General features: G+C 41.5%; 1 protein-coding gene across 1 annotated transcript; it reads left to right on the top strand.

Moving 5' to 3' along the window:
- The first annotated feature begins 14,399 nt into the window (after positions 1–14,399).
- LOC142760724 (alpha-1,4-N-acetylglucosaminyltransferase-like) lies at positions 14,400–53,836 on the top strand. The gene is made up of 2 exons (XM_075863916.1): positions 14,400–14,978; positions 53,159–53,836. The coding sequence occupies exons 1-2, from the start codon at positions 14,409–14,411 to the stop codon at positions 53,744–53,746; spliced, it is 1,158 nt and encodes a 385-aa protein (XP_075720031.1). The 5' UTR covers positions 14,400–14,408; the 3' UTR covers positions 53,747–53,836.
- Positions 53,837–72,089: the final 18,253 nt, after the last annotated feature.

The following is a 72,089-nucleotide window of genomic DNA, read 5'->3' as shown; positions in this document are numbered from 1 at the left end:
CGCAGCCGTAATCCGCAACCCGGATTAGGTGCGGCATTGATGCGGACAGTTGCGGAGGAATTCCGCCATGTGTGGTCATGCCCTAACACAGATGGAAAAAATATCAGATGAACTATCATACAGAATGATAACATTAAAATGTCTGGAAAATGACTGGATCTTTAAATTAAAAAGCCTAATGCCAAACTGACTTAATGAACAAATCCATGTAAACCGCATAATTCGCTTCTACGACCTGTATTAACAGTTCACTAACATCCCTATGAATATCCCCTAGAAGTCTCAAATCGCATCTTCTACCTTTTAACTACCCTCCATACAGGGGCGAATTGGGAACTTAAAGAGGCCCTGGAATTTTTTTTCAAAGTGGCCCCATGTTGTGGGTGGGTCCAAATTGACAGCAGGCGGGGCTAACCCCAGTTCTCGTGATCAATGGTGGGACCCCCATCGATCAGAAAATTATCAACTATGCTGTTGATAGGCGATTATTATTGAGGGAAAACACATTTTTATTTTTTAATCAAGCAACTTTTTATTTGAACGCAAAAGTTTTTAAATTTTTCCACAATACATGTACATACAGGTACAAAAAGTACGAGCAATACAAAGAAAATACATAACATATGTCCCCGCCAGAACCACCCCTCCCATCCCTTCCACCCCAACCTGGTATACCTGGTATAACTGGGAATGGGTCCACCCCAATCCCTAGAAATGCTATTTCATCAAATATTAGACAGCACCCAGCAGTCATGTCATTAATGTCATCCATCAGCATTGTTATAAACCATATCATATTAATATATCTGCTTTATACCACTATACTTCTAAACAATATTCCTAGATACACCCCTATCTCTTATCAACTCCACGGAAGCTAGATCTGAGCCGTCCAACCAGAGAGCCCACATCTCTTCGTATTTTTTTAAGGCTCCCCTTTTCAAATAGATAGGTTTTTCCATGGATATGAGCCAATTCACTTTGGCAACAAACTCTACCTGTGTAAGAGGGAGCTAATGCAACCATCTCTGAGCAATCAACTTCCTTGCCACATATAACAGGCGAGCTATAGCAGTTTTAAATGACTCAGAACCCATTAGGTCATCCACATAACCCAACACACACGTATGGCGTCATTGTAAGATTAGCAGAATACACCCCATTAATTATACTCACTACCTCCCACCAGAAGGTTTCCAGATGTGGACACGACCACATCATGTGTATGAGATCGGTATTTTGAATTTTGCATCTATTGCATATGGGATTATCCCTCAATCCAATGTCAAATAAAAACTGAGGTGTTTTATATACCCAGTGTAGAAGGTACAGGTGCGACAATCTATGTGCCCCACTCAGAGATAATCTAGGGGTGTATGCCACTATCTCCTGCCACTGCCCATCCTCTATATGACCAAAATCTCTTTTCCACTTTTCTTTAACACCTAGAGGACATTTAGAATGTTCTCTATCTATCAGATAATTAATTATACATCATCAAGATAAGTCCCTTAGATTTCACCGTGTCTCCAATAAAAGTGACAATTGGATTTGTAGTGTATGTGAGGGTAGTTCCTATAGTGGCTTCTTTATCTAATGCATGTCTCATCTGTAAGTATTCAAAAAAGGAGTCATTAGACAGAGCAAAGTGAGATTGTAAATCAGAGAACAGTTTCAGAACCCCCTCCTTATATAGCTGTGCCAACCACCAGATACCCTTGTATTTCCATCTCCCAAAACCTTCCAGGCTCGCAACCTCTGGTAAACAAGGGTTTTTCCAAAGTGGAGTGATCTGTGTATGTCCTTGAATTCCCAGAAGGTCTTTCACCTTCCACCATACTCTATGTATTTGGTATAATGTGGGCAATCTCTTAGTATGTGTCTTAAAATTACCGACCTCTAGAGCTGCAAATAGCCTGTCACACTTCATGTTATGTCATAATATGCCTTGCACAGAGTCAGGTTCTTCCAGCCCCATCCCCTAAGGTACTGTAACTATGCCGATAGATAATAGAGCCACGGATTAGGGGCTACCAGACCACCTTCTGTCTTACTTCTCTGTAAGGTGTCTAGTTTTATACGTACATGTCCCTTCCACCATATAAGATCTCGAAACATCCGATTAACCGTCAGGAAAAAGCGTTGGGGTACCCAAACTGGTGAATTGTGTAGAAAGTATAACAGCTGAGGCATCCACACCATCTTAATGAGATCGTGCGGCCTATTAATGATAGAGGTAACCTACACCTGGCCACCAATTTATGTCTAAGTTTAGTTATCAGGGGATCTAAAGTTATGGTTTCAAAATCTGTCAACACTGATCCCCAGATATTTAATAACCGTAGCACACTGCAGTGGGATATGTTCCCTATCTAAGTCTACCAGGGGTTCATCTATTGGGAGCAAGTCAGATTTTGTCCAATTAATGGTTAACCCAGAATAGGATCATAATGTCTGATGACACTTATTACGTTTTCCAGAGTCTGACCCGTGTCGCCCAAGAAGAGGAGCATGTCGTCAGCATACAGGGCTATTCTTTCCTCTATCCTACCAATACAAAAGCCCACAATCCCCGGATGCTGTCGGATATTGGCCACTAATGGCTCTATGGCAATCGCAAATAGCAACGGGGAGTACCCCTATCCAGCTCAAACAGTTCAATCAAAGCACCATTCACCCGTACTCATTCTACAGTAGCCTTATATAAGAGACGAACAGTGGCTATGAATCTTTCCCCAAACCACATTCGTTCTAAGACCTTCCATAGAAAATCCCATTCTATACTGTCAAAGGCCTCGGCCGTGTCTAGGGAACACACAGCACATTTCCCTGGATTATCCACTGGAATCTGCAGGTTTAAATACAAAAGCCTAAGGTTAATGGCCGTAGACTTCGCGGGCATGAAGCCAGTCTGATCCGGATGTATCAGACTAGTAATGACCTTAGAAATACGCACGGCCAAGGCCTTTGCAATAATTTTAACATCAACTGGTAACAGGGAAATTGGTCTGTACGAATCTAGCATAAGTGGATCTTTTCCAGGCTTCAACAGTATGACTATTATAGCTTCTTGCATAGTATCGGGCAGGACTCCTGATATCAGAGAATCTCAAAACACCTTCAATAGTTCTGGGAGCAATATATCCCCAAATTGTTTATACAGTTTCACCGGCAGTACATCCAACCCCGGCGCCTTGTTATTGGCCAAAGAGTCAGCAGCAGTTTGTAAGTCCTCCAGAGTCAGAGAGGGTTTCTAAAAAATCCCTATCCTCATCCGACAGTACATTTAGACACGTGCCAGAAAGAAATTGCTGAATCTGTTCAGTCATTTCAGTAAGGCCCCATGCACACGACAGCAAAAAACCTCAGTTTTTGCGGACCGCAATTGCGGTCCGCAAAAACGCAGCCATTCACTTTCATTGAACACTGACACCTTTCCGTAGCACTACGGAAGGGTGTCAGTGCCGTGGAAATGTTCCGGGAATTATGGAACATGTCCGTTCTTTCGCATTTTGCGGGCCGTGCTCCCATACTTTGTATGGGAGCACGGCCCGAAAATGCGGCTGTCAGTCAGCGGCCGGCCGTGCCCGCAATCGCGGGCCGCGATTGCGGGCACGGTCGTGTGCATGGGGCCTAAGTCTATATTTATACAAATTATTATAGTATAGGTGGAACACCTCAAGTATCTGTGATATTTCGGACACCAGAGTGCCCTGAGAGGTAAATATAGATGCCACATACGAAGACCTTCCTGTGATTTGACAATATTAGCTAGCATATGGCCAGCCCTATCCCCTTCCTCAAAATGAAACTGTCTAGAGAAGTATCTTTTATTCTCTGTCTCTGCTAAAAGATGTGACTGCAGGGTCTCCCAAGCTTCCCCCCATTGTGTTTCTGTCCCTTCACTCGGGCATTGAATAAATGCCATTTCAGTTTCATCCACCCTGCGTCTCACAGCTACTGGGGGTAGCCTTCTAGTTTTTATTTTCCCCAGACTAATAAGTTTGATAAGGATCCCACGAACTGAAGCCTTCATGGCATCCCATACCATATTGCAAGACGTGGTACTTTTATTAAAATGAAAATACTCCGTAATATGGTTAATGATATCCTCAGCATTCAATTGGAGCCAAAATGCATTTACTTTTCATATTTGTGTTCCCTGTCTAGCTGAACTCGAGAAATCCGCTCTCATAAGGAAAGGCGAATGGTCCGACAATGTTCTAGTAGTCAAATATTCTATAGAGCGAATTCTACACAAAAAGATGTCATTAATGAACATATAATCAATTCTAGACATGGAGCTAAATGCAGCATAATGGCAGGAAAATGCACTAGTCTGTGGCTGTTTAGTACGCCAGATATCTATTAATGAGGATTCACTTATCATATGCCCAAACCACGTTAGTTCATCTCTCATCAAACTAACATCCGTATGCAATTTGTCCCAACAGTCATTCTTCAAGTTGTTAAAATCCCCCATCAGAATCATCGGAATTCCCGTGAACTTACTAGTAAAGGCCAGCACTTTATTGATAACCACCCTGGAATATGGAGGAGGCACATACACCGCAGCTAGAACACACTCAACACCATAAATACTACAATGTATTCAAATATATCTGCCTTCTTCATCTATGTCATCTTCCATACAGCTAAAAGGAATCATTTTATGTTTAACCCCTTGAGTACCCAGCTCATTTTGGCCTTGAGGACCAGACCCGTTTTTTCAAATCTGACATGTATCACTTTATGTGGTAATAACTCCGGAATGCTTTTACCTATCCAATTGATTCTGAGATTGTTTTCTCGTGACATATTGTATTTTAGTTTAGTGCAAAAATTTGGTCGATAAATTCATTACTTATTTGTGAAAAACACCAACATTTAGCGAAAATATGAAGAAATTATGATTTTTCCAATTTTAAATGTATCTGCTTGTAAAACAGATGGTAAAACCACACAAAATAGTTACCAATTAACATCTCCCATATGTCTACTTTATGTTTGCATCGTTTTTTGAACATCCTTTTATTTTTCTATGACCTCACAAGGCTTAGAACTTTAGCAGCAATTTCTCATATTTTTAAGAAAATTTCAAAAAGCGATTTTTTTCAGGGACGAGTTCAGTTCTGAAGTGGTTTTGAGTGCCCTATATATTAGAAACCCCCATAAAACACCCCATTTTGAAAACTGTACCCCTCAAAGTATCCAAAACAGCATTCAGAAAGTGTTTCAACCCTTTAGGCGTTTTACAGGAATTGAAGGAAAGTAGAGCTGAAATTTTCAAATTTCATTTTTTTTTTACAAAATTCATATGTAATACATTTTCTTCTGTACCACAGAAGGTTTTACCTGAGAAATGCAACTCAATATTTATTGCCCAGATTCTGCAGTTTTTAGAAATAGCGCTAATGGACTGAAACACAGGCCTCAGAAGCAAAGGAGCACCTCTTGGATTTTGGAGCCTCCTTTTTTCAGAATATATTTTAGGCACCATGTCAGGTTTGAAGAGGTCTTGTGGTGCCAAAACAGTGGAAACCCCCAAAAGTGACCCCCATTTTTTAAACTACACCCCTCAGGGAATTTATCTAGGGGTATAGTTAGCATTTTGACCCCACAGGTATTTTGCTATATTTTCTGGAGTTAGTCTGTGAAAATGAAAATCTACTTTTTTTCTGGAAAAACGTAAAAATTTCTAATTTTTGCAAGAAATAAAGGAGACAAAGCACCCCAACATTTGTAAAGCAATTTCTCGCGATTACGGAAATACCCCATATGTGGTAATAAACTGCTGTTTGGACCCACAGCAGGGCTCAGAAGGGAAGGACCCCCATTTGGATTTTGGAGCTCTGATTTTACTGGAATGGTTTTCAGTGCCGTGTCACGTTTGCAACGCCCTGGAGGGACCTAAACAGTGGAATCCCCCCAAAAGTGACCCCATTTTGGAAACTATACCCCTCAAGGAATTTTTCTAGTGGTATAGTTAGCATTTTGACCCCACAGGTTTTTTGCTGAATTTATTGGAATTAGTCTGTGAAGATGAAAAGAGCCTTTTTTTTGGAAAAAACACAGAATTTTCTAATTTTTATAAGGAATAAAGGAGAAAAAGCACCTCAACATTTGTAAAGCAATTTCTCCTGATTACGGAAATACCCCATTATGTGGTAATAAACTGCTGTTTGGACCCATGGCAGGGCTCAGAAGGGACGGAGCACCATTTGGATTTTGCAGCTCAGATTTTGCTGAATTGGTTTCTGGGGGCCATGTCGCATTTGCAGAGTCCCTGAAGTACCAGTACAGTAGAAATTCCCCAGATGTGATCCCAATTTGGAGACTATACCCCTGAAAGAAGTAAATTAGAGGTGTAGTGAGCATTTTGAGCCCTCAGGTGTTTTATAGATTTTATTATGACTAAATGTCTCTCAGGGAAAAGTAAGTGGTTAGGTACAACCAGCACATGTGTACAAAGTACCCCCAAAATATCTAATCAAAGGATAGCAGGACTCTACCATATCAGATAAAGAAATTGAGAACCAAGAGTCACAGGGCTACACATATTGTAGAAAATAAATTTTATTAGAGATAAATATATAAACATATAACATACGTAATAAAACAAAGCGAGGTTTCTAAAAAGAAGAAAGTTATATATGGACCACTCCAGATTTTATTAGAATTGGTCCGTGAAAATGAAAACATTTTTTTTTTCCAATAACCTGTAGCTTTAGCTCAGAATTTTTCATTTTCACAAGGAATACAGGAGAAAAGACACCCCAAAATGTGTTACACAATTTCTCCTGATTACGGAAATACCCCATATGTGGTTGTAAACGGCTATTTGGACATACGGCAAGAGTCTAAACTGAAAAAGTGCAATTTCGTTTTTGGAGTGGAGATTTTACAAAATTTGTTTTTGACGCCATGTTGCATTGCGCTGAGGTACCAGTACAGTGAAAACTCCCTAGAAGTGACCCCATTTAGGAAACTACACCCCTCAAGGAATTCATCTAGAAGTGTAGTGACCATTTTGACCCCCAAAGGTTTTGCAGAAATTAGTGCACAGTGGATGTTGCAGATTGAAAATTGACATTTTCCACATATATGCTATTTCAGTGCCCAATGCTTTGGGCCCAGCTTGTACCACTGGAGACATACGCCCCATAAATTGTTAAGCGGTTCTCCAGAGTACGGTAATACCCCATATGTGGTCATAAACCGCTGTTTGGGCACACTGCCAGGCCCAGAAGGAGCGCCATTTGGCTTTTGGAGCGCAGATTTTGCTTGGTAGTAGATTTGTTTTGTGTTTTACTGGTGTTTCAGTTTATAATGTGGGGGCATATGTAATCTGTGCGGAGTACATCAGGGTATATGTAAGTTGGGCAGAGTACATCAGGATATATGTAATATGTGAGGAGTACATCAGGGTATATGTAAGCTGTGCGGAGTACATCAGGGTATATGTAAGATGCGCGGAGTACATCAGGGTATATGTAAGCTGTGCAGAGTACATCAGGGTATATGTAAGCTGGGCAGAGTACATCAGGGCATATGTAAGCTGGGCGGAGTACATCAGGGTATATGTAAGCTGGGCGAAGTACATCAGGGTATATGTAAGCTGGGCGGAGTTCATCAGGGTATATGTAAGCTGGGCGGAGTGTATCAGGGTATATGTAAACTGTGCGGAGTACATCAAGGTATATGTAAGCTGGGCGGAGTACATCAGGGTATATGTAAGCTGGGCGGAGTGCAACAGGTCATAATAGGATGATGTAATAATGGGGAGAATGAATAATAAAATTAATTATCCCTGGATAGTGACGTACCCTTTGAACCAATCCTTCATGCACAGGCCGGATTATTGGGTGCAGGAGTCGCACTTCTAAAGGGTGTCTGTGGTGTTGTACAAAATATCCGCACTCCAGTATTGCCTAATCTTTGACTTCTTCACTAGCCCCATATGTAGCACAGACCCCAAAACGTCATCGTTTTCGCTGGATTTACAGAGTCTACCAATGGGGGCTGCAAATGATGACGTGGGGTTTTAGGTGAAGAACTGCTGCACACATAAATTAGTCTGGGCCGTCGTTTTGCATTATTGCGTTCCAAGAGTCAGAACTTTTTATTTTTCCGTTGACGAGCTATGTGAGTGCTTGATTTTCATGGGACGAGCTGTCGTTTTTATTAGTATCATTTTGGGGTACATGCGATAATTTGATAAGTTTTTATTCCATTTTTTTGTGAGGTGAGGAGACCAAATACCAGAAATTCTTTCACTATTTTTTTTATAATTTTTTACCGGCGTTCTCTGTGCAGTATAAACAACATGTTTACTTTATTCTGCGGTTTGATACGATTATGGCAATACCAAATTTATATCGTTTTTATATGTTTTACTACTTTTACAAAAAAAAAAACACTTTTTTCTAAATAAAATGTTTTAGTGTCACCATGTCCTGAGAGCCATAACTTTTTTATTTTTTTGTCGACGGAGCTTTGTGAGGGCTTGTTTTTTGCGTGACACACTGTAGTTTTTATTGGTACCATGTTTGGCTACGCGCGACTTTTTGATCACTTTTTATTCAATTTTTTTGGAAACAACGTGACCAAAAAAGGAAATTCTGCCATTGTTTTTTATGGTATTTTTTTTACGGTGTTCACCGTGCGGGATAAATAATATGATATTTTTTTAGGTCACGCCGATACGAACGCGGCGATACCTATTATGTCTAGTTTTTGACTTTTTTTTTCATTTTTTTTCTAATTATAAAGAGCTTGGTCAGGGAAACAAGGCGATTATTGTTTTTATTACGTAAAACTTGTATTTATTTATTTATCTAAAACTTTTTTTTTACTTTTTTTTACTTTTTATTTTACACATACTAGGGGACTGGAAGATCTGATCTTCTGATCCCCTGCACAATACACTGCACTACTTCTGTATGTACTGATGTAGTGCAGTGTATTGTAACTGTCACTTTACAACTGACAGTTGAGCCTATTACGTCCTGCCTTGGGCAGGATCTAATAGGCTCCCGTACCTGGCAACCAGGAAGCCGTTGCTAGGCTTCCTGGTTGCCATTGCAACCATCAGAACCCCGTGATTTTTCGCGGGGGGGGGGCAATGGGGTGCAGAGGGAGCCCCCTCCCTCTGTATCAATCACTTAAATGCCGCTGTCGCTATTGACAGCGGCATTTAAGGGGTTAAACTACAGCGATCGGAGAGGACAGTGATCGCTGTAGTTGCAGTGGGATGTCGGCTGTATATTACAGCCGACATCCGATGAAGATGGAGCGAGCACAGCTCCTGTGCCCGCTTCATCCTCAGGGCGTTACTATACGCCCATTTTCGGGAAGGGCTTAATAAAAATATATATATTTTTTTTTACACCGCTTTCTCTGATCTCCTCACGTATCTCACAGAAGTGAGGAGATCAGCGAAAGTGACAGGAGCTTTCTCCTGCAGACGACGTCACAGACGGCTGTGATTGGTCAGTCTTCAGAGACTGACCAATCACAGCAATCGCCGGCATTGGGGACTGCTAATTGGTCCCCAGGCCGGTAGCAGAGACGGTTAGCTGTCAATGACAGCTGCCGCCGCTGTTCTGTCACTATGTGATTTCACATAGTGACAGTTTATTCCTGCGCCGTAATAGTACGTCGAAGGTACGCTGGCATAAGCGGCCAGCGACGCACTATTACGGCGAAGGTACGCAAGGGGTTAAGAATGCAGACCCCTCGGGAGGACCCAGTGTGAGTGGTATGATAGGTATGTCAGATCCACGCTCTTTTTACCACTTGTGCCGTATCTTTGGTTAGATGCGTTTCCTGAAAACTAGCAATAGATGGTTTTTGGGTCTTAACATATTCAAAAATGTCCCTTCTCTTAACCGGATCACCCATACCCCTTATATTCCAATCATTATTTGATCAGCCATTAGCAATATAGGAAACAGAACGAAAAAAATGCATATAGCTATACGTCCCACCCTTCCATCTACCTCCCGATAGGAAAGATATATAAGCTAGATATGCGATCATAGAAAATGTACATAAACCCATCCCAGGTGTTACTAGCCTTCCCTTCCCCTCCCCCACAAACAGTATCAGCAATACCATTGAAAAAAAACATATACAATAATATGAAACCACCCGAGCAAGAACATCAGGCGAGAGCACAATCTACCTATTTATTATATTCATTATGTCTACACTGTTCCATGCTTTAGTAGTCCTTACCATTGGGATCTTTCCTGCAAATGAGAGGCGCAATCTAACTGTGCCCCATCTAGCAGCATTGTTCTGCAGCGGCTTCTGTGACTGTGAAATATATGGGAGGAAAATCAGTCATAATCGATTTGATCAGATTTTTTCAGTTTTTTGGTAGGCGGGATGAAAAAAAACACATACACGGTGATTTTTTACTTTTAATTGTTTTCTGCATATCACTTAATTGATATTGACTACTTCCACAAGGGACTTGAAGAGGCCATCGTTAGATCGCAATGTATTGTGCCTGTCAGTGTAAACCTATTTGAGCTCTCAGACCAGAGCGCCATAAAAATGAAGTGCTGTAGCCTAAGGCCCCTTAACCCTTTAGTGACCAACCTGTTTTGGCCTTAGAGGTGTCCCTCCAATGTTACCCTCTCGCCCGATCTGACATTGGGCATGGAGAGCCGTAACTGCACTCTGGGCAGTGCAGTTACCGAGGCAAACGTACGACGCCATGTGAGTATTGTGCACAGGTTCTAATAATTAAAAAAGCACCCATGCACTTTACTCACTGGGCGTCGTATGGTGGCCTCGGTAACTGCACTGCCCAGCATGCAGTTACAGCTCTCCACGACAAATGTCAGATAGGGCAGGAGGATAACTTTGGAGGTTTTTTCATCACTGTATTCAAAGAGCCATAACTTTTATATATTTCCGTCAACATAGCTGTACGAGAGCTTGTTTTTTGCAGGACGAGTTGTATTTTTTAATGGAGCTATTTTGACTTGCATATAGTTTATTGATTAACTTTTATTAACTTTTCGGATGGGGAATAGAAAATAAAAACCAGCATTTCCACAATTATGTTTTGCATTTTATATCTACACCGTTTACTGTACGGTGCAAATAACATGTTACCTTTATTCTATGGTTCTATACGATTACGGCGATAGCAAAAATTTATAGGTTTTTTTTCATGTTCTACTACTTTTGCACTTTTAACCGCTTAATGACCAGCCTATTTTAGACCTTAAAGCCATTTTTTACGTTTTTCCATCGTCTCATTCAAAGAGCTATAACTTTTTTATTTTTGCGTTGACATAGCTGTGTAAGGTCTTGTTTTTTGCGGGACAAGTTGTAATTTTTAATAGCACCATTTTGGGGTGCATAAAATTTATTGGTTAACTTTTATTAACTTTTTTTTGGGGGGGAATAGAAAAAAAACTGAGATTTCGCCTCACGTGTGGTATAATTAACACAATAACTTTATTCAGCGGGTTGTTGCGATTGCAACTATACCAAATTTGTATAGTTTTTGTATGTTTTACTACTTTTACACAATGAAAACACTTTTTTTTCAAAATTATTTGTTTTTGTGTCTCCATATTTGAAGAGCCGTAACGTTTTTATTTTTTCGCTGATGCAATTGTAGGAGGGCTTTTTTTTTTGCAGGACGACTTGTCGTTTTTATCGGTACCATTTTGGAGTAGATGCGACTTTTTGACAACTTTTTATCACATTTTTCTAAGGCTAGATTCAAAGAAAACAGCAATTTTTGCAAATTATGTAATACATTTATAGTTGGGGTCGTTACGGACGCGGCGATACCAAATATATGTAACTTTTTTACTTTATTTTGTTTGTTAATAATAAAGCAGTTGGTAATGGGGAAAAGTGGGCTTTTCATTTTTTTTTTCACTTTTTTTTTTTCACTTTTTTTTTTAAAACTTTTTTACTAGTCCCGCTAGGGGACTTCACTATGCGATCCTCCGATTGCATTTATAATACACTGCAATACTTCTGTATTGCAGTGTATTATGCCTGTCCGTGTAAAACGGACATTCATCTGCTAGGTCATGCCTGCAGCATGATCTAGCAGGCATTCGCTACAGGCAGACCTGAGGGCCTTTATTAGGCCCCCGGCTGCCATCAGAGACACAGACATTCGCCGATTTTATCGCCGGGTGTCAGTGGGATGAGAAGGGATCCCCCTCCCTCTCTCCAAAACCACTCAGATGTGGTTCTCGCTATTGAGCAACACATCTGAGGGGTTAAACGGGTGAGATCGATACTAATATCGATCTCACACGTTCAAGCAGGATTGCATCGGAATAAAGCCCGCTAGTGACCGACGTAAAAACACTATGGGCGGTCACAAACGGGTTAATAGAAAATAGTTTGTTTTTGCATCGTTGTGTTGAAAGAGCCATAACTTTTTAATTTTTCTGTCGATGTAACAATATGCACGCTTGATATTTGCGGTATGGCATGTAGTTTTGATTAGTATAATTTTGGGGTAAATGGGACTTAATTAACTTTTATCACATTTTATGTGAAAGGGGGGGTGAAAAAAAAAAGCTATTTTAACAAGTACAGGATACGTGGGGTCCGACCCTTGAGACCCCCAGCGAACCGAAATTTCCCCTAAAGTGCTCGATGAGAATGCAGTGCTTGTGCGCATGAACGGCATGCGCTCCATTCATTTCTATAGAGCTGCCGGAGACAGCGGTCTGAGAAGTCGCATAGAAATGAATGGAGCGCTGCTCCATTCTCATCGAGCACTTCAGGGGAGTTGGAGACAAGTACTGAATGTGACGGCAGCACTAGTTCCGCACAGAATGTCCTGACACTGGCCTGGCCATGGCCTCCCGCTGCACATAATTCTCTGACCCGGGCCAGTAGCCGGGTGGCCAAGGAGAAAACATGTACTTAAATAAATGCAACCGCAGAGGGGGAGGGATGGGCGGCCAGGCAGCAAACTATGTATTATAAACGACCGGCCCACCGGAAATCTTCCCGTAAATTACAATGGCCAATCCACAACTGCCTCGATCAAACACTTTTGTTCTTCAGACTCTCAGTAGCACACATTTTTATCCTCATAATTTTTTTTTACATTTTTACATATTCTTCTTATATATATGCCATATATATATTTTGCACTCACATCTATTATACTTTGAAAAAGTACACATTGATTAAAAAAAGATAATATTCTGCTGATTGTTTTTTATGTCTATGCACAGATTTTATACGTATATTTGTCATTTATCTATGCTATTTCTATTATGTACTTGTAACATCCAGAAGTCAACCTACTTAGTACAATAACAACTTTGTATGTTTTGCCCCCACATACACATTACTATTTTCCTGGTTTTATATGCAAAACACATTATGCCCTTTGCACCTTTGAACCCATGCTATTTTAGTACCGGGTCACTCTCCACTTCTTAAACAGCTCCATTTTTAAAACCTGTATTTGTATGGACCTAAGGAAGAAATTGTAGATTTGTAAACGCATTGTCCTGAAATAAAGATATTGTTTGTATAGACCGCTTGGCTTCTTTTTTATCACTGACGGCAGCAATATATTAGAAGCGATCATTTTCTCTACATCCCTCTACATTGAACCATCGTTTCCACCGGAAGATCGGCAGATAAGCAGCAGCCAACCTACGCTATCATCAGATTTGTGTCTGTACATGCACAACTCACAAACGTGAGTTTAAGTTATACACACTATCTTTCTATACACTTGTCCACCAGATTTCACCCTATTGGCACGCCTTGTGGTCCCTTGTTTTTATTATATTTCTAGAATTTTGTGTTCCATATTTCTAGATGTACAGTATGTGTATGTGCACACGGTAGCAGGCTTTTACGGCTGAAATGACAGACTGTTTTCAGGAGAAAACAGCTGCCTCCTTTCAGCCGTAATTGCTCCTCCTCGCATTTTGCGAGGCTTCTCTGACAGCCGTAAATTTTGAGCTGTGCTTCATTGAGTTCAATGAAGTACGGCTCAAATTACGTCTGAAAGAAGTGTCCTGCACTTCTTTTGACGAGGCTGTATTTTTACGCGTCGTCGTTTGACAGCTGTCAAACTACGACGCGTAAATGACAGGTCGTCTGCACAGTACGTGGGCAAACCCATTCAAATGAATGGGCAGATGTTTGCCGACATATTGTAGCCCTATTTTCAGACGTAAAACGAGGCATAATACGCCTCGTTTACATCTGAAAATAGGTTGTGTGAACCCAGCCTAAGTGTTAAATATTTTTAGATTTACATGTAAGACTCTGTTATTGGAAAAACGGAAGCACCAGATCCGTCAAGTGATGGACGCCAATGGTGCCTGACGGAACCCATTTAATTAAATTTTTTGTTTTGCAGTCTGACTACATATGCTGCAGCAATGATAAAAAAATTGAGGATAGTGGTCTTCTTGCTTCTTTTGATAACCGTTGGGTTCTTCTATGGAATCATCCACAGACAGAAAATGATTCCGTACATGTATTTGATCTCAGAAGGAAATATATTAAATGGATTAACCTCATTTATGCTAATGAGTAAAGGATTTAATTCCATACAAAGTTGGTCAAATAAGACAGAAGTTTCAAGTAACAAAGCATCAAGTGTCCAAGAAAATATGTTATTGGAGACCATCAATACACATTCAACAACAGTGAACACTCTTTTCAGGTCTCCATCTGAAGTATTAAAAGAAGGTGATGGGATTATATTTTTGGAAACTTCCGATCGACTGCAACTCCCTTCACTCATTTTATGTGCCATAGAGTCAGCAGCTCGCGTGTATAAAAATAGACCAGTGGCCTTCTTTTTGAAAGGATTAAATAATAGTAACATTGAAGAAATGGTGAAAACACATTTCCCAATGCTCTCATCTCTAAAGAACATTAACTTCTTTCCTTTGAGGCTGGAGGAATTTTTCACAGACACCCCCCTTCTTTCCTGGTACAAGAAGGTAAAGTGCAGCAAAATCTGATATTTGCTATTCATTGTAGTGACGTAGTCAATGTAAAGCAGCTGATAATCTCACATCCTTAGCTACTTAGTGCTTAGTAAAGACAAAAAAATTGACAAATACGATGCTCCCCTAGAGTATTAACGTTTCAAACATGGGTGCAATTGGTGAGTGGTGAAACATAAAGGCTCACCTGATGAGGTTGTGCTGGATGGATGGCAGAACTCAAGTTTTCCACCGTGGTTTGCTGGCAAGCGGAGCTGAATCTGGGTGTCTGTTCCCTGGGATTAGGGATTCTCCCAGCGTCCAATAAATGCAGAGTAAGGTGAAGAAAAAAAGCTCCTATGTAGGGCGCTCCCGTTGGTGATATATGCACAATCACGATAATAGAGGATAAGTTTATTTTTCTTATTTATTCTGAACGAACAACCTAGGTCTTCATCAGGCTTATTAATAAAACAAACAAATGCATTCCTTTTATAAACACTAAAAGGAAATGCTTCTGGGTCAAAGGTGTTGGTGATGGTTCAAAGTGGGAGTGGTAAGTTCCCGTTCCTTTGCCAGCGATTAGTAATTCTTTAAAATTGAACAAAATAAAATGAATTAAAAGTGCTATGCATATAATAGATGTGACAATGTTAAAATCATGTAAAAAATATAAACAAATCGATTTCAATGGATATTGACAATGAACTTTTCAAGTATAGGCAATATTTAAACCTTCAAGTGTTATAAATTTGTACACTAAAAATTAATATTAAAAAATATTACCTATACTTGAAAACGAGATAGTTCATTGTCAATATCCATTGAAACCGATTTCTTTATATTTTTGAAACCTTGTTGTTTTCTTATTTTTTATTCAAAGTTTAATTCCTGAAAAAAATTGTAATTAAGCTTTTGGCCAGAAATATGAAGGTCTGCAATGTTTACGTTATCTAAACTGGGCAGTCCTAAATATTCCCTAATGTCCTCTACTGGACTACAGATGAAACATGAGTTGCTCATGACAATATAACAATGTGATCATGAAACAGCATAGAAAATACTTAAAGGGTAACTAAACTTTCCAAAAACTTCTGCTATATCATAGTGACATGTCAGAAGTTTTGTTCAGTGGGGGTCTGAGCACTGAGACCCCCACCGATCGCTAAAACAAAGCGGCAGAAGCTCTTGGGTGAGCGGTGTGCCGCTTCGTTTCTGATCGGCTTTTTTCAGAAAGCGGTTCAGTTGGTGTTCGGGCTCATAGACTTTCTATCCTGTACACCAATTGCTCAGTTTTCCGAGGAAAGCCAATCAGAACTAAGCGACACAGCACTTACCCAAGCGCTTCTGTCGCTTAGTTTTAGCCATCGGTGGGAGTCTGAGCACTGAGACCATCGGTGGGGGTTTGTCACTATGACATGTCAGAAGTTTTTTGAAAGGTTACATGTCAGAAGTTTTTTGAAAGGTTAGTAACCATTTAACCCCTTCCCGCTGCAGTCACTTTTGACCTTTCTGAGAGAGCCTTATTTTTAAAATCCGACATATCTCACTTTATGTGGTAATAACTTTGAAATGCTTTTACCTATCCAAGCGATTCTGAGTTTGTTTTCTTGTGACACATTGGACTTTATGTTACTGGAAATATTTGGTCGAAACATTCAGTAGTTAATTATGAAAAACACCAAAATTTAGGGGAAAATTTCAAAAATTAGCATTTTTATGAATTTAAATACTCTGCTTGTAAGACAGAAAGTAACACCACACAAAATAGTTGCTAATTAACATATCCCATATGTCTTCTTTAGATTGGCATCGTTTTTTGAACATCTTTTTATTTTTCTAGGAAGTTACAAAGCTTAGAAGTTAGCAGAACTTTCTCACATTTTCAAGAAAATTTCAAAAGGCAATTTTTATAGGGACCATTTCAGATGTGCAGTGACTTTGAGGGGCCCATACAATACAAAACCCCATTAATCACCCCATTTTAAAAACGACACCCCTCAAAGTATTCAAAACTGCATTTAGAAAGTTTCTCAACCCTTTAGGCGTTACACAAAAATTAAATCAAAGAAGAGGTGAAATTTACAAATTAATTTTTTTTTGCAGAAATGTATTTTTAATCCATTTTATGCTGTAACACAGAAGGATTTTACCAGAAAAACCAAACTCAATATTTATTTCCCAGATTCTGCAGTGTTTAGAAATATCCCACAGGGCTGCACTGTCCAGCCGCCGCCACCCCCCCCCCCCCCAGCACTATGCGTGATGAATGACCTGGGACGTTCCATGACCGGCAATTCATTGCCTTTCAACGACTCAAGCAGCGCTATTACTTCTTTGTGCCGCTTGCGTCATTGAAACTCGCTGATTGGCAGAGTAAGTCATAGTGCACTGCCAATCAGCGCCCTTCATAGACGCAAGCGGCAAAATTACATCATCGTGCCGCTTGCGTCTATGAAAGGTGCTGATTGGCTGGGCAGAATGACTTGCCTTGTCATTCAGTGCCTTTCAACGATGCAAGCGGCGCGATGATGTGGAGCACCATTTATAGGGGGTGATATGCAGGGCACTATCTACATCGGTGGGCTATATGTTGGACACTATATACAGGGGTGGGTTATATCTACAGGAGGGCTATATACAGTGGTTGGCTATATATGGAGCACTATAGGGGGAGCTATATGTAAAGCACTATATACAGGAGTGGGCTATATGTGGAGCACTATTTATAGGGGGAGATATATGCAGGGCACTATATACAGGAGTGGGCTATATGTTGGACACTATATACAGGGGTGGGCTATATCTACAGGAGGGCTATATACATAGGTGGGCTATATACATAGGTGGTCTATATATGGAGCACAATAGGGGGATCTATATGTGAGGCACTATATACAGGGGTGGGCTATATGTGGAGCACTATTTATAGGGGGAGATATATGTAGATCACTATCTACAGTGGTGGGCTATATGTTGGACACTATATACAGTGGTGGGCTATATGTGGAGCACTATCTATAGGGGGCCTACATGTGGGACACTATTTTCAGAGGGAGCTATATGTGGGGCACTATATACAGGCGGGCTATATGCAGGGCACTATCTACAGGGGTGGTTATATGTGGGCACTATCTACAGGGGTGGCTATATGTGGGACACTATATACAGGGGGCTGTATGTGGGGAACTATCTACAGGGGAATCTATGTAGGGCATTATCTACAGGGGGCTCTATGGGGGGCACTATCAATAGGGGGCACGGTTTGTGTGTGTGTGTGTGTGTGTGTGTGGGACACCGTGTATGGTGCTATTATAATTAGAGGTCATTGTATGGCGCTATTATATTTAGGGGCACAGTGTCTGGCATCATGAGAACTTTATCTTTGTTTATAGGTGCAGAAATGTTTGAAAAGTGAGAAGCTGAAGACATCTGAGTTGCAAACTGCAGAACTGGGCTGTGGCCGGGAGAAGTCGTCATAAAGGTCTGGACCGGATAGAGAAGAAAAGAGAAAAAGAACAACTCAAATCTGACGTCACCTGTGAGTCACTTAATGTAAATGTTTATTCTGCCTCTAATCAGCACTGTAGTCACTGGATGATCTTCAGCGAGATCATGGGTGGTATGATTTATTTTTTTTAAACAGCAACTTCCAGCATATACTTACCATTGTTCGGCTCATGCTGGGAGCTGTATACAATTAAGTGCAAACCTATATGGCAGGGGTTGCACTGAATTGAGCTGTATTTGTGCTGGTGTTGTATTTATGTACTGAGCTTTATCCTGGTGCTGTATATATGTATTCTGCTTGGCTCTGATGCTGCATTTATGTGCTGAGCTTCTCTCTGGTACTGTATTTATGTACTGAGATTGGTTCTGATGCTGTATTTATGTACTGAGCTTGGTTCTGATACTGTATATATGTATTGAGCTTGGTTCTGGCACTATATGCAGTGAAGGAAATAAGTATTTGATCCCTTGCTGATTTTGTAAGTTTGCCCACTGTCAAAGACATAAACAGTCTAGAATTTTTAGGCTAGGTTAATTTTACCAGTGAGAGATAGATTATATAAAAAAAAAAAAAAAAAAGAAAATCACATTGTCAAAACTATATATATTTATTTGCATTGTGCACAGAGAAATAAGTATTTGATCCCTTTGGCAAACAAGACTTAATACTTGGTGGCAAAACCCTTGTTGGCAAGCACAGCAGTCAGATGTTTTTTGTAGTTGATGATGAGGTTTGCACACATGTTAGATGGAATTTTGGCCCACTCCTCTTTGCAGATCATCTGTAAATCATTAAGATTTTGAGGCTGTAGCTTGGCAACTCGGATCTTCAGCTCCCTCCATAAGTTTTCGATGGGATTAAGGTCTGGAGACTGGCTAGGCCACTCCATTACCTTAATGTGCTTCTTTTTGAGCCACTCCTTTGTTGCCTTGGCTGTATGTTTCGGGTCATTATCGTGCTGGAAGACCCAGCCACGAGCCATTTTTAATGACCTGGTGGAGGGAAGGAGGTTGTCACTCAGGATTTGACGGTACATGGCTCCATCCATTCTCCCATTGATGCGGTGAAGTAGTCCTGTGCCCTTAGCAGAGAAACACCCCCAAAACATAGTGTTTCCACCTCCATGCTTGACAGTGGGGACGGTGTTCTTTGCCTCATAGGCAGCATTTCTCTTCCTCCAAACACGGCGAGTTGAGTTAATGCCAAAGAGCTCAATTTTAGTCTCATCTGACCACAGCACCTTCTCCCAATCACTCTCAGAATCATTCAGATGTTCAGTTGCAAACTTCATATGGCCTGTACATGTGCCTTCTTGAGCAGGGGGACCTTGCGGGCACTGCAGGATTTTAATCCATTATGGCGTAATGTGTTACCAATGGTTTTCTTGGTGACTGTGGTCCCAGCTGCCTTGAGATCATTAACAAGTTCCCCCCGTGTAGTTTTCGGCTGAGCTCTCACCTTCCTCAGGAACAAGTATACCCCACGAGGTGAGATTTTGCATGGAGCCCCAGATTGATGTTGATTGACAGTCATTTTGTATGTCTTCCATTTTCTTACTATTGCACCAACAGTTGTCTCCTTCTCACCCAGCGTCTTACTTATGGTTTTGTAGCCCATTCCAGCCTTGTGCAGGTCTATGATCTTGTCCCTGACGTCCTTAGAAAGCTCTTTGGTCTTGCCCATGTTGTAGACGTTAGAGTCAGACTGATTAATTGATTCTGTGGACAGGAGTCTTTTATACAGGTGATCATTTAAGACAGCTGTCTTTAATGCAGGCACCAAGTTGATTTGGAGCGTGTAACTGGTCTGGAAGAGGCTGAACTCTTAATGGTTGGTAGGGGATCAAATACTTATTTCTCTGTGCACAATGCAAATAAATATATATAATTTTGACTATGTGATCTTCTGGTTTCTGTAAAGGATCTGCCAGGCACAGCTTCGGGGTTAACGCCCATAGATAATCAGTCTGCACCTGCTTCTATGTCTGTGAGACTGACTCCATCTTCCACCACTCAGGGTGGCAGGCTTAGGAGTGGGAGAACCTATCACAGCCTGGCCAGACGGAGCTAGCTCCCGCCTCTGTCTATTTATACCTGCCTTTCCTGTTCCTCGATTGCTTGTGATTATTTTCGTTTGGTTTCCTGGCCCTGCTGCAGCTTCTTGTACTATTGTCCTTGCTTCATATTGACCCCGGCTTGCTGACTACTCTCCTGCTCTGCGTTTGGTACCTCGTACACCCCTGGTTTGACTCGGCTTGTTTACTTCTCTTGTTGCTCACGGTGTTGCCGTGGGCAACTGCCCCTTTCTCCCCCTAGCTCTGTGTACCCTTGTCTGTTTGTCTGTCGTGCACTTATTGAGCGTAGGGACCGTCGCCCAGTTGTACCCCGTCGCCTAGGGCGGATCGTTGCAAGTAGGCAGGGACTGAGTGGCGGGTAGATTAGGGCTCACTTGTCTGTCTCCCCACCACCCGTCATTACAGTTTCTTTTTAATATAATATCTCTCACTGGTAAAATTAACCTAGCCTAAAAATTCTAGACTGTTCATGTCTTTGACAGTGGGCAAACTTACAAAATCAGCAAGGGATCAAATACTTATTTCCTTCACTGTATATGTACTGATCTTGGTTCGGGCACTGTATATATGTACAGATCTTGGTTCTGGAGCTGTATATATGTAATTGTAGAGAAGAATTGATCCAGCGCTGATGATGGATTAAAAGGGAAAACGAGGTCCCATGTTTATTAGAAAAAGAGTAAAACAGAAGGGAGACGCAGTCCCAAGGTGTAAGTAGTCAGGGCTTGAACCTGAGCCTACGCGTTTCGAACGCAGTCTGCGTTCTTAGTCATGGCAAATGAGTTAATGACCGTGTGTCTGAGATATCCTTGTATGCTGATCAATCAGCTGGTGAAGCCAATATGCAAATGCTGGTAATTGGTGGATACCATGAATTGAGGAGTGGCTAATGGATATAGTATGAATAGATGTAAATCAAAACTTAGCCATCATGTGTATATTATATATACATTGTTGGTGCAATTTGATGTAGAAAATAAAGAGTATGAGTGTAACAACAGCGTTGATGATAGTGGGTGGTAAGCCCATTTATCATAAAAGAGTGCATACGGAAAAAAACTGAGACACACGGCCTTGTTGGTACTTATGCATACATGAAAAGCAAACATAACATGTTGACAAATCGAAACATTAAAAATGTGAGAAGATATAAACGGATTAAAAAAGAAATGAAGAAAGATCGATAGTACTGTATTTATAATGTAGTATAATAAACTATTCATGGTCTGTAACAATTCAAAAAACTTGTGTTAATAGTTGTTCAAGAAATCTATCATTATAAGACCGATGCACATCATATTGGGTAAGTTAGTTATGATAAATAGTAGGAATATCGGGAATTGCGTGTGGCTCAAAAATATAAGCCCAAATGTATATCAAATAGCCCGTTGGTATCACAGAGGAGCATCTCTGTAGTCGAACAAACCGCAAGTGATAAAGAGCTAATGGGAAAATGCACATTAACGCAACTCAATGGGTGTGAATATGGTCTAATAATGTATGCAAATGAATGAACTGTATTTGCTAATAGAGGGAGCATCAAATTGAATCAGATAAAACCCGCTGATAGTTAATGGTGGTAATATTATGAAAGAAGATGACAGAACATCAGAGTAAAAGAATGAAAAATGTGAATCTTCACAAAAAGACATTCAGTAAGTTACGATGACATAACTAAATTGCGTTTTGTAGCCAGTCGATGCATGTCACATTGTCAAAAATCAGTGTAATGATAAAAATTGCTAATTGCATACCTAAAGAACCCCTATGAATGAATAAACAGTAATTGTATATATAACCATAAAAAAAAACAACATGTGCAAATGGCATTGTTATATTGTCGTAAAATCATATTATGAAATAAGAGGCTGTTGACAAAAAAGGAATTAAACATTAACCTAACTCACTTAGTATTAGTATGTTCTAATAATATATATAAATAAATGGAATGCATAAATTAATATGGGAAAATTAATTCAAATTAGATGAAACCGACTATTAGCTGGTAATAATACTGTTATTATAAGGGAAAATAACCTAATATCAAGAATAGAGACTGTAAGTTTAAAAACACAAGAAGTAAGCCATAAATTTGTTTTCAAAATAAAGTATGCAGTCTTATAATGCCATTGAATAAGTATTAAATTAACTCAAATTCATATGATAGTATGTAATGCTATTCAAAAAGGTAAGCATTAACATGTCATAATAAGTATGATAATAGTTCAATAATAATATATATAAATGAGATGCGTGTTCTGATGAGAAAACAAAATGAAGATAAATAAAGCCAATTGTTAATGGATAATAATATCAATATGAGAAAAAATGACACAATGTCAAGAATAAAAATAAAAGTGAAGAGTATGTATATGATCTTGATCCTAATAGAAAAACATATAACCAATATAGTGGCGTGGGTGCTTACTGATAATGACCAAATATGACCAGTGAACATATGGCAGATTAAATTAACCTTGGTACATATGGCAAATTGTAAGTATGTAGTCTCCTTGTATATAGGAAAATTGATGTGAAATGACACGATACAATCAACACTACAATGAATGCCATGTAGGGAAAAAAATTTTTGGGGTAAATATGCCTGTTGTCGTCAACAATAAGTGTTGGATTCTATAATCTGATTCATGTATATTTCAATATTTCAATAATGAAACATGAGATCCTTCCTAAGGTTGAGTCCTTTCGGGAAGCGAGTCTCCAAACTATAAATCCAAAATGCCTCCCTTGTGAGTAAACGCTGTTTTAAATCACCCCCTCTTTTTGTACCCCTTACTTTTTCAATAGCATATGTGGAAAAAGAGCTAACGTTTCTATTGTGGCAAGTCACAAAATGCCTGGCTGCATTGGAAATATTGACAATAGATGGATTACGTATATAACTGAGATGTTCCAATATGCGAATCTTAAATTTCCTGGTAGTGCAGCCGACATATTTGAGATTGCATATTGTGCATTCGATGATATACACTACATGGTCACTATTGCAGTTCATGTATGATTTAATTGTAAAAGTGGTGGTTTCTGAAGAGTTAGAGTATTGTTTGTTAGTTTTGGCAAAAGTGCAGACTTTGCAGGGATTAACCCCACACTATATAGAATCCCTTATATGTTAGCCATGTAGGTTTGGGGTTGTTGGTTGGTAGTAATGATGGAGACAATATGTTGCCCAGGGTTTGTGCTCTACGGGATACTATTCTACATCCATTTTTTAAGAGGTTCTCTAATTTTGGATCGTCGTACAATAAGGGGATGTATTTCAACACCATATTTTTAATGGTGTTGAACTGCTTGCTATATTGTAGTACGAGAGTTGGAGTGTTTTGACTTTGAATTGGAATGTTTTGGGTGTTATCCAATAATATAAGAGAATCTCTATTTTTGGTTGCGACTATGTTTTTGGCCCTTGATAGGGTCCAGTCCTTATAGCCTCTTGCTTTTAACCTTTTACAGATAATAGACTCTTCTTTGGTATAACTCATATGGGAACTACAATTGCGTTTGGCGCGTGTGAGTTCACCTATGGGAATGGCTGAAACCGTGTGCATGGGATGGCAGCTTAGTGCATGCAATATAGTGTTACCTGATATTGGTTTGCAGTAGATGTTAGACTGGATGGTGTCACCAATTTTACATGTAAAACTCAGGTCTAGAAAGTTGATGCACGTGGAGTTGAAATAAGAAGTAAATTTGAGATTGGATTTGTTGTTGTTGATAAAGGATATGAACAACGGTATGGCAGATACATCTCCCTCCCATATGAGTAGGAGGTCATCAATGTATCTGCCATACCAATGAATGGAGTCAAGAAATGGGTTGGTTGGAGAATAGATGTAATGTTCCTCCCACCATGCCATGGTGAGATTGGCAATGGAGGGGGAGAATTTGGCCCACATGGAAACTCCACATTTTTGTAGATAAAATTGATTTGTAAAACTAAAATAATTGTGCGTCATAAGATACTGAGTTATTTGTATCAGGAATGATTGCATGTTAGGGTCGTATCCACTGTATTTATAGAGGTGATGCCTAAGGGCCTCTAGGGCAACATCTCGAGGGATGCTAGTGTAAAGGGCAACGACGTCACAGGTAAGCCAGGTGAAATCACGATGCCAAGTTTTCTTATGGAATGCCTGTAGGACATCCTTGGTGTCCTTGAGATATCCCGGAGTTCTGATAACCAAAGGCTGGAGAAAGTTATCCAACCATTCAGAAATCTTTTCTGTAAGAGAGCCTATACCCGAGACGATGGGTCGCATGGGAGGGGGATTCAAACCCTTATATGTTTTAGGAAGTGCATGAAGAATGGGAACTATCGGGTGTTCCACTGACAGGTATTTGAGTTCTTTAGTTGTAAAAATGCCCAGATTTAAGCCTTTGGTTATCAGAACTCCGGTATATCTCAAGGACACCAAGGATGTCCTACAGGCATTCCATAAGAAAACTTGGCATCGTGATTTCACCTAGCATCCCTCGAGATGTTGCCCTAGAGGCCCTTAGGCATCACCTCTATAAATACAGTGGATACGACCCTAACATGCAATCATTCCTGATACAAATAACTCAGTATCTTATGACGCACAATTATTTTAGTTTTACAAATCAATTTTATCTACAAAAATGTGGAGTTTCCATGGGGGCCAAATTCTCCCCCTCCATTGCCAATCTCACCATGGCATGGTGGGAGGAACATTACATCTATTCTCCAACCAACCCATTTCTTGACTCCATTCATTGGTATGGCAGATACATTGATGACCTCCTACTCATATGGGAGGGAGATGTATCTGCCATACCGTTGTTCATATCCTTTATCAACAACAACAAATCCAATCTCAAATTTACTTCTTATTTCAACTCCACGTGCATCAACTTTCTAGACCTGAGTTTTACATGTAAAATTGGTGACACCATCCAGTCTAACATCTACTGCAAACCAATATCAGGTAACACTATATTGCATGCACTAAGCTGCCATTCCATGCACACGGTTTCAGCCATTCCCATAGGTGAACTCACACGCGCCAAACGCAATTGTAGTTCCCATATGAGTTATACCAAAGAAGAGTCTATTATCTGTAAAAGGTTAAAAGCAAGAGGCTATAAGGACTGGACCCTATCAAGGGCCAAAAACATAGTCGCAACCAAAAATAGAGATTCTCTTATATTATTGGATAACACCCAAAACATTCCAATTCAAAGTCAAAACACTCCAACTCTCGTACTACAATATAGCAAGCAGTTCAACACCATTAAAAATATGGTGTTGAAATACATCCCCTTATTGTACGAAGATCCAAAATTAGAGAACCTCTTAAAAAATGGATGTAGAATAGTATCCCGTAGAGCACAAACCCTGGGCAACATATTGTCTCCATCATTACTACCAACCAACAAGCCCAAACCTACATGGCTAACATATAAGGGATTCTATAAGTGTAGGGTTAATCCCTGCAAAGTCTGCACTTTTGCCAAAACTAACAAACAATACTCTAACTCTTCAGAAACCACCACTTTTACAATTAAATCATACATGAACTGCAATAGTGACCATGTAGTGTATATCATCGAATGCACAATATGCAATCTCAAATATGTCGGCTGCACTACCAGGAAATTTAAGATTCGCATATTGGAACATCTCAGTTATATACGTAATCCATCTATTGTCAATATTTCCAATGCAGCCAGGCATTTTGTGACTTGCCACAATAGAAACGTTAGCTCTTTTTCCACATATGCTATTGAAAAAGTAAGGGGTACAAAAAGAGGGGGTGATTTAAAACAGCGTTTACTCACAAGGGAGGCATTTTGGATTTATAGTTTGGAGACTCGCTTCCCGAAAGGACTCAACCTTAGGAAGGATCTCATGTTTCATTATTGAAATATTGAAATATACATGAATCATATTATAGAATCCAACACTTATTGTTGACGACAACAGGCATATTTACCCCAAAAATGTTTTTCCCTACATGCCATTCATTGTAGTGTTGATTGTATCGTGTCATTTCACATCAATTTTCCTATATACAAGGAGACTACATACTTACAATTTGCCATATGTACCAAGGTTAATTTAATCTGCCATATGTTCACTGGTCATATTTGGTCATTATCAGTAAGCACCCACGCCACTATATTGGTTATATGTTTTTCTATTAGGATCAAGATCATATACATACTCTTCACTTTTATTTTTATTCTTGACATTGTGTCATTTTTTCTCATATTGATATTATTATCCATTAACAATTGGCTTTATTTATCTTCATTTTGTTTTCTCATCAGAACACGCATCTCATTTATATATATTATTATTGAACTATTATCATACTTATTATGACATGTTAATGCTTACCTTTTTGAATAGCATTACATACTATCATATGAATTTGAGTTAATTTAATACTTATTCAATGGCATTATAAGACTGCATACTTTATTTTGAAAACAAATTTATGGCTTACTTCTTGTGTTTTTAAACTTACAGTCTCTATTCTTGATATTAGGTTATTTTCCCTTATAATAACAGTATTATTACCAGCTAATAGTCGGTTTCATCTAATTTGAATTAATTTTCCCATATTAATTTATGCATTCCATTTATTTATATATATTATTAGAACATACTAATACTAAGTGAGTTAGGTTAATGTTTAATTCCTTTTTTGTCAACAGCCTCTTATTTCATAATATGATTTTACGACAATATAACAATGCCATTTGCACATGTTGTTTTTTTTATGGTTATATATACAATTACTGTTTATTCATTCATAGGGGTTCTTTAGGTATGCAATTAGCAATTTTTATCATTACACTGATTTTTGACAATGTGACATGCATCGACTGGCTACAAAACGCAATTTAGTTATGTCATCGTAACTTACTGAATGTCTTTTTGTGAAGATTCACATTTTTCATTCTTTTACTCTGATGTTCTGTCATCTTCTTTCATAATATTACCACCATTAACTATCAGCGGGTTTTATCTGATTCAATTTGATGCTCCTTCTATTAGCAAATACAGTTCATTCATTTGCATACATTATTAGACCATATTCACACCCATTGAGTTGCGTTAATGTGCATTTTCCCATTAGCTCTTTATCACTTGCGGTTTGTTCGACTACAGAGATGCTCCTCTGTGATACCAACGGGCTATTTGATATACATTCAGCTAAAACTGAATAAAATAAAAAACAATGCCAGAATCGCTATTTTTGCTATTGCCGTAATTGTATAGACCCACAGAATAACAAACAGACAGAATTGCTGTTTTTTGATCACCTTGCTTGCCAAAAAAGGAACAAAAAGTGATCAAAAAGTTGCATGTACCCCAAAATAATGCCAATATAAACTACAACCCGTCCCGCAACAAAACAAGAATTCTTACACAGCTTTTTTGAATGAAAAATAAGACGTTTATGGCTCTCAGAATATGGTGACACAAAAAATAAATAATTTTTTTTTAAAAGTTATTTTATTGTGCAAACGTTGCAAAACATAAAAAAAAAACGATATACATAAAGTAAAATGGCATTTATAATGCACAGTGAACACTGTTAAAAAAAAGAATAAAAAATATTGTCAGAATTTATGGTTTTTGGTCACCTTGCTTGCCAAAAAATGGAATAAAAAGTGATCAAAACATTGCATGTACCCCAAAATGGTACCAATGAAAACTACAGATTGACCCACAACAAATAAGCACCAACACCATTCAGTTGGAGAAAAAAGAAAAAAGTTCTGGCACTCAGAATATAGCGACAGAAAATGTGCAGGGTGTCCAAAAGCGGATAAGATTGGGCACCATTTATCAGTGCGACACTGGCCACAAATCTTTGAATTATTATTTATTTACCGCATTAGTATACCCTCTTATTATGCCCTGATGTACTCCGCATAGATTACATATGCCCTGATGTACTCCGCACAGTTTACATATACCCTGATGTACTCTGCACTGCTTACATATACCCTGATGTACTCTGCACTGCTTACACATACCCTGATGTACTCCGCACAGTTTACATATACTCTGATGTACTCAGCCCAACTTACATATACCCAGATGTACTCTGCACAGTTTACATATACCCTGATGTACTCTGCACTGCTTACATATACCCTGATGTAATCTGCACAGTTTACATATGCCCCACATTATAAACTGAAATACCAGTAAAACCTCAAACAAAACAACTATCAAGCAAAATCTGCATTCCAAAAGCCAAATGGTGCTCCTTCCTTCCTGAACCCTACAGTGTGCCCAAGCAGCAGTTTACGTCCACATATATGGCATCACCATACCCGGGAGAACCTGCTTAACATTTTATCAGGTATTTGTCTTCAGTGCCACAAACAGGCACAACATATTGGTATATCATATTAGTATATCAGTGGGAAATTGCAATTTTCACTTTGCAACATCTGCTGTGCATTAACCCCTTCGCGCACCATGACGTAATAGCACGTCGTAGTGCGGGGCTTGATGTATAGAGCCCGCTCACGTTGTGAACCTGCTCCATACGCTGCGGGTGTCAGCTGTGTATTACAGTTGACACCAGGGACAAACAGACAGAAGCCTGTAAAAATGAAAATATACTGCTATACATTAGTATTGCAGTGTATTGTACCAGCGATTCAATGATCGCTGGTTCAAGTCCCCTAAGGGGACTAGTAAAATGTGTAAAAAAAAAACATTAAAGGTTAAAAAAAAAGTTTCTCATTGTTCCTCTAAAGTAATGCAATGTAATGGTATCGCTACGTCTGTTAAAGTCCGAACTATTACAATATACCATTATTTAACTCACACAGTGAACGCCGTAAAAAATAAAGAATTTAAAAAGCCAAAATTGCTGTTTTTTGGTCACCTTGGATCTCAAAAATTTTTTAATAAAAAGTGATCAAAAAGTTGTATGTACCAAAATATGGTACTAATAAAAACTACAGCTCATACAGCAAAAAATATGCCCACACACCGCTCAATCGACCAAAAAATAAAAAAGTCATGTCTCTCGGAATATGGTAAAAAAACAACTATTTCCTTTTATAATGTTTGTCTTTTGTAAAAGTAGTAAAATATATAAAAAAACAATATAAATCTGGTATCACCTTAATCGTATTGAGCCGCAGAATAAAACTAAGTTCTCGTTTTTCCCGCATGGTGAAAACCGTAAAAAACGAAACCCAAAAAACAATAGAGGAATAACAGTTTTTTCCAATTTCGGCCCACACATAATTTTTTTTTTGTTTCCCTGTACATTATAGGGTACTTTTAATAGTGTCACGAGAAGCTGCAACCCCTTCCGCAAAAAAATAAGCACTCGCACCACTCTATTGACGGAAAAATAAAAGAGTTATGACACTTGGGAGGCGGGAATTGAAAAAATGAAAATGATTTTAAAAAAAATGGATCAGTCCTGAAAGGGTTAATTAATTCTAATGAAAAACATTTATGACCACCTGTGGGGTATTGCCGTACTCTGGAAAAATTACTTTACAAATGTTGGGGTGCATTTTCTCCTTTACGCCTGAAAAGACGGCTCCAATACGTCGGCAAACATCTGCCCATTGCTTGCAATGGGTCTTTCGATGTTCTGTGCAGACAAGCTGTTATTTTACGCGTCGCTGTCAAAATACGGCGCGTAAAATGACGGCTCGTCAAAAGAAGCGCAGGACACTTCTTGGGACGTTTTTGGAGCCGTTTTCTCATAGACTCTATTGAAAACAGCTCCAAAAACGGCCGTAAAAAACGCAGCGAAAACGCAGCGAAAACGCAGCGAAAAGCGCAGCGAAAAACGCGGGTTGCTCAAAAAATGTCTGAAAATCAGGAGCTATTTTCCCTTGAAAATAGCTCTGTATTTTCAGACGTATTTTGTTAAGCGAGTGAACATACCCTAAATGCTCACTATACCCCTAGATCGATTCCTTAAAGGGTTTCGATTCCAAAATTGGATCACTTTTGGGGTATTTTCCCTGTTTTGGTCCCTCAGGGGCTTTGCAAATGCAACATGACACCCGAAAACCATTCCAGCTAAATTTGAGCTCCAAAAGCCAAATAGTGTTCCTTCCCTTCTAAGCCCTGCCGTGGGTACAAACAGCAGTTTGTTACCACATAATGGGGTATTGCCATTATCGGGAGAAATTGCTTTACAAATGTTGGGGCTCTTTTTCTCCTTTATTCATTGTAAAAATTAAAAATTTCTACTTTTTTTCAGAAAAAAAAGTAGATTTTAATTTTCACGGCCTAATTCCACTAAATTCTGCAAGAAAAGCTGTGGGGTCAAAATGCTACGAATACCCCTATACAAATTACTTGAGGGGTATAGTATCCAAAAAGGGGTCACTTTGAGGGGGTTTTCACTGTTTTGGTCCCTCCAGGGCATTGCAAACGTGACATGGCACCGAAAACCATTCCAGCAAAATCTGCGCTCCAAAATGCTAATTCTTCCCTTCTGAGCCCTGCTGTGGGTCCAAACAGCAGTTTATTACCACATATGGGGTAGTGCTATAATCTGGAGAAATTGCTTTACATATGTTGGGGTGCATTTTCTCCTTTATTCTTTGTAAAAATGTAAAATGTTTTTTAGAAAAAAAGCACACAAACGTATTTTTTCTTGTCCGTAAATACTGGCGTAAATACAGGTCCTTGGTCACAGGTATTCAACCCGTATTCGACCAGTTTTTATGGACCCGTGCCCGTTAAAACGGGTCCGGTATCACCAGTATTCCACTTGTATTTACAGACCCGTTTTCTCTGCCCTAATCGGCAGCCCCTCCTCTCTATCAGGATAGAGAGAAGGAGCAGGCCTTTCGGGCAGAGTTTCCGCAGCATTTGAAAGTAAAAAAAAGTTCATACGTACCCCGGCCGTTGTCTTGGTGACGCGTCCCTCTTCTGACATCCAGTCCGACCTCCCTGGATGACGCGGCAGTCCATGTGACCGCTGCAGCCTGTGATTGGCTGCAGCGCTCACATGGGATGAAACGTCATCACGAGAGGCCGGACTGAAGGAAGAAGAAGAAAAAGAAGATTTCTGGGTAAGTTAACTTTTAATACTATTAACTCCAGCGGTAGTCCCTGTCCCTGGTGCTGAAAGAGTTACTGCCGATCAGTTAACTCTTTCAGCACCCTGGACAGTGACTATCTCCTGACGTCGCCTAGCAACACTCCCGTAATTACGGGTGCACACACGTAGCCACCCGTAATTACGGGAGCCCCATAGACTTCTATGGGCCTGCCCATGCCGTTATTACGGCCTGAAAATGTTCTATATTTTTCAACGGCACGGGCACCTTCCCGTAAGCATACGGGAAGATACCCATGGCCAATAGAAGTCTATTACGGCTCATAATTACGGGCGTTTTTACGTTCGTGTGCATGAGGCCTAATTCCAATAAATTTAGCAAAAATCCTGTGTCGTCAAAATGCTCACTGTACCCCTAGATAAATTCCTTCAGGGGTGTAGTTTCCAAAATGGGGCCACTTTTGGTGGGTTTCCACTGTTTCGGCACAACAAGACCTCTTCAAACCTGACATGAAAATTATACCGCTTTTACATAATATATGCATAATAAAATCAAGTCACTTACAATTTTTAAAGTTGATAATTCTAGATGCTGCATATGCTTCTTTGTCGCACGCTTAAAATGGCTTCTATGCATTTAAAATACATTTCTTCTAAGATTCTATATTATATAATGCTATGCATGGTCAATAACATTACACAGCCTTTAAATCGGATCGGTCAGATATTTATGCTGCCCTGTCTCAGGGCGGCATAAAGAAGTGACAGAGAGGCTGATTTCAGCGTGCTAGCACTTATTAGTTAATGTTTCATTTATTTATGCTTCCCGTGACTACACCCCACCGGCCGCAGAATGATACTTTTCTCGCTATTAGGGTATGTTCACACGCACTATTTTCAGGCGTAATTCGGGCGTTTTATGCCTCTAATTGCGCCTGAAAAAACGCCCCTCATATGCCTACAAACATCTGCCCATTGCTTTCAAAGGAAATTACGATGTTCTGTTCCCACGAGTTTTAATTTTACGCCTCGCTGTCAAAATACGGCGCGTAAAATGACGGCTCGTCAGAAGAAGTGCAGGACACTTCTTGGGACGTATTTGGAGCCGTTTTTCATAGACTCTATTGAAAACAGCTCCAAAAATAGCCGTAAAAAAACGCCGCGAAATCGCAGCGAAAAACGCAGTGAAAAACGCGAGTTGCTCAAAAAACGTCTGAAAATCAGGAGCTGTTTTCCCTTGAAAACAGCTCCGTATTTTCAGACATTTTTTGTTAAGCGTGTGAACATACCCTTAGGGTATGTTCAAACGTAGTGACCAAAAACGTCTGAAAATACGGAGCTGTTTTCAAGGGAAAATAGCTCCTGATTTTCAGACGTTTTTTGAGCAACTCAGGTTTTTCGTTGTGTTTTTAACGGCTGTTTTTGGAGCTGTTTTGAAATGAAAAATGCCTCCAAAAACGTCCCAAGAAGTGTCCTGCACTTCTTTTGACGAGCCGTCATTTTACGCGCCGTATTTTGACAGCGACGTGTAAAATAAAGGCTCGTGGGAACAAAACATCGTAAGTCCCATTGCAAGCAATGGGCAGATGTTTGTAGGAGTAATGGAGCCGTTTTTTCAGGCGTAATACGAGGCGTAAAATACCCGAATTACGTCTGAAAACAGTGCGTGTGAACATACCCTTACTGTGCATAGGGAGAAAAGTCCCAATCTGCGGCTCAAGGAAAGGAGGAGCGTGAATATATTAATATAATTGGGCTCACACTCGTAGCGCTGGACGCGCGACACAAGTGTAGGTTCTAAATTCTAAACTACAGAACATTAACTAATAAGTGACAGCACTGTCACTTCTTTTATGCTGCCCACAGACAGGGCAGCATAAATATCTGACCGATCCGCTTTAAAGGCTGTGTAATGTTATTGACCATGCATAGCATTATAGAATATAGAATCTTAGGAGAAATGTATTTTAAATGCAGAGAAGCCATTTTAAGCCTACGACAAAGAAGCATATGCAGCATCTACATCTACTGCACAGAAAAATATAACAAAGTAATTATCCAAGAATTATCAAGTTTAAAAATTGTAAGTGACTTGATTTTATTATGCATATATTATGTAAAAGCGGTATAATATTATTAACCATGCATACCATAATAGCACTACTAAAATCCATGCCTGATTTTTTATTTTACTGAATATAAAATTTTTGTTTTAGACTTTTCCATTTTGAAAATAACAAATATGGACCTGAATATCATTTTGCAAGTACAAGAAATAATCATTTAGAAATGCTGTATGGTCTTGCATTTGATTTTTGCACATGTAAAAAAAAATTCTGGCCTGTTTCTGTGTTTAGCAAAGTTGTCCTATATATAACAACTAGTTTTTCTAAAGAAATTCGTACACACCGTGATTTTGCATGCATAAAAATATTGTATTTGTTTTTTTCTTGTCTGGCCTGTTTGTTTGTTTGTTTGTTTGTTTGTTTGTTTGTTTGTTTGTAAGTTTGTTTAGCAATTTTGCAAAGCAGGTCTATATAACATAACCTATTTAGAAAAATTTAACAATACACACATAGCTATTTTGCTATGGGAACTGGGCCTTGCATTTGGATAATAACCTTTGCTAAGCAAACTTTCCTTAAACCATCTCATCCCACTGTTCAACACAAAAGTCACTCTCATAGATCACTGAACCATCTGCTGATTCTCTCCATTCTCCTGCTATTAGATGCAGGGAACATCTCTCCTAACCCTGGTCCTGCATTTTCTTCTGCAGAGATCAACCCCTTAATTGCCACATAGCCCTTACCAGGGACCCAAGCCCTGGATCTTTGGCCCGGTGTCCCGGATTCCTGGGCGACTGCCGCTACAGGAGTCGCAGTGGTCGCAATTGCAACTGGGCAGCGGTCGGGATTGCGACGGCCCCTGCACCGCGTCTATAGAAACTTACTATAGTAACTGGGGCCTTTGTCATAAAATACACAGGCCCCTGTTACTATACTAACAACACAAATACCCTCCTTCCCGAGCGCAGCGGAAGTCCTGATGTCTTCTTGCGTCATGACGCTGTGCGCCACACATGTCACGATGCTGGATGTTGTCGGGACATCCGCTGCACCGAAGAGCTGGGTAAGTGTAACATCATTACTGCCTGCTATGGTCCTGTATCTAAGCCTGTGTTGTGGTAAGCTTAGATACAGGCTTCAACAGACAGCATCACACATGGGCTTAGATACAGGGCCCATGTGTGATATGGGCTGTTGAACCATGTATCTAAGTTTGCCACAAGGCAAGCTTAGATACAGGACCCCAGCAGACCATAATCTTATATACAGTATAAGATTACTGTCTGCTGCGGTCCTGCTGTATCTAAGCCTGCCTTGTTGTAGGCTTAGATACATGGTCTAACAGACAGTATCACACATGGGCCCTGTATCGAAGGGTACCACATGTGTTACTAATTTTTTCTGTGCTTGTGTTTTTTTTACAGGTTTGGTCGTTCGTCTACGTCGGATTCGAGGACTACTTCGATGACGGCATTTTTTATTTTCAATAAAATGGTTAATGAGGGTTGTGTGTGTGGGGGGTGTTTATTTCAATAAAATATATTTTTTCTATGTCTTTGTATCTTCTTTTAAACTTCATTACTACCGACTTAGTAATGGCCGCTGGCTGATTGGTAGCGTCCATTACTATGGAGGGCCTTCGTGTTAGCCGCTGAAGAGGCTAACACTAACCCCCATTATTACTCATGTACCCACCGCCACCAGGGGTATCGGGAAGAGTTGAGTATGATCCTGGTGGCAGGGGGTTTTCGGGGTAATAATGGGGGTTAGTGTTAGTGCACCGGCTAACACAATGCCCCACCTTAGTTATGGACACTGTCAATCAGCCAGCGGCCATTACTAAGGTGGTAGTAAAAAAGTTTTAACAAATACAAGGAAATAGAAAAAATATTTTATTGTAATAAAAAAAAAAACACACAACCCCATAACCATTTTATTGAGAACAAAAAAGCCGTCATCTAAGTGGTCCTCGAATCCGACATAGTCCAACAATGAAACCTGCAAAAAAAACACAAATACACCCCAAAAAATTGTAACACATAAAAAAGCAAAACAATTATTATTCTTACCTTTCCTGGGTCCAGCGCTAGAGCCGCAATGTCAGCAAGCTGGGCCATATATCTAATCCTATCATATGTGATACTGACCGCTGAGGCACTGTATCTAAGTCTATCATGTGTAATACTGTCTGCTGGGCCATGTATCTAAGCCTATCATGTGTGATACTGTCTGCTGGGGCCATGTATCTAAGGCTGGGTTCACACAATCTATTTTCAGGCGTAAACGAGGCGCATTATGCCTCGATTTATGCCTGAAAATACGGCTCCAATACGTCGGCAAACATCTGCCCATTCATTTGAATCGGTTTGCCGACGTACTGTGCCGACGACCTGTAATTTACGCGTCGTCGTTTGACAGCTGTCAAACGACGATGCGTAAAATGACTGCCTCGTCAAAGAAGTGCAGGACACTTCTTTGGACGTAATTTGAGACGTTTTTCATTGAATTCAATGAAGAACAGTTCTAAATTACGGCCGTCAATGACGCCTCGCAAAATGCGAGTACGAGCAATTACGTCTGAAATTACGGAGCTGCTTTCTCCTGAAAACAGCTCCGTAATTTCAGACGTAAATGCAGTTTACGTGTGCACATACCCTAAGTGTATCATGTGTGATACTGTCTACTGATACAAGGTGGGTATGTAAATTACGCACGTAAATCTGGGCGTGTGCGTTGCATTTTGCATCAGTGTGCTTTTCATGTGGCATCTGTTTTTCACGCACTCGCAAGCCCTTTTTTTTTTTTTCGTGTAATTGATGCCTGCTGTCCGTGGTTTTCACGCACCCATTGACTTCAATGGGCAACTAGATGTCTGAAATACACCAATATAGGACATGCAGTGAGTTTCACGCAATGGACACTCGCTGTGTGAAAACTCACGCATGTGTAAATAGACCCATTGTTTCAACGCACAACACACGGACAAGAATCACGCTCGTTTGAAGGAGCCCTAAGCCTATCATGTGGGATACTGTCTGCCGAGACAATGCATCCTATTCAATCCAGCGGTTTAGCTATAGGAGCTTTAGTCTTATAGATATGTTATCTCCGACATGTGTCTAAAAATGCATTTTGTTTTTTTGGGGGAGCGGTAAATGTATGTCTTAGGGCTTGTGCCCCTTATCTTTTAAGACCCTAGCAACGCCCCTGCCCCTTACCCTGCTAATCTTCTTAACATTTGTTGTATGTCTTCTCCTGTCTCTTTTAACTGTGCGCTCTGGAACTCTTGGTCCGTGTGCAACAAACCCACCTTTATTCATGACTTATTCCTTTCTAAGGCTAATTTCACACTACTCTTAGTATACGTTTACCTCTCTTCCATCAGAGGAAGAGAGGATCGAAAGATTAAACAGAAAACAACGCTTCCGTTAGAATTACCATTGATTTCAATGGCAATTCTCTTGTTTCAGTTGCTTTTGGTTTGTCTCCGTTCGCTAGGTTTCCGTTTTTTTGACGGAAGCAAAAGTGATGATAAAATGGTAAAATGATAAAATGATGATAAAAATGGTAATTCTAGCGGAACCATTGCTTTCCGTTTAATCTTTCGATCATCTCTGACGGAAGAGAGGTAAACGTATACTAATGGCAGTGAGAAAAAAGTCTAACACTCTCAACTTCCGGGCTCTAAAAGAAACATGGCTACACCTGTCTGACACTGCATCCTCTGCTGCTCTATCTTATCATAGAGATTTTCAATATACAACTAGTAGTATTCCTTAACTTAAGCGCAGTCACATTGACCCTTTTCCAATTTTCTGGTGTCCCTTGTTTAGACCATCATCCCAGGGTTCACTCTTTTGGTAATATTGGCCACCCACAAATGGTGAAAAACATGCCTCACTATTGGAAGAGGGACACAAATGTTCATATGGGGTTGATGCAAGGGGTGTCATAAGGCAGAGGAGGATGATGGTCCAAGCTCCTGCTTGCAGTGTCTGGCGTGGACCCATGTCAGTTTTCCCTCAAGCTTTACTAAACTAGCCATGGTCAGCTGGACATGGTAGTGCCTGTCAAACCTTGGCTCGAGGCTTTTCCTCACGTTTCTTTTGAGGACGACCTAATCTCCGGGTTGTATTGTGTGTGTACCATCTGTGCAGTTAAGTTCTGTAGTGGAAGAAAATACACGTTTATGCAATTGTTGTAAATGCTTCTGTAGAGCCCTGACATAATGTTTAAGGACCCAATATATTGCCTGTAAATGCTGAGGGGAGTACAAGTCTGTGTTGGGGACACTTCCGAACAAGATCTCATAGGTGCTAAGGCTCAACTTCCGGTTAGGCATTACTCGGACTGAGTACAAAGCAAGGGAAAGGCATTCAGTCCAGGTCTTCTCTGTCTCTTCCATTGCCTTTTGTATCCACAACTTCAGGGTACCACTCATCCTTTCCACCCTATCACTGCTCTGGGGGTGGAAGGGAGTGTGGATAGCCTCTTCTATCCCCACTGATCCCATGACCTCCTTCATAATTTTTCCAGTAAAATGGGTTCCACTGTCACTTTCTATGATCTCAGGGACCCCATATCTCACACAACTTCAATAAGAATTTTCCTGGCTTTGTTCTTTGAAGTGGGGGAATATACTGGACAGGCTTCAGGCCACCCTGAGAACAGGTCTATGCATACAAGCACATATTCATACACACCTACCTTTGGTAGTTGAATGTAGTCGATCTGCAGGGGTAATCTGGTCGGGGTGCACTTTTCATAGGTACCCTTGCTGTTTTACCTATGTTATGCTGTGCACATATCATGCAGGCTGCTACAAACCTAGTGGCTGCATTATTGAATCCAGGGGCAAACCAATTTGCTGATACCTGGCTGCACATACTCTCCTTGGAGAGGTACATACACCCGTGCGCCAGGTATGTTACCATTGGGTATAGAGACCTGGAAAGACATAACTTAGTCCCTACAGCCGAGAGGCCATCCTCTTCCAGGGCAGCCACTTCCTTTTGCCATTGGTGCTTCTCTAACTTGTCTACTTGAGCCTGGAAGCCCTTCAACACCTGGAGGTCCACTCCTGTCACTGTCTGATGGGTGAATGTGCTAACCCCTCCTCCACCATCCAGGGACAGCATTGCAGCCTTTCTACTGCCTACTGCCTCGGGCCTGGTCTCCTCGGTGTGGGCTTGCACCTTTATTATGGCTACTTGGCTGGGTTCTAACAGGACCTGTAATACTTTGGCTACTTCTCTTGCATTCTTAATTGGTTTACCCTATGAGCCAACAAAGTTTTTACTGCGCCAGCTGGGCTCATAATCGTGGGCGATAGTCAGTATAAATGTTGGTCGTCTTACTTTTTGCCAGGTTACAAGCCTCAGCAAGTGCCCCCAGCTCCGCTTCTTGGGCAGAACAAGAAGGTGGGAGTGGTCTTTGGTTGATTACCTCGTGCATCATGACTACCGCGTATTCTGTCCTGTAGGTGCCTTCATGGTGGAATCTGGAACCATCTACAAAAAGCTCAAAATCTGGGTTACTTATTAGTGTATCATACACATTTTGTAGACCTCCTAGCTCTGAGTTAATTAATTCAACACAAGTGTGCGGTGTCTCACTGATATGTAACTGATCAGTCTCATCACTACTCCCCTATTTGGACAATGTGGAAGTAATGTAGCAGGGTTCAAAACTGAACATCCCTATATAGTGAGCTTGGGTAGGGTGAGCAAGGCAACCTCATACTTGGTCAGGCAGGCTGCAGACAAGTGTTTGGTCAGTACATACGTTTTCAAGAGTCTCACTCTTTATTAATCTTTAAGCAATCATCGTCAGGGTGAGAATTTTCAATATCTGTATTTTCTACGTGTATTTTTCTTCTCACCTCCCATATTTTTGGACCAAGTGGAAGCAATATAGATGGGTTCAAGAGACTACAACGATAATATGTGAAAATGCAAGGAGTGAGACTTCATATTAATGAGTCTAGTCTAGCGCCGCCACAGGTGAAGACATCCCATCCCTACAGCTATATTTCTAGCAGTCCACATTTGTAAATTCCTATATTAAGTCCATTTAGATTAAAAAAATGGCTTAAACTCCACAAAGACTTTATATGAAACAAACTCGAAAAGATATTGGAGCATGGAAACCATGAATTAAAATATAATGTATTTTATTAAACAAGGAAGAAAAAATGAAAAACATACAAAGAGTAAAAAAAAACTACATTTGTATTCTATCTTTAATGCAGACAAATACTTGGTCTGAGCTTGTTGTAGTATTTTACTATCAGCGTGTGGGACAATGATGATGAGATCACGGTTGAGACAATATCAGTGGCATTATACTTCAGACATAAGAGAGAACACCTCTCAGTACAGTGTGTTACTGAGGGTGGTACTTGGAATAGCAGTTTGTGGAAATAAGACACAAATAGTGCTGTGTCTTTCAAGAACATTTCACATTCCTTCTGAAACTCTTGCCTCTTACCACCCCTTCTCCTGGACCAATTCTTGTAGAATTATGAGTCTCAGCAAGACAAAATTCTGAAAGAAACTAAGACACTGCTTTATTTATAATTCTAAAACCTAGATTTACATAGCTAACTTAGTTATTTAAATGTTATAGATAAGGTATGTTAAAAAGCCAGCATATTTACACAACCTTGTACTTAAAATAAACATTAGTCTCAAAAGGCAACTAGGTATAGTGGCTAGATGCTTCATAGGTACTGAATAACACCTCCATAGGTCAAGAAAATAGATACTCCAAAATTGTCAACATCTACACAAAAAGAGAATCAGGAGTCATGGACTATCATGGTATGAAAATCGAAAATGTGAATCTTTACTAATACACGTAAATAAACAATATAAAAATATAAAAATACAGAGGATCCAAAAATGGATTTGACTGTATGAGAGCCACTATTAAGTATACAAATGACCAAAAGGTAACAGTACTGATGCGACAGAAGTAGGAAGAGAAAATGTTAACATATGTAACAAATCACAGTGAAATAACATATGTAACAAATCACAGTGAAATAATGCACTCTCAAGAACAGGTGAATAGCCTATTGTATGCCAAAGGTAGAAAGTATTATTCATATTGATGTAAGCAATGGCGGATCATCATATGGGCGTTTTGGGCGGTCGCCCGGGGCCCGAGGCACTCAGGGGGCCCATTGCTTCCCGAACTGCACATAATCGTAAAAACTATGCAGCGCTAACTGTCACTGTAGAGAGAAGGTGCAGGCAGAACAATTCGGGGCGGGCTTAGCCGGGATAGTGAATGTTACCTCTACATAAATGTGCTCCGAATTGAAGGCTAAAGGACCTTTGATGACGTCGTGCCCATGTGACCCCCGCCCACCAATCAGGTCCGTCTATCACAGTGAAGGAGCAGAATATCTGCAGGGAAGAAGGCCCGCCCACCAGTCAAGTTTTTACACAGCGCTCCAGGCTGGTGAGTGCTTTTCCAAACCCCCATCCCTTCATCACTCACTCCCTCCATCTGTTCTTCCCTCCATTCTTCCATAACTCACTCCCTCCCTTCATCACTGCTGTGTGTGATGCTATATACAGGGGCTGTGTGTGTGATGCTATATACAGGGGCTGTGTGTGTGTGTGATGCTATCTACAGGGGCTGTGTGTGTGATGCTATCTACAGGGGTTGTGTAATAATAATAATAATAATCTTTATTTATATAGCGCCAACATATTACGCAGCACTTTACAATTTAGAGGGAACATGAAACAAACAATATCAGACATTACATAGTGACAAAGTTCATTTACAATTCAAACCTGGGGAGTGAGGACCCTGCTCACAAGAGCTTACAATCTATGAGGACATAAGGGAGACACAAAGTGTAACAGTGTTTGTTCTGTACAATGGTCCGGCCATTTTTATACACATGCGGTGGTAACATAAAGCTGCATGAGCCGGTCACCAGCCAGTATCCGTGTATGACGGACATGAAGAGAAGCAGTGTGAGGGAATCTTATTCTGATGACTAATCTAAATGGAGGGCCATGGAAAGGAGTCAGATTAGGGAATGTTATAGGCCTGTCTAAATAGATGTGTTTTCAGGGCACGTTTAAAACTGTGGATATTGGGAATTAATCTGATTGTCTGGGGTAGCACATTACAGAGGACGGGTGCAGCACGAGAGAAATCCTGGAGACGGTAGTGGGAGGTTCGGATTATGGAGGATTTTAATCTAAGGTCGTTGGCAGAACGTAGAGCCCGAGTAGGGTGGTAGACAGAGATGAGGGAGGAGATGTAAGGAGGTGCAGCACTGTGGAGAGCTTTGTGGGTGAGAGTAATAAGTTTGAATTTTATTCGGAAGGGGATGGGCAACCAGTGCAGTGACTGGCACAGATTAGAGGCGTTGCTGTAGCGGTTGGTCATAAAGATGAGCCTGGCTGCTGCATTGAGGATAGATTGGAGAGGGGAGAGTTTAGTGAGGGGAAGACCGACTAGTAATGAGTTACAGTAGTCAAGACGAGAGTGAATCAGAGCAACAATGAGAGTTTTGGCAGTTTCCTCCGTAAGAAAAGAGCGGATTCTGGAGATGTTTTTGAGGTGAAAATGACAGGAGCGTGAAAGTGATTGTATGTGAGGAGTAAAGGAAAGATCTGAGTCAAAAATAACCCCGAGACAGCGGGCGTGCTGCTTAGGAGTTATGATAGTGCCACACACAGAGATGGAGACATCAGGTTTAGGGAGGTTAGTAGATGGTGGGAACACAAGGAGCTCAGTTTTAGAAAGATTCAGTTTCAGATAGAGAGAGGACATGATGTTAGAGACAGCGGACAGACAATCACTGGTGTTCTGTATTAGAGCAGGGGTGATGTCACGGGAAGAGGTATATAATTGGGTGTCATCAGCGTAGAGATGGTACTGGAAGCCAAATCTGCTGATGGTTTGTCCAATAGGAGCTGTGTAGAGAGAAAAGAGGAGTGGACCTAGGACTGATCCCTGAGGAAACCCGATATCAAGGGGAAGAGGAGAAGAAGTGGAACCAGCAAATGACACACTGAATGAGCGGTCAGATAGATAGGAGGAAAACCAAGAGAGAGCCGCGTCCTTGAGGCCAATAGAGTGGAGCAGGTTAAGTAGGAGTTTGTGGTCTACAGTGTCAAAGGCTGCAGAGAGATCCAAAAGAATCAGGAGAGAGGATTTACCATCCGATTTAGCCGCCAAGAGATCATTTGAGACTTTAGTAAGGGCAGTTTCTGTGGAGTGTAGAGTGCGGAAACCAGATTGTAAGGGGTCAAGAATGGAGTTAGTAGAGAGATAGTGGATAAGGCGAGAGTAGACCAAGCGTTCCAGGAGTTTGGAGATGAAGGGCAGATTAGAGACTGGTCGGTAGTTGGCAGCGCTGGATGAGTCAAGTGTTGGTTTTTTCAATAATGGGTTTATAATGGCATGTTTAAAAGCGGAGGGAAAGATACCAGAGGAAAGAGAGAGGTTAAATATTTTAGTGAGGTGACTAGTGACAGCTGGGGAGAGGGACTGGAGGAGGTGTGAGGGGACAGGATCACTAGGGCAGGTAGTAGGACGAGAAGAAGAGAGGAGCCTGGAGACTTCTTCTTCAGTTATTGGGTCAAATGCTGAGAGTGAAGAAGAGGGAGTGCGGGGGGGAAAGGGGATCGATGTTACTAGGGGACTGGGAGATAATATCATGCCGGATGTTGTCAATTTTAACTTTAAAATAATTGGCCAGGTCTTCAGCACTGAGATCTGTGATTGGCGTCTGCACTTTAGGACTAAGGAGGGAGTGAAAAGTATCAAAGAGGCGTTTTGGATTATTAGATAGTGTGGAGATGAGAGAAGTGAAGTAGACTTGTTTGGCGCGGTGAAGGGCAGAGTTGTAAGTTTTGAGCATAAATTTGTAATGGAGGAAATCTGCATCCAAATGCGATTTTCTCCACAGTCGTTCGGCACATCTCAAGCACCGCTGAAGAAAGCGGGATGTGCCAGGGTTGTCGTCGTCTTTGTCGGGTGGTTCGGAGTGTAGTGGGGGCTGCTTCATCCAATGCATTTTTGAGAGTGTTATTATAAAGTTTGGCAGCCAGATTGGGACAGGAGAGGGAAGAGATAGGGGACAATGAGGACTGTAGACTGTCTATGAGTTTCACAGTGTTAATGTCATGTAGATTTCTGTATGTCTGATACGTAGGGATGACCTGAGGAGGCAGAGAATATTTGATAGTAAAGCAGAGAAGATTGTGGTCAGAAAGCGGGAGAGGAGAGTTAATAAAGTCAGAAACTGAGCAGAGCCGGAAGAAGACCAGGTCAAGTGAATGCCCGTCTTCATGTGTAGGAGAGTTAGTAAGTTGTGACAGACCGAGGGACGAGGTTAAAGATAGAAACTGGGAGGCAGATGAGGAGATTGGGTTATCAATGGGGATGTTGAAGTCACCCATGATGAGAGTGGGTGTTTCAGAGGATAGAAATTGTGGAAGCCAGGCAGCAAAATGATCCAGGAATTGGCGGGGTGAGCCCGGTGGGCGGTAGACAACTGCCACTCGGAGGGGAAAAGGGTGAAAGAGTCTGAGGGTGTGGACTTCAAAAGAGCGAAATGTGAGTGAGGGGACCGGGGGAATGACCTGGAAAGTGCAGTGTGGGGAAAGAAGTATACCTACTCCTCCACCCTGCCTGTTCTCAGGTCTGGGGGCATGAGAGAACTGGAGACCACCATAAGATAGAGCAGCAGAGGAAGCAGTGTCAGACAGGTGTAGCCATGTTTCTGTAAGAGCCAGAAGGTTGAGAGAGTTAGAAAGGAATAAGTCATGAATAAAGGTGAGTTTGTTGCACACGGACCGAGAGTTCCAGAGAGCACAGTTAAAAGAGACAGGAGAAGACATACAAGGAATGGCAAGAAGATTTGCAGGGTTTCTATGTGTGGCAGGTAAGTGGTTAAGCTTGGCAGAAGAAAAGGGAGGCCCAGGGTTGGGAGAGATGTCCCCTGCAGCTAGTAGCAGGAGAATGGAAAGAGACAGCAGATGGTTCTGTGATTTATGTGAGTGTTTTTTATGTTGGGCAGTGGGATGAGATGGGTTAAGTTGACTGAGGAAAGTGAATAGTGAATGGGAGCTGTACATGGGTGAGACCAGGAGAGAAGGACTGATGCGGACTGTTTTTGGGCAAGTCTTAAATGGGCGATAGGATTGAAAACCAAGAGCAGCTATAATGATGAGAGCGGTGGCAAACATGTTTGGTTACAGATAGTTAGAAATCTAATATTGAGAGCGTGGGCTAGTTTGTCTGGTTTGGTAATGCAGCTTACCTGTCACTGACCCTGTGCAACTGCCATGTATAACTGCCATGTATAACTGCCAGGACACTTTGACAGTATGACACTTAGACAGAGATGACTTCTGCCGTCGTGCCCCCCTGCACGAGTGCCTTCCCCATATGCTACATCTAAATTTATAGGGGAGTAGATGCTCAGATCTAGGCCTAATTAAGCTCGTTCAGCTATATACAGGGGCTGTGTGTGTGTGATGCTATATACAGGGGCTGTGTGTGTGATGCTATATACAGGGGCTGTGTGTGTGATGCTATATACAGGGGCTGTGTGTGTGTGATGCTATATACAGGGGCTGTGTGTGTGATGCTATATACAGGGGCTGTGTGTGTGATGCTATATACAGGGGCTGTGTGTGTGATGCTATATACAGGGGCTGTGTGTGTGATGCTATATACAGGGGCTGTGTGTGTGTGATGCTATGTACAGGGGCTGTGTGTGTGATGCTATATACAGGGGCTGTGTGTGTGATGCTATATACAGGGGCTGTGTGTGTGATGCTATATACAGGGGCTGTGTGTGTGTGATGCTATATACAGGGGCTGTGTGTGTGATGCTATATACAGGGGCTGTGTGTGTGTGTGTGTGTGTGTGTGTGTGTGTGTGTGTGTGTGTGTGTGATGCTATATACAGGGGCTGTGTTTGATGCTATGTACAGGGGCTGTGTGTGTGATGCTATATACAGGGGCTGTGTGTGTGATGCTATATACAGGGGCTGTGTGTGTGTGATGTTATATACAGGGGCTGTGTGTGTGTGATGCTATATACAGGGGCTGTGTGTGTGTGATGCTATATACAGGGGCTGTGTGTGTGTGTGATGCTATATACAGGGGCTGTGTGTGTGTGATGCTATATACAGGGGCTGTGTGTGTGATGCTATATACAGGGGCTGTGTGTGTGATGCTATATACAGGGGCTGTGTGTGTGATGCTATATAAAGGGGCTGTGTGTGTGTGATGCTATATACAGGGGCTGTGTGTGTGTGATGCTATATACAGGGGCTGTGTGTGTGTGATGCTATATACAGGGGCTGTGTGTGTGATGCTATATACAGGGGCTGTGTGTGTGTGATGCTATATACAGGGGCTGTGTGTGTGTGATGCTATATACAGGGGCTGTGTGTGTGATGCTATATACAGGGGCTGTGTGTGTGATGCTATATACAGGGGATGTGTGTGTGATGCTATATACAGGGACTGTGTGTGTGATGCTATATACAGGGGCTGTGTGTGTGTGTGATGCTATATACAGGGGCTGTGTGCGTGATGCTATATACAGGGGCTGTGTGTGTGTGATGCTATATACAGGGGCTGTGTGTGTGTGATGCTATATACAGGGGGCTGTGTGTGACGCTATATACAGGGGGGGCTGTGTGTGACGCTATATACAGGGGGATGTGTGTGACGCTATATACAGGGGGATGTGTGTGATGCTATATACAGGGGGATGTGTGTGTGACGCTATATACAGGGGGGCTGTGTGTGACGCTATATACAGGGGGATGTGTGTGACGCTATATACAGGGGGATGTGTGTGACGCTATATACAGGGGGATGTGTGTGTGACGCTATATACAGGGGGATGTGTGTGACGCTATATAAAGGGGCCTTTGTGCACGTGGTGCTTTACTATACAGTGTTTGACACAATTATATTCAGGGGCGCAGTGTTTGGTGCTATTATATTTAGAGGCACAGTGTGTGGCACCATGATCATTTTGTTTTCGTTTATAGGTGTAGAAATGTTGGAAAAGTGAGAAACAGAAGACATCTAAGTGGCAAATTCTGCAGAAATGGGTCATGGCCGGGTGAAGTCGTCATGAAGTCAGGACCGGATGGAGAAGAAAAGAGGAAAACATGTGAGTCACTAGATTTACAGAAAATCTGTCACCTCTCCTGACATGTTTATTATAGGAAATCCTTGTGTTTCACTAAATGTCTTTGTGCAGTCCAGGACTGATAGACAAATGCGTGTTACCATTCCCCTTGTCAGGAGGATGTGTCCCTGCACAGTGTGATGCTGTCAGCGATGGTTGGAGACTGTCAGTATGTAGGGACACAGCCCTTTGACAAGGCGAATCGTAACACCCATTTGTTAATGCTTGCACAAAAAGGTAGTGTTACGGCTCGGCGGGGGAGAAGGGGGGCCCAAGTTTGGGTTACAGCCCAGGGCCCATAGTCTACTTAATCCGCCACTGGATGTAAGACATAAAGAGCAAAGTTAAGGATGGCATGTCCACAAAGAAAGGAGGTATGCGCTCATGTGTAAAAAACATGGTTACATATAAATGGAAAGGTGTAAAGTAATCTGCCAATCGTGTAGTTCCACAGATGAAAAGAATACCAGAGAGCAGGGTCCCATCAAGATATCATAAGCAAAGTGCCTTACCCATAGAAAATAGTGTAGTCAAGTGGCTCAGAAGAAGCGCCCCAATGCACGTTTCTCGTGTAGCTTTATGACGGAGTAATGACAATTGGATTCTAATCAAACTTTAAATAGGAAGTTGCGCAAGGACATCTGATGCATCCCAACCAATCATGATCTAGGTCAACGACACATGCGTGTGACTTATCGAAACGACGCGAGAATACCGTCCCAAACCATCAGGCGCATCCGCGCATGCACTGCTCCCCGGACGTGTCACTAGGGAAACAGTGCAGGCGCAGAGCGTCAAGGAGATAGCTCAGAATGGAGACTCGGCAGATCGCTCCACAGTGCATGCACACCCCCAGGTAAATTAATGGATAACAGGATAGATAATTTATGTATCGAAAATACATATATATATATATATCTGTGCATATCGCAAAGTTAAATAGTTATGTTGTCAATCTGACCCCGAAAAATACCTCCTTCTTCTGTGAAAAAAATATATAAATTACTACAACAGAAAGAAACATATACCAGAAGATGTATGAACCATATAATATCACAGAATGTGAAGATGAATAGTATATGTTAGTTCAACGTATTACCATCGAAAAGAGTGAAAGTGAAAAAAGTATAGGTAAAATGCATATACAATGAGCACAATGTGGTCACAAAAAACATAATTAAATCCTAATAGTGTTACACATATTTAGGCAATACAGATGTTTGAGGCACCACCGAGTGCGACAGATGGAATACAAGTGTGACACCGTCTTCGCAAATGTGGTATCTCCAAACACATGCAAAGTGATGCAAAAGAGAAAGAAGTGAAAAAAGAGCTGCAATGTTTGAATTATAAACACATCTAAAAAAAGAAAAAAAGCAGAATAAAGTTAGGTGAAAGAAAGTGCAAAGAAAGAAGAGCAATATAAGGGGCCCTCTCGAAAAAGAGAGCAATGACAATCATAGATATAAATAGTGGTATTATTCAGATCTTGCATCCCTTTAGTCCATAGATGGAGGGGGGTGGTGGTTTTCAAAAAAATCTAGATCTTGTTGAAGTATACGTTTGGAAGGACCATATCCAATGCCAATAAATCAATGTAGCAATAGGGCAAAATCTAAAAATACAAAATAGAACACAAACATAAATTAGTACAGACATAATTAAAAAAAGGCAGAGAGACTACAGAAAGGCCGCAAAGCTCAGTTTTTCATTGAAACCATTAGGGACCATTGTGCCAAGGGTTATTATCCATCTACACTCTTTCTGAGCTAACAACCTCCTCTAACTCCACAGTGTATTCTATCAATCCGCCATGCTTTAAAATGTTTTGGAATCGTTTTGAGCAGGATTTAATCCTTCACCTCCTCTGCAGCAATGATATCCCGCACATGCTCCCTAATTGTAATTCGTAATTGTCGAGATGTCAATCCTACGTAAACTTTTGAGCATCCACACATTGCATAATAAATTACAAAGGTGGTATTGCAGGATATGCATTGTTGTATTTTAAATTACCCTCAATCCCTCATTGATTCAAAGGTGGTTGCCCGTTTTATATTGGCACATGCCCCACACTCACCACATGGGTAACAGCCCCAAGTTGGACTTCTTGAGGAGAAAGGGTTTGATTGTTTGGGTATATAATGACTTTTAACCAAAAAGTCCTTAAGGTTCCTACTTCTCCTTGTTGTCATTAAAGGGGCTTTTGACGGGGTCAGAGCCAAGGTGGGCTCTGTCTGTAGCATGGGCCAATGTATTTTTAAAATAGATCCCATTGGCTGCCACTGACTGTTAAAGGTCAAAATAAATCTGGTGGGATTGTGATCCAATTGTTTTTTCTTTGATGGATGTAATAATGATTTACGTTCAGTAGCCTTTGCACGTCTATACCCTTGTTTGATACATCCCCGGCTATATCCTCTCTCCAAAAATCTGTTCTCTAGATCCCTCGATTGGCTTTCAAATTTAGTCTCAGATGAACATATTCGCCTCATCCCGGGAAATTGACCAACTGGGACAGCCCTAATCGTGGACTAGATGTGTGCCGATGTAGCATGGAACAGGGAGTTCACAGACATCTTTTTCCTAAAGACATCTGTTTGTAAACTTCCCCTCTCATACACCTCAATAGCAATATCCAAAAAGTCCACTTTTCGTCTGTCAAAAACATAGGTCAATTTAATGTTGAGATCATTTGTGTTTAGCTGCTGCATAAAATGCAGCAGCTGTGTTTCTGTACCCTGCCAAATTATAAATAAATCATCAATGTATCTCAACCAGCACTGCACATGGTCTGCGGGGGAGGCACCATCGCCATGGAAAACCTGCCTCTCCCACAGCCCGAGAAACAGGTTCACTTACGATGGCGCACACGCCGCCCCTATGACAGTGCCTTGTTTTTGTAAATAGAACACATCCCTAAACAAAAAATTATGAGCTAGAATAAGTACACAGACGTGGCTGTCCCAGTTGCTCATACCCAAGAAGAGGCGAACCACATCGACAACGTTTTTGTGTCGAATACTAGTGTAGAGGGATTCTACATCGGCAGTATCCAGAAACGCATCAGGGTCCAAAAAGATCCCATCAATTCTCGTTAACACATCTGTGGTATCTTTCATAAAGTAGGGCAAACATTCAATCATGTGTTTCAAATAGTAGTCAATGAATTTACAGACTGGATCACAAAGCCCTCCCAAACCTGACAATAGGGCGTCCCGGGTAATCAGTCAGGTTTTTATGGACCTTTGGGAGGAAATATAACATCGGTAAAATGCACATTTTGTAGACCTCCTAGCTCAAAGTTAATTAATTCAACACAAGTGTGCGGTGTCTCACTGATATGTAACTGATCAGTCTCATCACTACTCCCCTATTTGGACAATGTGGAAGTAATGTAGCAGGGTTCAAAACTGAACATCTCTATATGGGTGGGGTGAGCAAGGCAACCTCATACTTGGTGAGGCAGGCTGCAGACAGGTGTTTGGTCTGTATATACGTTTTCAAGAGTCTCACTCTTTATTAATCTTTAAGCAATCATCGAGATGGTCAGCATTTTCAATATCTGAATTTTCTACCTGTATTTTCCCTCTCTCCTCCCATACTTTTGGACCAAGCGGAAGCAATGTAGCTGGGTTCAAGACACTACAACGTTAGATAATACGCTGTTACGTAACTCCCGACCATGTAATCAGGATGTGGCCAGGAGGGTCCTGGAAAGTTGCAAGTGATAGTACAGGGCCAGCACATAATTTATCTTGAACTAATTATCTCTCTCAATATTAAGGAATTTATCAAATGAAATAATATTCACTTGATATAGTAGATAAAAAAAGGGTTGTGATATAAAAAAAAAAAAGAAGCTAAGATTGTCTATGACTGGAAGAAATACATGAATTAAAATGTGTCTTCTTAATTCTCTATACATTAGCTAAATTCCGAGTGTGGAGCCAAACAATTTGTAATACTTTTGAGTACTGAGCTTGCATGAAGAGAGAGACATCGTCGTAAAAATCTTGTTTTCTTCCGATAACCTACCGGTAAAAGAGGAATGGCATGCCAGATCTGTTTCAAAATCTGGCGGGCTGGCATAGCGTATTAGTTAACTGAAATAGGATACAGCTAGACAATCCAAACCTCTTCCAATATACTATCGTTCAGGTTTTGGAGATGAGAGTTTCTCTGTGTCCCTACTAAATAAATATGAAACTAAATACTAAATAAATATGAAACTTATGTTATTCAAACTTTTAGTGTCTGTGGGGTATACGAGCAGGGTTCAGCTGTGCGGCCATTTGGGGGAATATCCTTTTGAAAGAACTCAATAAGATTTATATGTAAATTATACATTTTAGGAGAAAAATAGTTTAAGTAACATAAATACTCAAATATTTCAAAGTGAAGGGATAAAGGACAACTGTTTTACAAAAATAATCTGGCAGAAAACTCTGCATTTTTTTCTTACACATGAGGATAAGGTATTTTTTAAAATTAGTGAAATCCCAATGAGTTCTGAAACAACTAAGTATCTAATATCTAAAATATATTAACTAGTCCTCCAACAGAAATTCAAAGTGGTCTCTTTTCAGGCACCCAAACAATGAGAGGAGTTTGGGCTCAATTGAGACCAGCCAATGATAACAGTTTTTTTTAAGTGGATCCCAAAGCTTTCTTTCAGCTTACAACAAAAGGTTTCTCAGTATTTTATAATACATAGATTACATCCATCCCCTTTGAGACCTGCAAAGTATTACGAGGGTAGAAACTCCAAACATTTTGGGTAGACAAAATTGATAACATATGTAAAACATATCAAATAAGAATCAACTGCAATCCTAAAGTATGTCTAGTGGGAGCTGGACAACTGTCTGGTCATTCTAGAAATGCAAGGTTACCAATTAGTAAATTATTTTTTTATGCGAAAAAATGGATATAAAAAAACTAGGATAGTAGGGAATCAAGAGAGATAAGTATTTAACAGTGGCCAGAAAAAAAAATAACATTATAAGTCATCAGTCCACACCACAGAAAGTTTATTTGGTCAATGCTGATGTCAAGCTAAACTCATTAATAAAATTTATTACTGAGGAACACCCAGGCCATGTCCCCTATATTCCTTTAGCAATGTATAAGAGAAAGAAAGGCAAATATTTAAAAACAATACATCAAATGAGGGGAAAGAATTTGTTAAATAGTAGTTGGGCGGCTGTCAAAAAGAGTTAATGCACCTGCACAACAAAGACCAAAAGTATTCAAGTAGTAGCAACTTAATTTGATCAACAATATTTGGATGATTGAAACATTTTATAGGTGAGAGAACATGAGCTACAGTAATAAAAAAAATGTCAGGACTACTTTAAATAAATGTGTTCCCTTCACTTTGGAGACTGCATCAGATTTCACTATAATGTATGTTTTTCACTTTTCTCAGTAGTTTGAAGGCACATAAATTTATGTCAGTGTTCCTCTGCCAAGGGTGCCTAGGAATCTGGTCAGTGGTTCCCCAAAACACAGCTGCAGCAAGTGTTGTCACTTTTACATTAGCCTGCTCAAACCTACTTGGAAAAACAACCATCACATATTATCCACAATACAGTGCTAGGCAAGATTTATAGAATGCTTTACCTGGCCCTACCTACCTGGAATTTGATTAGGAATTTCTTGGAAGTAGAAAATCCCTTGAAAAATTCCTCCATTGTAATAAGGTAGGGAATCACCGGTCTATTTGATGGCCAGGAGTACAGGAGACAATGCTAGGTCTTCAAAGGGCTGAGTTACCCCTCATCTGCAAGGGATGTATGTATTTTTCTCTTTCTAACTTCAAATCTTTTCTATCATGGAGAAAAGTTAAAAACGGAAGTAAAAAATGTTGGAAGTTCTAGTGTGCATTAATGAATAAAATAAAGCTTCGAGTTTGAAAACTAAACATGGTCATGTACAAGATATATAGGAAAGGTTAACCAGAGTTTCTAGGAGCCCGAAACGGAATTAGTCAAGTAAGCCGTGCAATGCGAGCAAAGCCTTGTTTTTTTTTTGTTGAATCTGTCTTGCCAAGAATTTACAAACAGACAAGGATTTGCTTACATTGCGTCACATAATTAGCCAATTTAGCTTGTAGATGAAGACAATGTGCAGAAAAGACACACAACTCTTCCTGTACTCTTACATGTGACCAATGCACTTCAGTGCCTAGTCAAATTCATATCTTATATATACAACAATCATAATAAAGCTAAAAACAATACAAAAAAAATTAAAGCTGCTTAATAATAATGCTCCATTTTACTTTCAGGTTAACCCACAGAAGGAGATGCACTGGATCCATGTTAGTGCTGATGGTTGCAGGTTAGCCTTGATCTGGAAACATGGTGGAATATATATGGATACTGACATCATTTCAATACGAGCCATTCCCAATCAGGACTTCCTTGCTGCACAATCTTCGCAATACTCTAGCAATGGTATTTTTGGGTTTTCTTCTCATCATAATTTCACCCAGACATGTATGGAGGACTTTGTTCAGAATTATAACAGCAGACGATGGGGACATCAAGGGCCAAATCTCTTTACCCGTGTTTTAAAGAAGTTCTGTGATATACCAAAATTTAATGGTACAGAAGATATCATGTGTGGAAACATTACATTCTTCAATCCCCAGCGCTTTTATCCTATCTCCTACCCAATGTGGAAAAGTTATTACAAGGTTTGGGACAAATTGCCCACTTTCAATGACTCCTACGCTTTGCATCTCTGGAACTTCATGAATCATGTAAATGTAACTATGGTACCTGGTAGTAACATGTTAGCAGAACATCTCTACAAAGAGTACTGTCCTTCCACGTATGATGCGATACTTAGGAATGTCACGACTTACCACTAAATATTACCCACTATCTATTTTAGCTTTCTTTGAATATTGTAAATTTAATTACAAAATATCACAATGATCACCAGGATTTATGTGCAATAATAATTTGTCAGATTCTATGCAAAGTACTCACCCCATTAGATTTTCTTTTATATTTGAATGTATAGCAACATTTTTCTTGCACTATTTAGCAGAAAATCCTCAATTAAACGTTTGGTTCATGCACCATGGAAATCCCTGTAGCTTGCCCTTAGACTTCAATAGCCAAATCTATGCCCAAAAAAAAAAATATTTTTGCATACATTTGGCTGTTTTACATGAATTTACCTTTGCCTGAACTGCGCCACGTGGTATACTTACACAATGGGAGTCTTGGCAGACACATGCACCTGTATTGTATATAGTTGCATATGTCTGGCGCATATATTTTTAGGACTGTTTCGAACAGTCCCATGAACATAATCCATAGATGTGGAAATATACATTCATTATAATCATTATCATAAACAAACTGAAGGCATAAATATTAAGCCCCATTAATATTTGCAAAAATGGGAAAATGCAGATTTTTTTTCAAGGGATCAGCGCTGTCGTGAAGAGTCCAAACTTGAGATGCCCGGAGAAGAGGATAAAATTAGGTATTATCACAGGTACTCAGGAACAAAGGGTATGAGCCAGAGTGTTAAAAGATGACATGCATTTATTTCCAATATCAGGCAATACAGAGACACGTTTCAAAATCGTACCGATTTCTTCCTCAGGCTGGTAAACATAAAGCTAAAGCTTTATGTTTCCATAAAGCTAACAACTTGGCGTGTCTAAGTTCCACCCAGCCAAAAAATCTCCTCCATCCTGTATATGTGACCGATTTTATTATACTACATTTCCACGGTTGCAGGTGTTTTCTGCAAACATAAAATGGTGATCAATGTCTTGGTTGCTGCTATTAACAATGTTTCTAAATTGGTATTGACGGTCTATAGGAACCGTTCCCTAAACCGAATCATATCAGTTCAGGTGTCAAGATGAATGCAATATTGCACACAGTTCTGATGACGTCCTCAACACCCTTCCAATAAGGTTGAATTAGAGGGAAAGTCCACCATACATGATAAAAAAAGCCTGTAGCTTTCCCACAGTACCAACATTCCCTAAAAGTGGACAGATGCATACGGTATAACGCCTCAGTAGTCTTCCAATTGTCAGCAACTTATAATGATTCTCTTGCAGACATATATATTGTGATGCGTTATATGCCTGTCTAAGGTTTTGTTCAGTCTCTTGATCCGAAAATTTAACATTCAGTTATTTTCCCATGCAAGGAAATAACTGGGTTTATCTGATGCAGAGAACTTAAAGAGGAAGTTATATAAATGTGATATCTAATGAATTGTTGATAGATTAGCCTTCATGCCAGCTTCAAAACCGTTCAGAGGTCTAGTAGCACTTAAAGAGGCTCTGTCACCAGATTTTGCAACCCCTATCTGCTATTGCAGCAGATCGGCGCTGCAATGTAGATTACAGTAACGTTTTTATTTTTAAAAAAACGAGCATTTTTGGCCAAGTTATGACCATTTTTGTAGTTATGCAAATGAGGCTTGCAAAAGTCCAAGTGGGTGTGTTTAAAAGTAAAAGTCCAAGTGGGCGTGTATTATGTGCGTACATCGGGGCGTTTTTAATACTTTTACTAGCTGGGCGCTCTGAAGAGAAGTAACATCCTCTTCTCTTCAGAACGCCCAGCTTCTGACAGTGCAGATCTGTGACGTCACTCACAGGTCCTGCATCGTGACGGCCACATCGGCACCAGAGGCTACAGTTGATTCTGCAGCAGCATCAGCGTTTGCAGGTAAGTCGATCTTACCTGCAAACGCTGATGCTGCTGCAGAATCAACTGTAGCCTCTGGTGCCGATGTGGCCGTCACGATGCAGGACCTGTGAGTGACGTCACAGATCTGCACTGTCAGAAGCTGGGCGTTCTGAAGAGAAGAGGATGTTACTTCTCTTCAGAGCGCCCAGCTAGTAAAAGTATTAAAAACGCCCCGATGTACGCACATAATACACGCCCACTTGGACTTTTACTTTTAAACACACCCACTTGGACTTTTGCAAGCCTCATTTGCATAACTACAAAAATGGTCATAACTTGGCCAAAAATGCTCGTTTTTTAAAAATAAAAACGTTACTGTAATCTACATTGCAGCGCCTATCTGCTGCAATAGCAGATAGGGGTTGCAAAATCTGGTGACAGAGCCTCTTTAAATGTTTCAGAGAGAGTGTGCACATCTCCTTAAACTGGTGATAGTTAAGAAAATAATTTTTGTAAGAAAATAATTTTTCCCATCTTCTAAAGCATTAAAGAGATTATTTGCTGTTGAAAAGGCCTGTGTATGCAGCACTTTCCTAATATTACATTTTTGTTGAGCTTTGCCACCATTCGGGTCCTAGAGATTTTTCTTCCAACACAATGGCCGGGAGTAGTGAGGCCGGTATAAATGATATGGGGAAGGGCATTATATTGTAAGATTTGTTCATTTTATGCTAAGGCATATTCGTACCTTTAGTCAGTAAGCCTGTGTGCGGAGGCGTAATTAGGGCCCCATAGCAAACTTTTTTCTGTATTAGCAGAGCAGAGGCACCGCTAGGGGGCGCCCCGGGTGCAACTAGGAGGGAAGGTAGGGGGACGCCGATGCTCTGGCCGGGGCTCCCTCTAGAAGCAGAATCCTCAGCCAGAGCGTTGCTGACACTCTGTACGGGGATTCCGCCACTGGAGAAGCCCCTAATGTCACTATCCATATATGGACAGTGACATCAGGGGGCGCTCCAGGAGCGGAATCACTGGCCTGAGCATTGCCGACACTCTGACCGGGGATTCCACTCCTAGAGGTAGTCCCTGACGTAACTGTCCATTTATTGACGCTGACGTAAGGGGCTACTCCAGGAGAGGAATCCCCGGCCAGAGCTTTGGCAATGCTCTGGCTGGGAAATCCACTCTTAGAGAAGCCCCTGATGTCGCTATTCATATATGGACAGAGTCATCAGGGGCTCCTCTAGGAGCAGAATAACCAGCCACAGCGTTGCCAACGCTCTGGCTGTGGATTCCGCTCCTAGAGGGAGCCCTAATGGCACTATCTACAGGAAAGGGGGGGTGTAGAGCTATCTACAGGGGGGTGTAGCACTATCTACAGAGGGGTGTGTGTGACACTATCTACAGGGGGGTGTCTGGTACTATCCACTAAGGGGGAGTATAGCAATATCAAGGGGTGTGTGAGGCACTATCTACTGGGGGTGAGTGTGGTAATATGTACAGGGGGCTGTGAGGCAGTATCTATACGGGGGTTGTGTGGCACTGTCTACAAGAGGTGGGTTGTGTGGTAATATCTGCGGGGGGGGGGCTGTGTGATTCTATCTACAAGGGGCTGTGTGACAGTATCTACAAGGGGGTGTGTAGCACTATCTACAGTGGGGGCTGTGTGGCATTATCTACAATGCGGTGTGTGTGGCACTATCTACAAGAGGAGGCTGTTCATTATGTCACCATATAGTCTCACTAGCTTCAGTTATACAATCTGTTTTAGTCAGGCACTGTCCTTTTTAAATTATTTTCTTTTAATTAATTGTTATGTTAACTAGTTTATATAACTATACTGCTTGTAAAATTTAGAAATTGCAGCAAACGGCGTGCAGGCAGGTCAAAATCTGCCTCAAAATCCCAAACGGAATTTTGAGGCAGAATTTTCCTCCTGCAAGAAACTCTGTGTGAACTCAGCCTAATGGACACAAAAAGGAATCGGGGAAGGGGGATAGGAACAATCTGCATTGCGTAAAGCAGTGCAGGCATTATATATGTTTTGAGCAGATTTTTCCTGAATGTCTAGGAGATCCTAGAAAACTCATAGTCTGTTGTTTAATGAGTGCCAGGAGTGGAGATAAAAGTTCTGCATACGCATCATTAGGATCTTTTTTGTTAGATACTAAAGGAGTTACTTCTCCAACGGGGATGGGGACTTAAGTTCTGATTTTTGTAAATAACCGTCACTACTATATTATAACATCAAATTTACATTTATGGGTTTCAGGTGTCTAATTTGGTGTAATGGCTAGTGGTCTTTACAGCTTTCTTATCTTTCATATAAATTATTGTATAATTACAGAGTTCATTAAAAAAAATCTAAGTCATATGATCAATATCACTCATAAAACAATTAAAATAATTATTTATCCTCTTTCATGCTTCTTTATTTTCTAGTTATACATAAAAATTCACGACTCACTAGATATATGCAAAATAGCTCTCCTCCAGAAGGAAGGAAACGGTCTCTCTAGTGACATCTATAGGAACAGTAGTAGAGAGACCGTTTTCTTCCTTCTTGGGAGAGCTATTTTGGATCCTTTTCCCCTGCAAGCTGGATTTCTGCAAGGAGGACCAATACCTCCAAAGAGCTCATTAGGTATATTGATAGTGAATACTTTCGTAATGTAAAAATCCTTCACATAATACAAAAATATATGTTTAGGAATCTTTGAAAAGGGTCTCTAAGGTGTGGCGCATTTCTTCCAAATTCATGGACTTCCCCCTTCCGCGATCTCCGGCTCTGTCCCTGCTCCACCTGTGCGATGTCTCCCTGTCTACGTACCGACGCTCGGTGGTTCGCCATTTGGTGAATGCAGCTAGGGCGTGTATTCCCGGGTTGTGGAGGCAAACCTGTCCGCCAACAGTGGGCATGTGGTTCGGCAAAATCCAGGAGATTATGAGAATGGAGGAGCTCACGGCATCAATGAGAGGGGCCCATGTTAAATTTCTCAAAACATGGCGTGAGTGGATTCGATTTCAATCGTCAGTGGAGTATAGGACCATCATGGCCTCCTGATCATAATTTCTAGACTTAAGTGTGCGAGGTCAGCTTCCTCCCCTTCCCCTTTCCTTCCTGCTCCCTCTTCTTTCCTGCTTTTCTATACTTCTATTTTGTTCTCATTTGGTTTTTCTGCATGGCTGCTGGCTCAGGATGTATAAATTATCTGATCCTTCAGGATTGGTTTCAGCGGAATGTTATGGTTTTCTATTGTGTCTCTTGCACTTATTGTATCTACCAATGCTGGCCTGTGAGCCCATGTCAGTTCTGATTATGCCTCCACTTTCTTCCTTGTGTTTGGAAAATGGAAAAGAAAATAATTTAAAAAAGAAAAAGGAAAGGGTCTCTACCTGTTTTTTATGTAGAAAAAAATCAAGTTATCACTGCAAGGCGATGTATAGAATGGAGTGACTTCACTACTGCCATGCTTATTTCCCCCTTGTCAGGTCACTTCCAATTCTACTTTGAGCTACACAGCTAATAGGGTGGTTGGTAGGATACTCTGCCTAACACCCACCATATTTTCAGTGGGTTATCGAGTGCGTGATCAATCTATCTCAGATTAGGGTTTTAAGCTCAAGGCAGAATTGTAACTAAGCTGAGGACAGGGAATAGACAAAAATGTTTGCTAGGACATAAACCTGGGTAAACCTTGGTGGAGAACATCTTTACATTGTCTGTGGTTGTCAACATTTATTTTTAGACAACTATAGGCCACTGATTTAAACTACAGTCTATCATAAAACAATATGTAGCTTATAGATGAGCTGGTAGGAAGCAAATTGGAATTTAAAGTTCTTTCAGTTGACAAATATATTGTCTCTACTAGTTATTCATTTGACTAATATTTTAAAGCAATAGCTAGTGGTTTTGTAGCTCCCCCTAGTAGTCTACGGGTAATTGAATAAAAAATATCCCAGTTTCTGCTGGGGTGACTATTCCAGAGCCTCACCGCTCTTAGGGTATGTTCACACGAGGTCGTTACGTCCGTAATTGACGGACGTATTTCGGCCGCAAGTACCGGATCGAACACAGTGCAGGGAGCCGGGCTCCTAGCATCATAGTTATGTACGATGCTAGGAGTCTCTGCCTCGCTGCCGGACAACTGTCTCGTACTGTAAAAACATGATTACATTACAGGACAGTTGTCCTGCAGCGAGGCAGGGACTCCTAGCGTCGTACATAACTATGATGCTAGGAGCCCGGCTCCCTGCACTGTGTTCGGTCCGGTACTTGCGGCCGAAATACGTCCGTCAATTACGGACGTAATGACCTTGTGTGAACATACCCTTACAGTAAAGAAGGTTTGTCTCCTCTGGAGATTGAACCTTTTTTTTCTTCAGACGGAAGTAGTGCACTCTTGCCTTTTGAGGGGATTTTAAATGGAACATCTTTTCACCATATTTTTTGTATGGACCATGTATATACTCTTACAAACGCATTATGTCCCCCCTTAGACGTCTCTTCTCAAGAATAAATACATTTTATTCTCAAGGCTAAATACATTTCAAGGATCATTTTGACTAGATTTTACCTTTAAATGTTTTTTAAAGTAGTTTTCCATTTTGCATGTGAAGTCTCTCAACCCAAAAATTACATGTAAAGGTGTTTTCTCATGAAGGACATTTATTACATATTCACAGGATATGTATGGAGGTTCAGATAGCACCAGCTCGTGGTGGTGCACGGATAGGGGCCCAACCCAATTCTGAATAAGAAAAAAGTATCTGGCACACCAATTGGAGTTAAGATTTTTTATTTATCTTAATGCCAGTGGCGGAGTGCAACGTTTCGGACTTAATGACCTTCTTCAGGCACTGAGCCGTGTTGGGGACTGTTGTACGAGCGTTAGGCCTTGTGGAAGCGGCTGCTACTGTATGGACTATTACAGGAGCCTTCACAGCACCTGCTCCTGTTCCTCCTCCTACACCTCGCGGCAGTACCGATCCCCAATTCTCTCTGCCACTACCTCCCTGCTACGACAGAGACGCGAAGACCTGCAGGGGATTTCTGAACCAATGTCAGATCCACTTCACTCTATATGCCGGAGTATTTTCTTCCGATGGCGCAAGGTTTGCCTTCATAATCTCTCTCCTTACTGGCAAGGACCTGGCATGGGCGAACCCCATCTGGGAACGTGGAGGACCAGAGACCCGTGACATGACATACAGTGTTTCCTGCAGACTTTCAGCACAGTATTTGAGGAATCTGGGCGAGTCTCTTCTTCAGCCGCATCCCTGCTGACCCTTCGCCGAGGGACCTCCGTGGGCGAGTACTCCATTCAGTTCCATTCACTGGCGGCAGAGCTTCTCTGGAACAACAAAGCCTTGGTGCAACATTCTGGCAAGATTTATCCTCCGATATTAAAGACGGGCATGCCGCCTTCTACCCTAGATTACCTCATTTTTCTAGCCACCCGGATTGTCATGAGGATCCAGGAACGGTGTCTCAAGAGACTCGCCGGGTCAGGAGATTGCCTAGGCTGGATCCTACATTCCAGCTATACCTGCTGCCCTCATTAGCTGTTCCACCAGAGGAGCCTACGCAAATAGACCATCTCAAGTTGTCTGTCCAGGAGAAACAACGCAGACGTACTTCGGGACTCTGTCTGTATTGCGGCCTCAGAGGCCATTTTGTGCGTTTGTGTCCCCAAAAGCCAAAGAGACTGCAGTGCCTATTATTGGTTGGAGAGACAACCTTAGGTGGAAAAGGACTAAATAATAAATTCTCTTCCAAATTGTCCATTTCTGTGACTATAGTGTCCAGTGAGAAGAGGCACTGGGTCTCTGTCTACCTGGACTCTGGGTCCGCGGCAAACTTTATCCAACAGGACTTAGTGGATCAGCTCCAGTTACCAACGGTTTCCTTGGAGACACCTCTGGCTGTTGCCTCGGTGAATGGACTTCCTCTGCCCGATCCCATCGTGTCTGAGACCAAGCCACTGAAGCTCCAAGTGGGAGCCCTTCATACCGAGCAGATTACTTTCCTCATCTTGCCCAAAGCCGTCAATGTGGTGTTGCTGGGTCTGCCTTGGCTCCTTCATTCCTCGGTCCTGGACTGGAGTTCCTGGAGAAGTTCTCCAATGGTGTTCCATATGTCTCCACCGCCGCTTGTAACAGATTCAGCCTGTCCTGCCTCCTATGTCTCAGTCACTGACAGGATTACCCACTCATTTTGCACAGTTTGCGGACGACATTTGCAAGAAGGAGGCTGAGATGCTTCCCCCATACCGGGCGTACAACTGCCCGATTTAACTGGTTCCTAATGCTTCACCGCCCCGTGAACGGGTATAACCCCTCTCCTTGCCAGAGACTCAGTCCATGTCGGCCTATATCAAGGAGAATCTGGAGAGGGGTTTTACATGAAAATCCTCCTCCCGGGCAGTGCCGGGTTCTTCTTTTGTAATGAAAAAAGACGGATCCCTTCGACCCTGCATATCACGGTAAAAAACAAATACCCTTTGCCACTGATCTCGGAACCATTTGATTGTATACAAGGAGCCAAATTCTTCTCTAAACTAGACTTGCGTGGGGCCTATAACTTAATCTGAATCCATCAAGATGACGAGTGGAAGACAGAATTTAACACTCGAGATGGGCACTATGAATACCTGGTGATGCCCTTCAGCCTGTGTAATGCTCACGCGGTCTTCCAAGAATTTGTGAAAAATGTCTTCCGAAATCTCCTCTATGTCTGTGTTGTGGTCTATCTCGATGATATTTTTATTTTTTCCCCAGATCCGACGACAAATCGGAGGCATGTCTGTCAAGTCCTGCTGCGATTAAGGGAGAATCGTCTGTATGCCGAGCTGGAGAAGTGCACGTTTGGAAAAATTCTCTGTCCTTCCTGGGCGACATCATCTCGGATCAGGGTCTCAAGATGGATCCTGAGATAGTAAAGTCCATCCTGGAGTGGCCACACCCTCAGGGCCTACGGTCTATACAGCGGTTTTTGGGATTCGCTAACTTCTATCAAATTATCCCAAACATCTCTTCACTGATGGCCCCATCTCTACCCTTACCAAGAAAGGTATGAATGTCAAGGTGTGGACTCCAGAGGCAGAGTCAGCATTCAGTAGTCTCAAGAATGCCTTCACTTCAGCCTCGATCCTCCATCAACCTGACGTGTCTCGGCAGTTTTCATTAGAGGTGGACGATTCTTCTGTTGGTGCAGGTGCACTACTGTTCCAGAGAAGCTTAAAAGGAAAGGCAGTAGTATGTGGCTATTACTCTAGACTTTTTTCCCGTACAGAGCGCAATTACTCTGTTGGGGATCGGGAGTTACTGGCCATCAAATTGGCTCTGGAGGAGTGGAGACATCTGCTAGAGGGTGCAGCTCATCCCATCCTGATATACACCAACCACAAGAACCTTACCTATATCCAGTTGGCTCAACGGCTAAACCCCCGTCAAGCCAGGTAGTCGCTGCTCTTCACCCATTTCCATTTGTGCTTCACCATCGTCTCGCTGACAAAAATGTGAGGGCCAATGCACTGTCCAGGGGAGGACTTTTGTTCAGTTGGCAGAAAGGAGAAGCATTCTTCACTGGGGACACAGCTCCAAACTAGCTGGGCACGCTGGTGTTCCTAAGACTAGAGACCTGATTACTCGTAATTTCTGGTGGCCCACGCTGTCAAAAGATATTGTGGACTTTGTCTCTTCCTGCACTGTGTGTGCTCAGTGGCGGATTATCATTAGGGCGATTCATGCCCGGTGGCGTGGCTAGCATCGGAGGGGGCCCCAGTGCTAGTGGCAGCCACATTCATTTGTATCTGAGTCCTTAGATACAAACGAATATTATAGGCTGCAGGCCACATTAGGCTTGCAGCCTATCAGGCGCAGGGAAGACTCCCTGCGCAGGCCGGCGTGATGAGGTACGGCATCACGCTGGTCTGCGCATGCGTCTAGTCCGGAGGCTTCACATGCGTCCAGCTTGAGCGGCCGCCACGAGAACGCAGCAAGGTAAGTAAAATATATATTTATTTTTTTAGGTGGCGGAAGCGCTGTGCATATATTCAATGAGGGGGGGGGGAGTGCTTCGTGACACTACATACAAGGGGGGGAGTTCTCCGTTACACTATATACAAGGGAGGAGTGCTGGGTGGCCCTATATACAAGGGGGAGTGTAGCGCTGTGTGGGCCTATATACAAGGGGGAGGGGAGCACTGTGTGACACTATATACAAAGGGGGGAGTGCTCTGTGACACTATATACAAGGGGGGGAGTTCTCTGTTACACTATATACAAGGGGGAGGGGAGCACTGTGTGGCACTATATACAAAGGGGGAGTGCTGTGTGCACTATGTACAAGGGGGGAGCGCTATACGGCCCTATATACAAGGGGGAGTGCTAAGTGGCCCTATTTACAAGGGGGAGCGCTATGTGGCCCTATATACAAGGGGGAGCGCTAAGTGGTCCTATATGCAAGAGGGAGCGCTGTGTGGCCCTATATACAAAGGGGGAGCGCTGTGTGAGACTATATACAAGCGGGGTTGTGTGGCGCTATCCACAGCGGTATGTGTGTGGCGCTCTTTGCAGGGGGGCTCTGTGGCACTATTTACAAGAGAGGGTTGTATGGTGCTATCTATAGGGGGCTGTGTGTAATGCTCTCTACGGGGGGGGGATGTGTGTGGTGCTAGGTATAAGTGGGTGTGTAATGTCTACAGGGGCTGTGTGTGGCGCTATCTATGGGAGTGTGTAATATCTACAGGGGCTGTGTGTGGAACTATGTACAGGGGACTGTGTGTGGCATTATGTACTGGGGGCTGTGTATATGTGGTGTTTTACAGCGGCAGTGGCAGCCACATTCATTTGTATCTGAGTCCTCAGATACAAATGAATATTATAGGCTGCAGGCCACATTAGGCTTGCAGCCTATCAGGCACTGGGAAGACTCCCTGTGCAGGCCGGCGTGATGAGGTACTGCATCACGCCGGTCTGTGAATGCGTCTAGTCCGGAGGCTTCACATGTGTCCAGCTTGAGCGTCCGCCACGAGAACGCAGCAAGGTAAGTAAAATATATATTTATTTTTTTTAGGTGGGGGTTGCGCTGTGCATATATTCAAGGAGGGGGGGGGGGGTGCTCCGTGACACTATATACAATGGGGGGAGTTCTCTGTTACACTATATAAAAGGGGGGAGTGCTGGGTGGCCCTATATACAAGGGGGTGGGTAGCGCAGTGTGGGCCTATATACAAGGGGGAGGGGAGCGCTGTGTGATACTATATACAAAGGGGGAGAGTTCTCTGTGACACTATATACAAGGGGGGAGTTCTCTGTTACACTATATACAAGGGGGAGGGGAGCGCTGTGTGCACTATATACAAGGGGGAGCGCTATGTGGCCCTATATACAAGGGGGAGCGCTAAGTGGCCCTATATATAAGGGGGAGCGCTATGTGGCCCTATATACAAGGGGGAGTGCTAAGTGGCCCTATATACAAGGGGGAGCACTAAGTGGCCCTATATGCAAGGGGGGAGCGCTGTGTAGCCCTATATACAAAGGGGGAGCGCTGTGTGACACTATATACAAGGGGGGGCTGTGTGGCGCTATCCACAGCAGTATATGTGTGAAGCTCTTTACAGGGGGGCTCTGAGGCGCTATTTACAAGAGGGGAGGGTTGTATGGCGCTATCTATAGGGGGCTGTGTGTAACGCTCTCTACGGGGGGGATGTGTGTGGTGCTAGCTATAGGGGGGTGTAATATCTACAGGGGCTGTGTGTGGCGCTATCTATGGGGGTGTGTAATATCTACAGGGGCTATGTGTGGCACTATGTACAGAGGGCTGTTTGCGGCACTATGTACAGGGGGCTGTGTATATGTGGTGTTTTACAGCGTTTGGTATTATTATATTCAGGCGCGCAGTCTTTGGTGCTATTATATTTAGGGGCACAGTATGTGGAACCATGATCATTTTATTTAATTTATAGGTGTGGAAATGTTGAAAAAGTGAGGAGTTGCAGACATCTGAGTGGCAAATTCTGCAGAAATGGGTCATGGCTGGGAGAAGTCGTCATGAGGTCTGGACCGGATGGATAAGAAAAGAGGAAAAAAACGACTAGAATCTGAGACATCGTCCCCTGTGAGTAACTAGATATATAGAGAATCTGTCACCTCTCCTGACATGTTTATTATAGGAAATCCTTGTATTTCACAAAAAGTCTTTCTGCAGTCCAGTACTGATAGACAATTCCCCTTGTCAGGAGGATGTGTCCCTGCACAGTGTGATATTGTCAGTATGTAGGGACACAGCCCTGTGACAAGGGGAATCATAGCACCCATTTGTTAATGGTTGCCCAAAAAGGTAGTGTTAAAAATAGTTACGGCAGGGCGGCGGTGTGGAAGGGGGGCCCATGTTTGGGTAATAGCCCAGGGCCTATGGTCTACTTACTCCGCCACTGTGTGTGCTTCTAACAAGGTTGCACACTCCAAGCCTGCCAGTCTGCTCCAACCTCTGCCTGTACCCAATGCTCTCTGGCAGACCCTTTGCGATGGACCTTGTAACAGATCTTGCCCCCTCAGAAGGCTGCAATACTGTCTGGGTGGCGGTGGATCAGTTCTCGAAGATGGCACATTTTATCCCTCTGACCAGGCTACCTTCTGCTCCTTGACTAGGAAATCTTTTCATTCAATAGATCTTTTGTTTGCATGGCTTGCCCCTTCACATTATGTCTCATCGGGGGGTTCAGTTCACCTTAAAATTCTGGAGAGCCCTCCAGCCTCAGCCTACCACTTCCAGTCCAATGGTCAAGTCGAGAGTATTAACCAGATCATGGAGAATTATCTTCGTCACTAGGAGAGAAGCTAAAGTCCTGGACCTCCAAGGTAGTGTTTTCAGAAATACTACCAGTGCCATGAGCGTCACTAGAAACACAGCGGGAGATTAGGGAGTTAAATCTAAATGGGGACAGTGCAGCTGTGCTGGGGGAAAGAATGGTTAAATAGCTGGAGGAGCTTTTAAACTAGGATCAGGGGGAGGTAGGGTGGGGATACACAAGCGGGGTTAGATAGAGTACACAGGGAGTTTGATACAGAAGGGGATAATAGGAGTTTAGTGGGAGCTGGGGTTAGCCAGCCAAGTAGGGAAGCACCTAGGAATAAATACGGACCTAAGAATACTAAAGGTGTCGGTAAGATTAAATGTATGCTGGCAAATGCAAGAAGTCTTGCAAGTAAAATGGGCGAGTTGGATATTCTAATGACTGACATGGATATTATGTAGTGGGCATAACACAAACCTGGCTGGATGAGAGCCATGTCTGAGTAACAAATGTGGGGGGCTATACCGTATTCAGAAGGGATAGAAAAGATAAAAAAGGTGGAGATGTTTGTTTGTAAAATCCAGCCTAAGACCAGTCCGGAATGAAAACATTGGGGGAGACTGTGACAGTGTGGAGTCTTTATGGGTAAAAATTTATTTAGGAATGGCATTGAGGGTTATAGTCAATCAAGCAATGATTGACAGGTAATTTATTGAGAAAAGTTGAACCTGATGGACCTTTGTATATTTTTTAACCTATGTAACTATGTAACTTCATTTCCATGCAGCATGATGACTGGGTACAGCTTCTTCAATGGGCTGAGTTCTCATACAACAATCACACAAGTGAGTCCACCACTTCCACACCATTCTACATTGTGTACGGTCAACATCCAAGAATCCCTGCTCCAGTTTCAGCTACATCTCAGGTACCCGCAGCTGACTGCATTTGGTGACTTTCTTCAAATATGGCAACAGACCCGGTCCTCTATTCTGCTAGCAGTCGATCGCATGAAGAGAAAAGCAGGTACTAGAAGAAGAGAGCTGCTTCGGTATCTTCCAGGTACCAAAGTCTGGCTGTCCTCAAGGAATATCTGTCTGAAGGTGCCTACGTACAAATTTGCTCCCAGGTTCCTCTGACCTTCTGAGATCCTGCAACAAACTAACCCTGTCTCCTTTAAGCTTTGGCTGCCTCCTACCCTCAAAATCCCCAACTCCTTTTATGTGTCCCTCCTGAAACCTGTGGCGCTAAACCGCTACAGTAAGACTCCTAGTCCTGCAGTTGCTCCCAGCGGTTTTTCCGATGTGTTCAAAGTAATGGAGATCCTGTACTGCAAGAGGGTAGGAGGAAGAACTTTCTATTTAGTGGATTGGAGGGGGTTTGGTCCTGAGTAGAGGTCCTGGGAGCCAGAAGAAAACCTTAATGTCCCTACCCTCATTAAGAAATCCTCTCTCGCTCTGGATTCAAGAAGAGGGGGCGTAAGGGGGATATTGTAACGGCCGCGGTCGCAGACCGCAGACCCCTTCCATCCTGCCGACTTCTTCCTCCTCTGAGATGCCAGCACATTGCGGCCGTCCTTTCCTGTTGTGATCACAAAGGTGTGCGCTCAAGCTCATTCCTGGCCTTAAACGGCCAGAGCGCAAACATGTTAAGAATGAACTAATTACTCCTAGATCATCCTGGATTATAAAAAAGGCTCTGCCCCTTCACTCCTTGCCTGAGCGTTGTTTGTATTCATCTGTTAGTCTTGCAAATGGTTCCTTAGTGGTGTCCTGTTCCCTGTGTTCCCGTGCCCTGCTACCCGTATCCTGTATCCCGTGCTATATTTGTTCCTGTGCCCTCTTTAGTGTTGAAGTCGTGTTGTGCCATCGGCTGCTCCTTCTGTCTTACACCATGTCTGGTGTCATCTGCCATGCCTGGTACCTCCTGCCACGTTTTGCATCACCTGCTGTCAAAGTACCATCTGTGCCCAAGCCGCTGCTACTGTCTGGACTATTACAGGTACCCTTGTTCTTGGACTTTGTATAGACTTGGTACACTGTTGCTTGGCCAGCTGCTATCTCGCTACGGCGGTGCGTCCTAGTGGGTCCACATAGCCACAGATTCGTGACACTGGCCACTTCCTGATAACATGGTCGGGACATGGTCGGGAGTTACGGAAACAGCATAACACGCTGTGCTACGCTGTTTCTGTAACTCCCATAGTAGTGAATGGCAGTTTAGGAAGCAGAATAGCATGCGAGCTACACTGTTTCCATAACTATTATTCAGTTCTATGGAAGTTACGGAAACAGCATAGCTCAACTCCTGACCATGTAAACAGTAAGTAGCCGAGAGCCAGCGTGAGCACAAAAAGCTAGAACAGGGTTTAGGGGGTTCCGTTCCAGAGATAGGTGCGGATCCCAGAGGTGGGACCCGCATCTATCCGACATTTATGACACATCCTGTGGGTATCCAAAAAATAAAGTATTTGAAGCAGCACAAATCCCGATAACAGGAGCGGAGTCATGCTGTAAAATCAGACAAACCCAGTCTGACTAATGTAATCCTCAGAAAAAGCATGGTTAAACAGAAGCACACATCTCCCAAATTTCAATCAATATATTGGCTATTTTTTTACTGGATGTTTGACCAATAAAAGAATATATTCATTGAAATTTGGGAGACGTGTGCTGCTGTTCAACCATGATTTTCAGAGGATTACATCCTGTGGGTATGTCATAAATGTCCTTCATGGGAAAACCACTTTAATCCAATATGTAATTATCTCATTACTATTGGCACACTAGCCTGATGTAATATTGCAGTGCTGTGGAAAAAGTGTTTGCCCCCATTCAGGTGTCCCATCTTATACATATGTAACAAACAAAATAATTTCTCATTTCTAAGCAAGTTATAATATTAGACAAAGGGGACATGGCTGAAAACATTACACCATTTTTTAATTGTTTCTTTTATTTCTTTTTTGAACAGTTTTCCAATACATTACACCCATGTTAAAAGTAAACCCCTTAATGACCAGCCTATTTTAGGCCTTAATGACAAAGCTATTTTTTTACATTTTTCCATCGTCGCATTCAAAGAGTTATAATTGTTTTATTTTTGCGTTGACATAGCTGTATGAGGACTTGTTTTTTGCGGGACAGGTTTAACTTTTTTTGGGGGTAATAGAAAAAAACAGCAATTTTGCCACTCTTTTTTGCATCCTTAATTTACACCGTTTACCGTGTGGTATGAATAATATAATAACTTTATTCAGCGGGTCGTTACAATTTCGACGATACCAAATTTATATAGTTTTCTTATGTTTTAATAATTTTATACAGTAAAAACACCGGTTTTTTAAAAATAATTTGTTTTTGTCTCCATATTTGAAGAGCCATAACTTTTTTATTTTTCCGCCGGTTCAGCTGTATAAGGGCTTTTGTTTTCTTGGGACGGCTTGTACTTTAAACTAGTACCATTTTGGAGTACATAGTGACTTTTTTATCATTTTTTATCAAATTTTTTTAACGGCAAGATGAACAGAAAACAGCTGTTGCTGTTTTTATTACCCATAGCAATAAATCAAAGCTCAGTGTTCTTTTCTTAAACTGCTCTGGAAAAATTAAAGCTGCCAGACAGGTTTCATAAATGAGGCCCAATTGTATTGAATGAGTGAAATCCGCACATTTTTACGTGGATTTTGATGTAAATTTGCTGAGTATTCTTCTGCAGCAAATACTTAACATACAAACTTGGCCTAACAAAAGAGTGGTTAGGGCTGAAATATGGTATGTTCGACTTAAAGCGACACTACAGGCTCCCGGTTACTATGACTGATTTGTAGCTAAGCTGTAGTCATAGAACACAGCTCTGTCCTAATAGAGCTGAGCTAAAAGCAGTCAAGAAGCAAGCACTGAGGAAAGTAAATAGCAGGCAAGCAGCACCTATAGGAACTGACTGACATTTTTAATCTTGTGACTGTAGAGTTGCTTTAACACGCATGATTGTAAACCATCTATAAATTCATGAGCAATGTGAAAAAAATAGGGTTTTTTTGTTTAATGTCCGTAATAAAATTAATAATAAACTGGAGAAGCTTGTGCAGATTATTGTGATTGTAATTATGTGTTCATATCAGTATTCTGAGCTATAGACAGATGTTAATTATAATCTTAATGATTTAATTGTCGGTTCCAATTTGTCCCTAAATATATTATCCAGAAAAAATGGGGAAGGCATCCTTGGTGACTACACACACAAAAAATATGATATTACTCAAGGTTAAAAATCTCTGAAATTGAATGTGTTTAGAACTGAGCGGTATTGGATCACCTCTACTACTACTACATTCCATACAGATCACAGCACTTAGAAGATAAAAGTGTAAATGATAGTCATGTAACTTTTTGGTACAATATCAACATCATAAAATTGTTTCTACCTAAAACTGCAATTTTAGACTTCAGTTTCAAAATCATTTGTTTGAGCTACCAGAAGTTGAAATAACCAGTGGCAATCTCTGGAACACATTTTGTCAAGTAATGTGAAATGGTACTAGAGGACCGAAAGAGGAATTTGCAGTATTAACAAAGAATCAGAATAATTTTTGATGTAGGGTATTGGGGATGGGAGGGACTCTGTTTTCTTAATTAAACCTTGGAGGTGCATTGAAAAAGTTATTGAAAATTAGTATTTTTTAATTACTTTTATTTTGAAAAAACTATTATTGCATAATTAATAACTAATATTAACAAACTTCAGGTGTCCTAACACATTAGATTTATGTGGGACCGATCAACCATCTAATGTGTATAGTGTTTCCCAACTCCCCCCGACTGCTGATATCAGGGGAAAGAAGGATCGGGCATGATGAACTTCAACATGTCCAAACCTTTGGGGTATGTACACACAGAGTGTTTTCGGCCGTTTTCCGGGCTGTAAACGCCTGAAAAACGGCAGAAAAATCGGAAGCAGAATGCCTCCAAACATCTGCCTATTGATTTCAATGGGAAAACTGAATTCTGTTCCAATGGGCCTTTTTTTTACGCAGCCTTCTTTCAAAACGGCCGCGTAAAAAAACGGCAGCGAAAAATAAGTGCAGGGCACTTCTTGGGACTTTCATAGGCTCTATTGAAAAAAAGCTCCAAAAACGGCTGTAAAAAAAACGGCGCGAAAAACGCAGCGAAAATCGTGAGTGGCTTAAAAAACATCTGAAAATCAGGAGCTGTTTACCCTTGAAAACAGCTCCGTATCTTCAGACGTTTTTGACTCAGCGTGTTAACATACCCTTGTACTGACGGGAGATAGGCCACTGCCATAGGTGCTTGACAGCAGCTTATTCCCCTCTTCCTTTTGAGTACACATAAATGCTCAGGCGAGCCGAGCGTGCACGTGTATGATGGATGGAGTCGGGAGGAATAGCTGTCTGATGAACAAGCGTGCGGCCGTCAGCTATTTAGGTGTATAACCACCATTAGTGAGTTTGCTGGTTCAACGTTTAAAATGTTTACACAGACTGGGGCGTAGTTTATGTAACATTAAACCACTTGAAAGGCAGTACAGGATTTCCTTTATTGACTCTATTTGGAAAGTGGTTCCTGGATCACACAACATGGTTTTTCTCTAGTTTGTTCTCAGAGTTCATTACTATAACTCACACAATACCCTAGATAAGATATCAGATGGAATTAATGGGCTTAAAACCTACAATAATGAACTACGTGTAATAACCACACAGCCTAAGTATAACTGTATATAAAAA

The sequence above is a fragment of the Rhinoderma darwinii genome, chromosome 4 (genome assembly GCF_050947455.1).
Source record: "Rhinoderma darwinii isolate aRhiDar2 chromosome 4, aRhiDar2.hap1, whole genome shotgun sequence".
NCBI classification, from domain to species: domain Eukaryota; kingdom Metazoa; phylum Chordata; class Amphibia; order Anura; family Rhinodermatidae; genus Rhinoderma; species Rhinoderma darwinii.
The sequence above is the reverse complement of the archived record's forward strand: the minus strand, read 5'-3'. Positions and strand labels throughout refer to the sequence as shown.

Excerpts from the sequence above, each read along its gene's own strand:
- LOC142760724 (XM_075863916.1), top strand. The coding sequence starts at position 14,409 with ATGATAAAAAAATTGAGGATAGTGGTCTTCTTGCTTCTTTTGATAACC. Across the intron at positions 14,979-53,158 it reads TTCTTTCCTGGTACAAGAAG|GTTAACCCACAGAAGGAGAT; the intron begins GTAAAGTGCAGC and ends TTTTACTTTCAG.